The following is a 72089-nucleotide window of genomic DNA, read 5'->3' on the forward strand; positions in this document are numbered from 1 at the left end:
ATCCAGAAAACGATTTGCCTTTACCATGAAAACCATTTGATTTTGAAGGGGTTGGAGGTGGTTAAAGTTTTTGTCACTTTTGCTGGTCAAGTTGTAGGTGGATTTTGAAACTCTGCAACTAGAAATTCTGCTGGTCTTCATCACGTCCTAATCCAGTGTAGAAACTGCACCCTGTAACAAACATTTCCACTCATATTATTTAACACTTTATAATCCATAAAAAAGCACTATACTTTATCCCACATTGGGGATATGGTTCTAACACATGGCATCAATGTTCAAACATTACACCTTGCACAAACTCAGCAGTTCTGCCCATCATTTCAGAGTCCTGTAATAATTTGCATTATCTATGTGGGATTATCCGACTGGATTTGTCTCGGGTGAAAAAATCAGAACATATACAAATAAATCTAATATACAAATAAATCTGATAATGTAATGGTTTGTGGGTTTTAAAATATCAATAAAATATTGACACAAAACTAGAATTTGAATGTATTTTACTTTACTACTTTCAGTGTTTTTCATTTGTTTAGTAATCATTTTTCAATATTCAATATTTGTGATTGCGATGAATTGAATAGCAGAGGTTGAAACAAATATTTTCCTTTTGGAGGTTAGTTTACTTTGTAAGCTCAAAAAGAAATTCCGTGAAGTGGGCACACCAGGTCACTTGCTTATAGGTGCATGTACCCTTGTAGGTGTCCCTGTCCAAGAATAGATCCCCCAGAGACAGTCCAGGGGTGTCTCGGGGCTTAACCTCTATATAGAACCAGAAAGAGAAAATGGAACAAGGGTGTCTCCACTAAGTGAAGAGCAGTGAAGAGCAGGAAGGACTTCAGGGAGATGCCCCATATTGGCTCCATAAGGTAAGGAACAATAAAGAAAAGTGTGTGTGTGTTAGTGCATGTGTGTGTGTGTGTGTGTGTCTGTCAGTCTGTCTGTCAGTGTGTGTCTGTCTGTCAGTGAGTGTGTGTGTCAGCAAGTATGTGTGTGTATGTCAGTGAGTGTGTGTGTGTCTGTATGTGTGTCTGTCAGTGTCATTTAGCCCCGCCCCCACCGTAATGGTTTGTGTGATTTTTTTTTTACCCCTAAGGCCGGCCCTGGACACACACACACGTTCACTAAACACAAGCTCACCAGACACACACTCAAGCTCACTAAGCACAGACTCACTGACACACACATGCTCACACACACATGCTCACACACACACACACACACACACAGTCACTCACCCTTTGCTGCTGTGAATACAGAGCTGGAAGCCTGGAACACAGGCTGTTCCTTACAGCATGGCAGGACCGGATTCTATCCCTCAAACTTGGCTTACACCTACTCACGGTACATACCGATGCGGACATTGCAAGGCATGTGATTATATCAAACCTGCAAAAATTGTGGTATACACTCAAACACGAACACAATTCCTCACAAAACAGTTTAGAAACTGCAGCTCCACTAAGGTAGTATACCTAATTACATGCAGCTGCGGAGTACAATATGTAGGGAAAACTTACCAGCAGTTCAGAAGAGGAATCCTACAACACGTTAACACAGTAACTAATTTGAATATCATCACCCCAGTGGCGAATCATGTCAGAAAAATACACAACAGTGAAGCTTCAAATTTGAAATTCCAAACTTTGGAATTAATCACTTTAAATTCTAGGAAGGATAACTACAAATTAAAACTATTAAAACAGGAGTCCAAATGGATACATCTATTCCAAACTCTAGCACCTTGTGGATTAAATGAGGAGTTTAATTTTACCACTTTTATACATGACTAAAAAAACTTTTACAGGCAAGTGTCTCTCCTGGAATATATGTAACTGGAACTGGAGTTTTTTTCTATCTTTCTATTTCTATCTTTCAGATTAACTCATCAGAGGGAACCGGGCAAATAGATTCTCCTGGTTTAAATAAGTGATTTGATTGGTGCACTACTTCCACCTCCATAATGAACAGAGGTATGCCTGTGTGACTGTCTGTCTGTTCATGGCTGTCTGCATGTGTGTGGGTGTGTGTGTACTGTCTGTCTGTGTGTGTGTGTGTGACTGTCTGCCTGTGTGTGACTGTCTGTCTGTCTGCATGTGTGTGTGTTACTGTCTGCCTGTGTGTGTGACTGTCTGCCTGTGTATGTGTGTGTGTGTGTTACTGTCTGCCTGTGTGTGCGTGAGACTGTGTGTGTTTGTTAGACTGTCTGCCTGTGTGTGCGTGAGACTGTGTGTGTGAGACTGTCTGTGTGTGAGACTGTGAACAGAGGTATGCCTGTGTGACTGTCTGTCTGTTCGTGGCTGTCTGCATGTGTGTGGGTGTGTGTGTGTGACTGTCTGCCTGTGGGTGTGTGTGTGACTGTCTGCCTGTATGTGACTGCCTGTGTGTGTGACTGTCTGCCTGTGTGTGTGACTGTCTGCCTGTGTGTGTGTGTGTGTGTGATTGTCTGTGTGTGTGTGTAATTGTCTGCCTGTGTGTGTGTGTGTGTGTGTGAGAGACTGTCTGTCTGCCTGTGTGTGTGTGTGTGTGACTGTCTGCCTGTGTGTGTGTGTGTGTGTGTGACTGTCTGCCTGTGTGTGTGTGTGTGACTGTCTACCTGTGTGTGTGTGTAATTGTCTGCCTGTGTGAGTGTGTGCGACTGTCTGCCTGTGTGTGTGTGAGACTGTCTGCCTGTGTGTGTGTGTGTAATTGTCTGCCTGTGTGTGTGGCTGTCTGCCTGTGTGTGTGAGACTGTCTGCCTGTGTGTGTGTGTGTGTGATTGTCTGCCTGTGTGTGTGGCTGTCTGCCTGTGTGTGTGTGTGATTGTCTGCCTGTGTGTGTGGCTGTCTGCCTGTGTGTGTGTGAGACTGTCTGCCTGTGTGTTTGTGTGTGTGTGAGACTGTCTGCCTGTGTGTGAGACTGTCTGCCTATGTGTGTGTGTGGGACTGTCTGCCTGTGTGTGTGTGTGTGTGTGTGTGTGTGTGTGTGACTGTCTGCCTGTGTTTGTGTGACTGTCTGCCTGTGTATGTGTGACTGTCTGCCTGTGTGTGTGTTTGGTTGACTGTCTGCCTGTGTGTGTGTTTGATTGACTGTCTGCCTGTGTGTATGTGTGGCTGTATGCCTGTGTGTGACTGTCTGCCTGTGTGTGTGACTGTCTGCCTGTGTGTGTGACTGTCTGCCTGTGTATGTGTGTGTGTGTGTGTGTTACTGTCTGCCTGTGTGTGCGTGAGACTGTGTGTGTGTGTGTGTGTGAGACTGTCTGCGTGTGTATGTGTGTGTGTGAGACTGTGGACAGAGGCATGCCTGTGTGACTGTCTGTCTGTTCGTGGCTGTCTGCATGTGTGTGGGTGTTTGTGTGACTGTCTGCCTGTGTGTGACTGCCTGTGTGTGAGACTGTCTGCATGTGTGTGTGTGAGACTGCCTGTGTGTGTGTGTGTGTGTGTGTGAATGTCTGCCTGTGTGTGTGAGACTGCCTGTGTGTGTGATTGTCTGCTTGTGTGTGTGTGTGTGTGTGACTGCCTGTGTGTGTGTGTGTGTGTGTGACTGTCTGCCTGTGTGTGTGTGTGACTGTCTGCCTGTGTGTGCATGTGTGACTGTCTGCCTGTGTGTGTGTGGATGTCTGTCTGTGTGTGCGTGTGTGTGTATGTCTGCCTGTGTGTGTGTGTGTGTGACTGTCTGCCTGTGTGTGTGTGTGTGTGTGTGACTGTCTGCCTGTGTGTGTCTGTCTGCCTGTGTGTGTCTGTCTGCCTGTGTGTGTGTTTGGTTGACTGTCTGCATGTGTGTGTGTTTGGTTGACTGTCTGCCTGCGTGTGTGTGTGTGTGTGTGTGTGACAGTGTGTGTGGCTGTCTGCCAGTGTGTGTGTGTGTGTGGCTGTCTACCAGTGTGTGTGTGTGTGTGTGTGGCTGTCTGCCAGTGTGTGTGTGTGTGTGGCTGTCTGCCAGTGTGTGTGTGGCTGTCTGCCTGTGTGTGTGTGTGTGGCTGTCTGCCTGTGTGTGTGTGGCTGTCTGCCTGTGTGTGTGGCTGTCTGCCTGTGTGTGTGTGTGTGTGACTGTCTGCCTGTGTGTATGTGTCTGCCTGTCTGCCTGTGTGTGTGTGTGTCTGACTGTCTGCCTGTGTGTGACTGTCTGCCTGTGTGCGTGTGTGTGTGGCTTTCTGCCTGTGTGTGTGTGTGAGACTGTCTGCCTGTGTGTGTGTGACTGCCTGTGTGTGTGACTGCCTGTGTGTGTGTGTGTTTGTGACTGTCTGCCTCTGTGTGTGTGTGGCTGTCTGCCAGTAATGGTGTGTGTATGACATTGTATGTGTGGCTGTATGTACGTGACTGTCCATCTGCACCTGTGTGTGTCTGTAATTTTATAACATGACAGGAGGCTTCGTATTTGCTTAAGTCTCTCTTTACTAGAACTCCACAGCAGCACAGAAAACAACCAATCAGAAAAAAGTTAGGTACTATAAAACTCCCCTCCCCATGCATCATTTCCTCTTTCTTTGCTGCTCTGCATCAGTACAGGTGGTGGCTTTGGGTTTTATTTTGATTTATTGGGATTCATATTTGCTATCCTAGTGTATTTACATTTTTGTTATACTGTTCCTAATTAATATTTGACATAATTTATCTTCTTCTTCTGTATATTTATGCTATATATTTTTTTTTGTGTTTAGTTATATTTATTTCTGATATATGTTTACTTCTTCCTGCTTGTAGGTTGTATAGTAGGTTGATATTTAGATTTTATTTGAAATCCTTTCCTTCAGATTGTTGCTCCCACTGTCTCTTTGGGGAGAACATTTTTCCTTTTCTGTAGGGGGTTTGAGGGGTTTTATTGGGGATTCCTTCCCATCTCCTTCCTCCCCCTCCCCTCGCTACCCCACTCCCTTTCTCCCGCCTCTCCTATCCGCGGGCTGTATGTACTGTGTCGGGGTTTCAGGAGACTAGCCTCTGGCTGTCTCCTGATTTCCCCGAAACCCTTTGTTTCTATCGGCGACCGCTCCGCTCTCCCACGTGGCCGCCCCGCGCGCCATGTGGCCGCCGCCGCACGAAGCTCCCTCTCGGAACCGCTGGCAGCCGACTGGGTGGAGGAGAGTGCGCCTACCTGCGGCCCCTCCTCCGTCCCACGGTGGTCGTTTCTCGGTTTCGTCGCCCTGCTGGCCGGCGGAGTGCTGCCAGGTTTGCCTTCACTTTCCCTATGTGATTATTGTTTTTTATTTGTGTGTGTATATAGCAGACTATAGTTAAAGACACAGTAGCATACAGGTTGCACTGGCAAATTCTTTTCCCATGCACCTTCTGCCATGTGTCAATGCTGATTTGAGCGCAGATCAGCTTACATAGTCTTCCCCTATCTGGCAGAGTCTGCTAACCACACGGGCATTTTTAGTTATTATGGGAAACGTTTACTGTACTGCCGTTCCACATTAGGACTTGTGTTTCTATCTTTATGTCCCTATAGTCCACATTTTTATATGCTTTGTGTGATCTTACATATATAGCTTATCTTTGCCTTTTAGATAGCAGACTTCATATAGACTGCTGTGAGTTTTATTGACTTTATGTTCCTATTGCTGTGAACCTTGCTGACAAGGATGTATCACAGATTCTGTGGGTTCTATGCTGACAGTGTATTTCACAGACTGCTGTTGGTTTTTTCTGACAGTGTATATCACAGCTTAAGTTTACACTTTTACTGTGTGCTCCACTGACAGTGTATATCACAGACTACTGTGAGTTTTACTGACGTGAGTTTTGCTGAGAGTTTTGCGGGCAGTGCATATCGCTGACTACTGTGCGTTCTCTGTCAGGGTACATCACAGTTTCTATGTGTTACAGGTTTATATGAACTCAGTTATACAGGCTCTGTACGGGGTGTATGCTGTGTCAGTTAACTCCAGGCTTCATATGCCTCTCAGTCTATATTTTTCTGGTCCTGCTTTGAGGCCTCAGATGGCACTACCCTGAGCTGCATTATCTGTCCATGGCGTATGTATAAGCTAACAGACCTGGCTCAGACTCAATCTGATATGAGAGACCAGTCTGCGCTGGTACTGTGCAATCTTATCGGGTCATTGGGGGTATTCATTGAGGGCTATGGTCTAGCCCTACTCCGGGAAGAGTCCATGGTTACAATACCCTTCAAGCGGTATGATGATGGTATCTATAGATTACTGAGAAATTTCAAACAGATATGTGTGAACATATGCATACCTATTCGCAGTTCAAGGACAGTATCGCTAGTGTATCTTACATTCATGGACGTGATAGTCTCTTAAGCAACTTCCCCTTGTACCCAATACAGATGGAATACCGCTATTTACCTGCTGGACTTTTAGGGGCTGCCGGTCCCGGTTTCAAGTTACTCACGCAGCATTACGCTGTCAAAAAAGGGTTGATTGGCTAAGGGTCCTATGTCACAAGGTGCCCTGTGGATCTACCATTTTAGGGACCTCTACCCGAACTCAGAGGTCCTCGTTTCTCATTCGATACCCACTGTAAAGCGCTACGGAATTGGAAGGCGCTATATATAAATACATGTTATTTATAACATTATGGCAATGCACAACCCATTGATTGGGCTGCTATGTCTGTGCCCCATTGATTGGCCTGCTATGTCTGTGCCCATAAGATTGGCCTGCTATGTCTGTGCCCATAAGATTGGCCTGCTATGTCTGCGCCCATAAGATTGGCCTGCTATGTCTGTGCCCATAAGATTGGCCTGCTATGTCTGTGCCCATAAGATTGGCCTGCTATGTCTGTGCCCATAAGATTGGCCTGCTATGTCTGTGCCCATAAGATTGGCCTGCTATGTCTGTGCCCATAAGATTGGCCTGCTATGTCTGTGCCCATAAGATTGGCCTGCTATTCTGTGCCCATAAGATCGGCCTGCTATGTCTGTGCCCATAAGATTGGCCTGCTATGTCTGTGCCATAAGATTGGCCTGCTATGTCTGTGCCATAAGACTGGCCTGCTATGTCTGTGCCCATAAGAACGGCCTGCTATGTCTGTGCCCGTTAAAACGGCCTGCTATTTCTGTGCCCCATTGATTGGCCTGCTATGTCTGTGCCCATTGAATAGCCTGCTATGTCGGTGCCTGCTTGTATGGCCTGCTATGTCTGTGACTATTTGCTTGGCTATCCTTTCTGTGTCCATTTGTTTGGCCTGCTGGGCCTGTGCCCTACTGGCGGGCCTACATTATTGGTACCGAGCCTCTTTTGGCCGCAGGACTGGGGTAATATCACAGAGGAAAACCCAGTGCCCACCACTGACAGGGAGATAGGCAGGTGTCCAGACAAACACCATTGCTATAGTGTTCAAGAATACTACAGTATACGGCCATCTGAATACGGTGGGAAGGGTGACGGCCCTAAACCTCCTGCCTGAAGGGCAAGGTTTTCTCATGAAGACCCTGGACTCATCCACGGTTACTCCAAACCGGCGTCGGCACATCTCCAAGGAGAACTTCGCACAAGCAAGGACCGGTACTCAGACTCCTACAGGAGAAAGTGGTGTTTTTCCTTGTCTTTACCAGCTACTCCGTATCTGCCTCTCGGAATCCATATAGGTTCAGTAGTTTTTTACTGCGTTAGGTTAGCTCCTGGCCCTGTCCAGCGGGACTTCCTTTTCCTACCTTCCGACCTACTGTTTACCTTCTACCCGAAATAGAATTGGCGTATTTTTTCTTATCTACGTTAATTGTTGCTTTTTTGTTTTTACTTGACTTCCTTTCCTTTTCGCTTGGGTCGTCGTGAGGTCGACTTGACCTCCTCCGACCTCCCAGGCACCCGTGGATCGCAGGAGAATGTCTCCAGCTTTCCTCAGACTACCAACGGATTACCTGGACCCCGCGCGCACGCACGGGATCCGGATAGTCGGTTGATAGTTTTTCCATCGTTGTTTCCGAAGATTACCCTCAGCTTTATGCTGACATTAATAATTGGTGCGCCCTAAAGTTTGGTCACCCTGAATCTCTAGGGACTCTAATTTTCACCACGGGAGGGTGCGGCCCTCCATCACCTCGATCCGAGTATATTTACTTTCAGGAACAGAGGGCGATCCCGCTCATACAGAACCGGATACTGATTTGTTATTAGAGGGCGCAACCCCTCTCTCGTTCTCAACCAGATACTGGGCTGGATTCAGAGGACAGGTTGGGAGGACTCACTTGCATAGAGAGAACCGGTCACGGATGTAGACTCTGCTGTTGGTTACTAACGGGTGTGGCCCGCTCAGGCTAGCAGCCGGACGCTCTCACGGTATGCGATCACGGTAGTAGAGAGCGCGGCTCTCTCATACACTCGACGCTCTACTGTACCGGTCATTTGTTAATCGCACAGGCTAGTACCTGTGCAAAACATTGATGACTACATAGCGGGGCGTCCCTCCTGCATTCAATTAGAGCTGACATCCACGTTACTGACTTCGTTCTAGAGGTCTGCCTGGTCATGCAAGAATTACATGTTTAGACTAGATCCCTGGATCCGGACCGCTGTAAAACGCGCAAGAAATACTCAGAGGTATAATGGGGGGAGTCTCCCACTTATTTGTACACACTCCTGGAGATGGTACGGCTAACGGATGGCCCTCCGGTACTAGGAGTGTGCAGGTTTTTTGGCATATTCTGCACCATGTAATACAGAGATTGCCTTCTGTTTGGATATCCAGACCATTACGAACAAACTGCGCAGACAGTTTCTCCCATGCCAAGATGTCAGGAGATGTGGAGACCTTCATGGAGCAAAGGGGCACTGCCTTGCTCGGGTAACAAGATTATGGAAGGCCTATTTCCCGGCCTGAAGGTATAACAGTACGCATGGATCGCAGGGTAAGACCGGAAACCACGGTTGTCTTGAGTTCCCGGTCTTTATGATCTTGGGATAAGACGGCTGGACTGCCCCGTCTCCTCGGAGGAGGACCCTCCGTCTATGCTCTATTTATCCCTCACGAGAGCCATTTTGTTGGATTCGCTAACCTACTTTTTCAACTACCGTCAAGGAGACCTAGGAGACTTCATGGAGGTTCCTGGTGTGCCCCGACTCCTACACAGACATCTTTCACTCTTGGTTGAGGGCATTTCTGGATGGAAATCTGGGTTCCAGTTTGTTTTTCCCATTCATAGAAGATTTCTGGGATTCACTATTCCCGGAGTAGTCGACCACCGTTTCCTCCACACAAGTTCAGTTCGGAACCCTGATTGGACGTCCTTTGGAGTCTTTTCTCTACTACGTCCAAGGTTTTCACAGTCCATTTGGAATATTGGTATCACTTAGAGTAGGGCTGGTTTGGCCACACTCTTGCCTGCATTATGATTTTATCCTCGGATGAGACACCCCGCCGGGTAGGACTGGAAGGAACGGAAGATCTTCCTTGGGTTTTCTGTTGTGATTTTGGTGGGGGACTTTCCTCGCATTCCTCGAGATTGGAGATCTACCTGCAAGGCCGCATCGCCGAGGGACCCTGGCACGATCGGAGGAGCCGCCTTACGGATTGTGTGTCCGAGCTTGACCTTCAATATTATGCAAATACAGGAATATGGCTAATAGGTCAGCTTGCCAGCTCATGGACCAACTGCTAGGAAACAGGTCGCAACACCGCGTACAATGGATTTACCAGCGGATGGTGTTTTTTTCTGTATTGGAGGTGCTTCGTCGACTGGCATCTTCTTTGATCCGTCTGCTGTCATTTATCGTTCTTGGAATGTCCGATTAGGATTACCCTGAAATTTCCTGGAATAGATACCAGCGACACAAACAGCGTTGGATTGGTGAACTGAGCGTTGAAACAGCAAATACGAAGCCTCCTGTCATGTTATAAAATTGTAGATTATGCTAGCTTTAGTGTACCTATAATCTTAATTTTATTAATGACAGGAGGCGAGTATTTCCCACCCATTCTTGTCCCTCCCTTGTTTAATGTTTTAGTTTAGATTATCAGGTACGTATGCAACTCTGTTTGTTGTCTCTGCTACCTGTCGCTTATTCCTTATGTCTGTGTTTTTTCATAAGTAGGGTTGGGATATCTACATATTAAGGTTAATTTTGGTTGCTGTATTGGGTACCTACATGCTTATTCAGAGTACATTTCATTGGATAATCAACCTGTTCGATTCTGTTTTTCTCTCGTTTCAGTTTACAGTCCATCAACACTATCTAGTAGGACGGTTACTCTCGGATGATGGACGTCGTTATTTTCATCGTATCTAGGACTTTGTTTCTTCCCCATGATGTTTCTCTGCCTTTTATTCTGTTTTGTCGCAGCTTGAAAGAGGAAATTATGCATGGGGAGGGGAGTTTTATAGTACCTAACTTTTTTCTGATTGGTTGTTTTCTGTGCTGCTGTGGAGTTCTAGTAAAGAGAGACTTAAGCAAATACTCGCCTCCTGTCATTAATAAAATTAAGATTATAGGTACACTAAAGCTAGCATAATCTACAATTGTCTGCCTGTAACTGTGTGTGTGAATGTTTATTTTTAAATCATTATTAATTTAATAAATCCCCTATACAATCACTACACTTCTATACACACTATACATGTGATACAGGGGAGAGGGGGGCACTGCGAAGATGTTTCGCACAGGGCACCTAAAGGCCTAAGGCCGGCCCTGTGTGTGCCAGTGAGCTGTGTGGGTTTGTGTGTAGTTAGAGGTTTGTAGTAAGCTTGGTTTTGTCAACGAGCTTTCTGTAGTGAGCTTGGTGTGCGTAGTGAGCGGTGTGTAGTGATTATTTCTATAGTGATCTTGAATGTCTGTTGGTGAACTTGTGTGAAGTGAGCAGTCTGTTGTGAGCTGTATGTAGTGATATTTCTATAGTGAGCTTGGATGTCTGTGGGTGAGCTTGTCTGTAGTGATTTTTCAGAAATAAGCTTGTGTGTATGTGAGTGAGCTTGTGAATGTGTCAGTGTGCTTGTGGGTAGTGACATTGTGTACATGTCAGTGAGCGGTCTGTAGAGAGCTTGTTGTGTATGTAAGTGTGAGCTGTCTGTAGTGAGATGTGTGTCGTGAGCTTGTCTTTGTGCATGTATGTGCAAGAACCAACATTTTGAATAATAAAAAAAAAGCATGGAGAAGCAGCCATTAGCCTGCAGTGGGTGACTGATAAGGACAACCCACCCTCTCTAATTACTATCTGCTTACAATTAATGCACCCAGACCCTGTAATGCCAGATCTGCCGGTCACTATAGTAACGAGCTTAAAACCTGCATCTTCCTGCCAGTAAGACCAAAAATCAGGTTCGAAGGCATACTTGGCAGTCACACAGATTGATACAGAAAAACATGAATAAAAAAACGACAGACATGATTTAAAAACATTATTCTTTAAATAAAGTAAATCTTCATTCAATTTAATGATTAACAGACATAAAAATTCACCTAAAAAGTTAGACCAAATAGGACACAGGATCGTCGTACGACTTAAACCTAAACACATTACTGGGCAAGCCTTGCAGGAAGCAAAACTTGTCCGTCAGACAGCTGTGATTGGTTGGCTTCTATGACTGATTGATTGGTGAGTAGGAGGAACATTGCCATGTCAATGCAGGAATTCCTTTCACAATTCTAGAATTCTTTACAGTCGTTATTGTAACAGAACATTACAATCCCCTGAGCCCTGTGGAATATTCAAGGGAAATTACATTGTATACCATCCGCTCGGTAGTTTGATTTGTTTTTCAGTATATTTCTACCGAATACCGGATCACCTTGGTGTGTAATTAAGAAGTACTTTACCTCCCAGCTTGTTTCCAGCCGTTCGCATAGTTCAGCACGAACTCCGTGTGTAAAATATAGGTGGCCGCCATTTCGGGACATACACGTGTTCGCGGCCATCTTGCGCACGAACAGCGGTGTTTGCCTGTGAACGCATGGAACTAAAAACGGATACGCAAATAGGCGAACACCGCTGAGACCTCCATACACCCATAACTTCGTGCTGGAACTACCGAACAACCGGCCGTTCGGTAGTTATATTTAATTATCTATGGGGATTCCAGCGAACACAAAGATAGCTGTGGATGTCAAGGATTTCGTGGAGTTTTAATAGGCGAACGGAGACCGACCGCAAGGCCAAAACGTATGGAACTCTTTTCGGCTAGAAAATCTGTGCGGTCGGTCAAAACTTCAAAGACCCATAACTCCCGAACCCCTCAACCGAATGAGCTGAAATTTGGACATGTTGTTCCTCTAAGCAAAAGCTATCAAGCACTGGACTTAAAGGTGTACCCCCTGTTTTTGGGGTACATCCAGAACTTGGGTAAAATTGTGTACATTTTAATTATGTTATATGTTTATCTGAGGGGAGGAGACATGGGGGTTGTACCATGTATGTGATTGGTTATTTTTGGTTATTTTTTTTTGTGTTCTGTTTGTACCTTTTTGTAATAAAAAGCAGGCTGGGTGTTCCAGTCCTCAGTTCTTCTTGACCCTTCAAAACGTAGCCTCGTCTCGTTCTTGGAAGGGGATTATTTGGGAATATTACTCTGCTCTTTTACAGCTGAACCTGACTCCCTCTCTGGATATCGTGGATGGGATTATACCAGCCTGACTTCTACACAGCAGCTTGCAGGGAAAAGGACGTCTCCAACGGCAGATACCCTCTCACTACCTGGGTAGCCGTTACAGTTATATTGACGATCCTTTGCTTATTTGGTCTGGTAGCATACTCAACCGTGATTCTTCAATTACATATTTTAATATTTCAGTTTAGGTGACATTCAGTCTTAAAGGAATAGCATGGAAAATTTAAAGATACATCAGAAAATACTCTTATTGGCCACTAGCTCCCACCATAAACCATATGGAGTTTATTATTCTAAGACAAATTTTATAGCATGACAGGAGGCTTCATATTTGCTTAAGTCTCTCTTTACTAGAACTCCACAGCAGCACATTAACATAGAGATAAAAACACCAGAGACAAAAAAATCATGAATCGAAGCCTTTTATAGATTCATGATTTTTTTGTCTCTGGTGTTTTTATCTCCATGTTAATGTGCTGCTGTGGAGCTCTAGTAAAGAGAGACTTAAGCAAATATTCGCCTCCTTTCATTAATAAAATGAAGATTATAGTTACACTAAAGCTAGTATAATCTACAATTATTCCAGTTTGGGTAATATTGAGATTCACACCAAGTAATTAGAAGAACCGTTAAAAGGTGAACATTTTGTTTCTACTCTAATAAGGTTTATAGGGCTGAAAGTGATGTTGAAAGTGATGCACAAAGAACGTTATTTATTTTTTATCTCGTGTTAAATCTTGTCATTAATATTTGGGTGAAACTCAATGTAAATTAGAAGATGGTATAAGTGAACACAATTAGATGTGAGAAGGAATAGTTCTAGATCCCCTGTTGTTCAGAGCTTTCCACGATGTAATTTAGGTGATGTTAGTTTAACTTTCAGGGAATTGAGAAATGTTTAGCTCACATTAGAGTTAGTAATATCCAGAAAAGCAGAAAACGCAAAATATTTTGGATTTTCCAGTTACAGAGAAGATGGTCTCAGGGTCTTACTAGTCCATCTCAATCTGGTTTTGTTTGCAGCAATGTATTTTCTGCTAGCCCCCAACTCATTTTTCTTGTGGAACCCTTTGACATAGTGTACTAACATCATTGAACCCCTTCGAAAAAAATGTGCGCAGTAGCACAAACCTTTTAATTAAAATAGCGTAATATTTACTTATTTGCCAAAATTCTACAAACAGTAAACATATTGAAGTACTTAGGAGCAGGTGTGCTTGTGTGTAGAGTTGGTGTTTGTATATACTTTTAGCATTTTAACCCTTTAAGTCCGGCGGACGTATATTTACGTCCTTTTAAAAGCGGCTCTAAACGCCGCAGGACGTAAATATACGCCCGCCGTTTTTTTTTAACTTACCCGGTCGCCGGTGGTCCCACGCCGGCGATCGCGGTTGGGGGGACTCCCAGGGAGCCCCCCCGCGGCAGATCTTCCTCCTCCGGTCCCTCCCGGTCATGTGAGAGTGAGGTCCTTGCGAGGACCTCACAATCACATGGCCGGGATAGCTGGCTCAGGCATTGCCAGCAGGGGGACCAACTGTAATGACAGTTGGTCCCCCTGCTGGCTGAAAATAAAATTAAATAATGTTAAAACAGTGTAAAAAAATATATATATATATACTTAGATCATATATATATATATTATATATATATGATCTAAGTATATATATACACATATACACACATACACATACACCGTCTAGGTGTATTTTAATATTAATATATATATAATTATATATATATATATATTAATATCAAATTACACGTAGACTGATACTGATTAAATATATATATAATTATTGTTATATATATATTTATAAATAATATAAAATAAATAAATATGTAAATACGTAAAAAAATAAAATAAAAAAAATAATTAAAAATAAAATATTAAAAAATATATAGATGTGTTTTATTTCGTTCTAACTGTATTGTGATATTAATATATATATATTTATATCAAAATACACGTAGAACGAAATAATATATATATCTATATACATAAATATATACGTATATATCACTATATATATACCTATATATAAATAAAAATATAAAAAAAAAAAAATATGTATATATACACATATGTATATATATACATATATTAATTCTACACATATATTTATGTAATAATTTTACATAATTAGGTATCCTAATTAATTACAATTAGCGGGACCTGCCTGACAACCCATGCCGAAAGTATAAGGAATTTAATTTGCTAGCACTATATTTAACCCTATAACTTTCCAAGACACCATAAAACCTGTACATGGGGGGTACTGTTTTACTCGGGAGACTTCGCTGAACACAAATATTAGTGTTTCAAAACAGTAAAATGTATTACAACGATGATATCGCCAGTAAAAGTGACGTTTTTTTGCATTTTTCACGCACAAACAGCACTTACACGGACGATATTACTGCTGCAATACTTTTTACTGTTTTGAAACACAAATATTTGTGTTCAGCGAAGTCTCCCGAGTACAACAGTACCCCTCATGTACAGGTTTTATGGTGTTTTCAAAAATTACAGCGTCAAATATAAGGCTTTTGTTTAATTTTTTTCACATTAAAATTCGCCAGATTGCTTACGTTGCCTTTATGACCCTATGGTAGCCCAAGAATGAAAATTACCCCTATGATGGCATACTATTTGCAATAGTAGACAACCCAAGGTATTGCAAATGGGGTATGTCCAGTCTTTTTTAGTAGCCACTTAGTCACAAACACTGGCCAAAATTGGCGTTTTTTGCATTTTTCACACACAAACAAATACTAACGCTAACTTTGGCCAGTGTTTGTGACCAAATGGCTACTAAAAAAGACTGGACATACCCCATTTGCAATACCTTGGGTCGTCTACTATTGCAAATGGTATGCCATTATGGGTGTAAATTTATTTCCTGGGCTACTATACAGTCTCAAAGGCAACGTAACCAATCTGACGAATTTCAATTTCAAATGTAACACGCTATATTTGACCCTGTAACTTCCCAAAACACCATAAAACCTGTACATAGGGGGTACTGTTTTACACGTGAGACTTTGCTGAATACAAATATGTGTATTTTATTGCAGTAAAAGCAAACAGTATTATGACATTGACAGTTAAAATGTCATGTAGAACTAAAAAAATGAAAAAAAATCTTATTTTCTCCCATGTTTTTCATATTAAATTATGTTTCATAGCTAAATATTTGATATTAAATGAAAGCCCTGTTTCCCCTGAATAAAATGATATATAATAAGTGTGGGTGCATTTAATATGAAAGAGGTGAATAACGGTTGGACAGACATATAGCGCAAATGCCAGGTTTTGTTTACATTTTGTTTCGTTCACAACTTGTACATTTGGCTGCGGTGTTAAGGGGTTAATACATGGGGTGTGTTTGGATGTAGTGTTGGATTTTAAATGAGGATGTATATTTGTGTTTAGTATTGGTGTTTGAATGAAGGGTGTGTTTGAGTGTTTGTATATAATTTTAGAGTTGGAGTTCAGGGGTGTTTTTGTCATGCTTGTGTTTGCATGTTGTGTTGGTGTTTGATTGCCGGGATGTCTCCACATACACACTTACACATATATACACATACACATTAACAAACACAAATAGAAACACACTGACACACACAGTTACACACTGACATACAGATACACACACTGAAAGATTACCTGAAACAGATACACAAACACTGACACATACAAACTGGCACATAAACAAACTGGCACAGATACACGCACCTTGACACGCAGATATACACACACTGACACAAAAATACACACACTCAGATACACAAACAGATACATACACACACACACACGTCATAATCTTTATATTTGCAGTCACCCTCCTGTTGGGTTACCTTTATTTTTGCAGGAGGGTGACTTGCTTGGAGTGCTGCCTGTGTGCTGCTGACTGAGGCAGACGTGCTGCTGGCTGCTGCTCACTCCCCACTGCAGTCTCTCTGCCTTCAGCTAGGGCCAGTGCAAGGATTTCTAGGCAAAGATCCATTTTGCCGCACCCTCATGTCACTCACTCACTGACGGACACACACGCTGACATACATACACTCACTCACTCACTGACAGACACACACACAGACATACACTCAATGACAGACACTCACCCACTGACAGACAGACACTCACTGACAGACACTCATTGACATACACATTTATTTATTTATTATTGCTATTTATAAAGCGCCAACAGATTCCGCAGCGCTGTACAATTAGTGGAGAAACGTACAATATACACAGACAAATACAAGAGGTAAGAGAGCCCTGCCCGTAAGCTGATATCTAGCCATTGGAGCTCTTTTGTACAAAGTGCTTGGCTACATACACTCACTGGCAGACACTCACTCACTGACACTAAAACACTCACAGCCCTGGGGTCCAGTGTGAGGCAGCTCCCCATTCTTCCCGCCCGCTATTTAGTATGCCGGGGCCGGAATGAGGTCATATTCCAGCTCCCGGCATTACAGAGGGCGCACGAGGGAGGAGTGAGAGACTGCAAGAACGGCCTCCCTCGCCGCCTGCATTCTCCTGGTCACCGACATTTGATGGCAGAGCAGGCACCTGTCATCAAGGTAAGAAGGTGCCTGCTCTGCCATACTGAAGGACAACTTAGGGGGCCACCTTTGACAGGGCTTGTCTGGGAGCCCCCACCTTCGGGTGCCTGGAGGAGCGGCCCAGCGCTGAGGGAGGGCGGCTCAAGAGCCGCTCGCCCAGCGTTGCGGCCCAAGACAGGCGGAGCCCACAAGGAAATATCCAGGTGCGTGCCCCGAGCAGGCCGGCGCCCTAGGCGAATGCCTAGTTCGCCTAATGGTGGCGCCGACCCTGCCTTCTACCGGTGCGCTCTTGTAAGTGTTTGGGTTACACGATGGGTAGATCACTGCGGAACCCCAATTTTTGTTCTTGCGAAACCGAAGGGTTCTGCGGAACAACAATTGGGAAATACTGCGCTAGCCCATTAGCTAGTTGGTTTATTACATTTATACTTTACAAGCGACTTTCTTTTGCATCTGTCTTTGTGTCATAGATAATATTTATTTACCCTTAAGATCTTAAGATACTACTGTGGCTGAGATGTGTTACATTGTGTTTGCAGGGGCCTTAATTATTTTTTTTTTTTTTTATATATCGTTATTTCATTAGTGTTATTCTTTTGGAATTGTTTAATATGTATCATTTTCGTGCCACCAGCTCACTAGGAAGATGGTTTATTTTTTTTTATTTTGCTAGTGATTTTAATTTGTAATGATTAGATGATCCTAAAGCTTTCCTCTCCTTAGCAGGGAGATTATTTGTTGATTGTTTCATTCACTTAGTAGGTAAGCTGTAGATGTGTTTTTTTTTTGTTTTTTTTAGTAATTTGCTGTTATAATCTGTTGTTAAAATTAGTGGAGAAGTAATTATCTTATCGGCACATGAAACATTATCGTTCTTCTCCTAGTGCCCCCTCTTTGTGTACATTACTATTATTTTTAATATGTACGTTTTATTTAATAAATCTCCTTTTATTTTCACACCAGATTAATGTTCCTGTTTTGGACTCCGCAGTTTTGTGAATCTCCCAATATCTGGTCTATGAGCCAGTGATTGCTCCACCTGTGAACATGCAGGGATACCCTGCTCCGGCTTTATAGCAACATATTCTGACACGATGATCTGTTTGGTCCGTTACCGATACAATAAGCTGAACGCTTTTTCCATATAACAAATCCGGCAGCAATCACTCCAAGAACGATAATGACACCAATCACTATCGAGGGGATTGGGTTTGACTTCGGCTCTGAATGATAGAGGAAAAAATGGACATATTAGAGGTAGAATCTTCGAACACCAGATCTAAGAGGTGTTAAAAGGAGAAAATTAGTAAAGTAAATATTGCAACAAGGTCACCAAATTGAAACATTTGATAAATTGCTAATCAGGTAGACTTTAGAGGGAGTCAGGGAGATATTATATATTGAAAAGGGGAAGCTTTGAAAATCAGGTCTAAGAACATCTATTTTTTTTTTTTTATATATAGTAAATGATATTATAGCAAGGTCACTAAATCAAAACATTTGAGATAACCCCTAGGCAATAATTCATTACCTGTAAAGACAAAGGTTAGTGCACAACTAACCATAAGGAGCAGAATAGAAGACTATATCCATCAACTGACCATTAGGAGCAGGACAGGGGACTATACCCATCAACTGACCATAAGGAGCAGGACAGGGGACTACACCCATCAACTGACCATAAGGAGCAGGACAGGGGACTATACCAATCAACTGACCATAAGGAGCAAGACAGAGAACTATATCCAACAACTGACCATAAGGAGCAGGACAGGGGACTATCTAAGTTATTCACTCAAGTCTGAATGGCTTCTCACCTAATGGGGTAAAAATTATAGTGGGTAGAGAACAAAGTCACAAAAATGTGACCATGAAGGTTACTCATCTTAATCCTACAACAGCAGATAACCTGGTACCAAACCTGAAACCCTGAACCAAAAACCTAGTGGGCAAAGGAAAGATTGAACAGCTAACAATAGATGAAAATTACCTTTATTAAAACTGAAACAGAAAATACAAAGAATCAACAGAGATAAAGAATCCCCCCTCCCCCCCCCCCCTTCAATACACTGTGTGATACAAAGTGACAGCTTTTCTGTAACCTGGGGCAAGTTCTATCTCACATCCCTCTGTGTGATAACAACCTCATATCGAGAGACTCAGTGTGATAGTAGGGCTTTAAAACCCCTGTGGGAGGATGGAAACAGTCTGATATGCAAATGGACCAGGTTCTTTTTGTAATGGCACAAGATGAGCTATAACTAGCTTGCAGAGGCGGCTCTAGACTTTTTGAGGCCTTAGGCGAAAATCAAATATGAGGCCCCCCCCCCCGCGCGCCACGCGCGCTAAAAAGAAAAAATAAGCAGCCGATATTAACCCCTTAAGGACACATGACGTGTGTGACACGTCATTATTCCATTTTATTCCAGAAGTTTGGTCCTTAAGGGGTTAAAATTAACTGTATAAATTATATATTTTAAGGCAAACATTAATAAACCTCATAATCTTACTATTCACAAACTTATTTTTGTTATTAAATTATTCTACAAAATACCTATACACAAACATTGGTATACACAAAAAAGGTTTGTGGCTGACTACTTAGTTATTCTTGTTGATGTCTCCTAAAACTGAAATAAAGTTGAAATAAAGTTCAACAGTGTATTAAAAGAACACTACAGTATCAGGAGCACAAATGTGTATTCCTGACCCTATCGTGTTTAACTATTTAGCCCCCACCCCCCCCAATGTAGTAAAAAAACGTACCTAATTTCTAGAGCTGCACAAGTCCGCCAGCGCCGGATCCGCCCAATTGGCTAACATAATCTAAACTGATGATCTCAGTCAATCACAATGCTTTCCCATAGTAAAGCATCGGATTGGCTGAGATCTTCAATTTTGATGTCAGTCAAGGAGTCAATACTATACTATAATACTATACTGTGATTATAACATATTACATATTATCATAATATTATTGTTAATATTAACATATTAACAATTAATATAGGGACACTCCAGGCACCCAGACCACTTCTGCTCATTGGAGTGGTCTGGGTGCCAACTCCCACTACTCTTAACCCTGCAAGCGTAATTATTGCAGTTTTTATAAACTGCAATAATTACCTTGCAGGGTTAGCTCCACCTCTAGTGGCTGTCTACTAGACAGCCACTAGAGGTCACTTCCTCCTTCATAGCACAGATTATCTGTGCTAGAGCGTCGCTGGACATCCTCACGCTGTGTGAGGACCTCCAGCGTCGCTCATTTCCTCATAGGAAAGCATTGAAAATCTTTTTCAATGCTTTCCTATGGGGAGCGCTAATGCCGCGCATGCGCATTAGGTCTCCTCGGCCGGTGGGCGGGATTAGTCTCGCCCACCGGCCGACGGAGACAGTAGGAGGAGCGGCGCGGAGGAGGAGACAGCGACGAGGGACATCGTCACTGCCTCAGGTAAGTGACTGAAGGGGTTTTCACCCCTTCAGTAACCGGGTATTGGGGGGTGGGAGGGAGAGGGTAACTCCAGTGCCAGGAAAACCGATTGTTTTCCTGGCACTGGATTTTTCCTTTAATGATAATAATTAATATAATAATTAGGATAATATATAATTATAGTAAATAATATAATTATTATATTATTAATAATATTTAATATTGTTAAGTAATATTGTCATGATATACCACCATTATTCTGTGGAAAGATGGGGGGTACAGCTCTCCTGCTTTTTTTCTCTCTTCTGCTCTGCTCTCCTTCCCTTTTCTTTATTTTCTTTTGCTCTCCTTCCCTTCCCCTTTAATTTATTTTAATTTGCTCTCCTTCCCCTCCCCTTTCATTTATTTTCTTTTGCTCTCCTTCCCTTCCCCTTTAATTTGTTTTCTTTTGCTCTCCTTCCCCTCCCCTTTCATTTATTTTCTTTTGCTCTCCTTCCCTTCCCCTTTAATTTATTTCCTTTGTCTCTCCTTCCCTTCCCCTCCCCTTTAATTTATTTTATTTTGCTCTCCTTTAATTGATTTTACTTAGCTCTCCTTCCCCTCCCCTGTAATTTATTTTCGTTTGTCTCTCCTTCCCCTCCCCTTTAATTTATTTTGCTCTCCTTCCCCTCCCCTTTAATTTATTTTGCTCTCCTTCCCTTCCCCTCCCCTCCCCTCCCCTTTAATTTATTTTATTTTGCTCTCCTTCCATTCCCCTTTAATTTATTTCCTTTGTCTCTCCTTCCCCTCCCCTCCCCTTTAATTTATTTTATTTTGCTCTCCTTCCCCTCCCCTTTAATTTATTTTATTTTGCTCTCCTTTAATTGATTTTACTTTGCTCTCCTTCCCCTCCCCTTTAATTTATTTCCTTTGTCTCTCCTTCCCCTCCCCTTTAATTTATTTTATTTTGCTCTCCTTTAATTGATTTTACTTTGCTCTCCTTCCCCTCCCCTGTAATTTATTTTCTTTGTCTCTCCTTCCCCTCCCCTCCCCTTTAATTTTATTTTGCTCTCCTTCCCCTCCCCTTTAATTTATTTTATTTTGCTCTCCTTTAATTGATTTTACTTTGCTCTCCTTCCCCTCCCCTGTAATTTATTTTCTTTGTCTCTCCTTCCTCTCCCCTTTAATTTATTTTATTTTGCTCTCCTTCCCCTCCCCTTTAATTTATTTTCCTTTGCACTCCTTCCCTTCTCTTTAATGTATTTTCCTTTGCTCTCCTTACCTTTTTCTCTCTTCTCCTCTGCTCTCCTGAGTCCTTCCGTTTTCTCCGTTTTCTCTCTTCTCCTCTGCTCTCTTTTCTTCAGTAGCAGCTACTCTTCTCTCTTCTTCTTGGTACCGCAGGCGGGGGAATGCAGGGAGGGGTTACGTCATGACGTCGTCGCGCCGTGACGTCATCGGCATCGCGGATTGGCCGATTACCAGGAAGTGTGCAGGAGGAGGGGAGGGGACTCACTCCTGCACGGGGAAACCCATTTGAGAGGGTTTCATCTTTTAATAGTGCCGGCGCCGCGGCAATCTTGATGTGGCCGCCGACCGGCATTAAAGTATTGAATTTTTTTTTTTTTTACTGGGAAAGAAAGCCCTGAAGCGGCTCTCTAATTACACGGTTTAGGCGGCCGCGAGGCCCCTTCTAGCGCGAGGCCTTAGGCGGCCGCCTAAACCACCTAATTAGAGAGCCGCCTCTGCTAGCTTGAGATCTGAGCGGGGACCCACTGAAGGGCAGGCTAATTGAGCTGTTGTCCGTTCTCAGTATTCTCATGCACCCTGTTTTTTGCTCTCCCTAAAACCTCTGTGGGAGGGAGAAAAAGATCCTAATAGTAGGTGAATAGACACAGATAGAGCTTTACTATATGTACTAACCTAACACTTCACCTACATTACTTGCAGTGTGGATTCTTTGTATTTTTGTGTTTTAATTTCAATAAAGGTAATTTTCATCTATTTTTTACTTCTCCTTTACCCATTTGCCCAACTCTGGTGTGATTGGCTTTCTGCCTTCAATTAAAGAACTGAAGTAGTCATAGTGCTTGGGGCATCCCTTTAAACATTAAAATCTCACCATTTTTGTGTAATTAACATTTTGTGTTTATTATTTAACACAATGTTAAATGACTATACTGACTCAAAAATTCCACTCTTACTGACACATTATTATTTCCCAGTTATAGTGGACACTTACCCCACTCAACAATAAGTGTTTTGTCCAAGCTGATGTGGTCGATGTGGCAGGTATAATCACCTGTGCCCTCTGGCAGTACTTCCACGGTGACTGTGATCTGGTAAGTGCCATCAGTATTGGGAAGAACCTGTTTGGCTTCATCCGAGGGAACCTCAATGCCATCTTTCTTCCAATTCACATCCACGTCCCGGGGGTAAAACCCGTACACCTGGCAGAGAAGCTTTGTGGTTCCGTCTGCTTTCTGATCTGAAACCTTCACCTCTGGGGGAACTGAGATTAGAGAAGAAAAGATATAAATAATTGATAGATTGATAATATTCAAAAAGTGGAGCGCTGATTGATTTTCTTAAAGAGGAGGGTATATATAATAGGGAACGTAACAACCTATTAAGTTAATTATATACTAATAGAAAAAAAGAGTATACCCTTTACCTCTAAAAATGATTCTAATTCAGAAAAAGACAAATAAAAAGTCAGTGGAATTACTCATGTAATAAATGCAACAGACTAAATAATAAAGTCCAATAATGGTCTGTGCAAGTCCCTTTGTTCCGGGTGTTTTCTTTGATGGTGTCACTCCATGATCAAATAGATATAAAAATGCAAAGAAAAGAAGGGTTAATTAGTGGTTTACTATTTCACTCCAAAAAGGAATCCTTGTGTTTTTAAAAAATAGACTGACTTTATTAGAATCTTAGCTAAAAGCTAGTGTCAATATATAAAAAGTTCCAAAAACTTTTATAGCGGACTCTGAGTATAAAAAATCAGAGTCCGCTATAAAAGCGGCAATTACCTGAAAGTCCGCATCCATTGATAAAGCCGTCGGAACGGAGAAACGCGTTTGGAGGGACACAACTCACATCACAGAAAGCCAGTGCCTGGGGAGCATTCACCTTTACCGTAACCACCAAACTAACATCTGAACTGCTGAATTCGGGACGCCGAGAACAGCATAAGGTCTGCACCCAGTACTTTCTGAATTAATTTGTTGGCATATCATAACAAAGCCTTATTATTATTCATTTAAAGATATCTGGAGTTTGTTTTAATTCCATTTTAATCTACTGTGGAACTTTTTATATATTGACACTTAGCTTTTAGCTAAGATTCTAATAAAGTCAGTCTATTTTTTAAAAACACAAGGATTGCTTTTTGGAGTGAAATAGTAAACCACTAATTTACCTTTTTTCTTTGCATTTTTATATCTATTTGATCATGGAGTGACACCATCAAAGAAAACACCCGGAACAAAGGGACTTGCACAGACCATTATTGGACTTTATTATTTAGTCTGTTGCATTTATTACATGAGTAATTCCATTGACATTTTATTTGTGTTTTTCTGAATTAGAATCATTTTTAGAGGTAAAGGGTATACTCTTTTTTTCTATAAGTGATAGATTGAAGTTAGTTATTCACCTTACAGAAGTGTGGATACTGACAATGTAACATCTGAGACCACTGTCCAAAAGAGTGCAGTTCTAGGAACAGCTACTATGCAGAACCCTCAAACCCCCAGGTTAAGGAGGGTGAGAAAATCTATTTTTAAAAATGTGTTATATAATATAGCATAACAAAAAGAAACCTGCCTTCCACCTTACTGGCTAACCACCTAGTTGCTTTCCACTGCTGTCCTATAAAACTGGAGGAGAGGTGGCTTAGGGATGCTCACAGCACTCGGCAACACTGGCACGGATTCCCCCACCCCTTCTTTCCACTTCTATTCTCTCCACCTCCTTTTTTTTTACTCCTCTCTCCATCCCCACCCGCTCCTTCTTACCACCACCCTTATTTCCTGACCATTTACTGGGCAGCTGCCCAGACCGATGCTCAGACTGCCTTTGAAACGAACAACTGACATAGCGATCCCCACATATGACACACATAAACTAGGATACCACGGCCTCCCATGGTGGGGAGACCCCCGCAGGATAAGGTTGCTAGAGCCACGTGGGAACACAGCCACCTAGACTTGGGAGTCACAACCTCCCCTGTCCGCCGAAATGGTCATATTGCACTGCACTCACAAATGTTAAATGCAATCTCAACGTGAGCCCACATAGTATGCCAAGCCAGTGGTTGGTGTATATCATTGGGAACGCACACTACTAGACATCTCCCCTGTATGTAGAAATAATATGGAAATATGCTCACGAATGTTAAATGCATCCTAAATGGGAGATCACATTATATCCCTCAACCCATCCACCCTCTCTAACTACCGTCCCATATCCCTGCTCCCTTTTTCCTCAAAGCTTCTGGAAAGACTTGTCTTTACCCGTGTGTCTCATTTCCTCAATTCCAACTCTCTCCTTGACCCCCTTCAATCTGGCTTCCGCCCTCTCCACTCTACAGAGACTGCCCTTATCAAAGTCACTAACGACCTAATCGCAGCTAAATCCAAAGGCCACTACTCCATACTAATTCTTCTTGACCTCTCAGCGGCCTTTGACACCGTTGATCATGCTCTCCTTCTTCAAACTCTTCAATCGTTTGGTATCTGTGACTCTGTCCTCTCGTGGTTTTCCTCTTATCTCTCCCAACGCTCATTCAGTGTCTCCTTTTCTAATGATACCTCCTCCCCTCGCCCTGTCTCGGTTGGAGTCCCCCAAGGCTCCGTCCTTGGTCCCCTTCTATTTTCTCTTTATACTGCCTCTCTTGGCAAACTTATTACCTCTTTTGGATTCCACTACCACCTGTACGCTGATGACACCCAGCTATATCTCTCCTCCCCGGACCTCTCCCCTGCCGTCCTGCAACGTGCCACTGCTTGCCTTTCTTCCATCTCTGGAATCCTTTCTCCCGCTTTCTGAAACTCAATCTCTCAAAAACTGAGCTCCTTGTCTTTCCTCCTCCTAATACTGATCCTCCTCTTTCGCTCTCCCTTCAAGTATGTGGTACCAACATCAGTCCATCCGTGCAAGCGCGCTGTCTTGGCGTCATACTTGACTCTGGTCTCACCTTTGAGCCTCACATCCAGCATGTTGCCAAATCCTGTAGATTCCATCTTAAAAACATAGCCCGCATCCACCCCTTTCTTGCACCAGATACTACCAAGGAGCTTGTCCATGCTCTAGTAATTTCCCACATGGATTACTGTAACCCTCTCCTGATTGGTCTTCCCAAAAGCCGTACTGCACCCCTACAGTCCGTAATGAACGCTGCTGCTAGACTGATTTTCCTCTCTAGTCGTTTCTCTCACACCTCACCCCTCTGCCAGTCCTTACATTGGCTTCCTGTATGCTATAGGAGTCAATTCAAGGTACTAACTCACACCTATAAAGCACTGAACAACTCTAGCCCCTCTTATATCTCCTCACAGATCCATAGGTATGTCCCTTCTCGGTCTCTCCGCTCTGCCCGTGACCACCTCCTGTCCGTTGTCTGCACTCGTACGGCCAACTCGCGCTTGCAGGACTTCTCGCGGGCGGCTCCCTTCCTATGGAATAGCCTGCCTACCGCCATCAGACTCTCCCCTAGTCTTGCATCTTTTAAGAAGTGCCTTAAAACCCATCTCTTTAGGAAAGCTTATGGCCTCCAAGACTAACCAATACCTCACATACCTGTCTCTTGCCCTCTCCTAAAGGGCAGTCCACCTTATTTGACTGCAAATTCCTGTCCTAATGTGTTTTACACCCCACCTCCTATAGAATGTAAGCTCGATCGAGCAGGGTCCTCTTCAACCTATTGTTCCTGTAAGTTTATTTGTAATTGTCCTATTTATAGTTAAATCCCCTCTCATAATATTGTAAAGCGCTACGGAATCTGTTGGCGCTATATAAATTGCAATAATAAATAAATAAATAAATAAATATGCCGAATGAGCAGTTTTAATGTATGTTTGAGAACACAAACACCTAGACAGGGGCGCAACAACCTAGTCTACCTGCCGAAACTGTAATTGTACATAATACTTGCGAATGTGACCTAAACGTGTGATCTAACTGAATGCAGAAGATGTAAATGCAAATTTTACTACCTTTTGTACTACAATTCTAAAAAACAAAACAAGATTGTACAAAAAAAAAACTGTATTGAAAAATTGGCGCACTTGCAAGTAATAGATTACTTAAAGAATAATGTGACCACAAAAAATAAAATAGTATTGTGTGCGTTAATGTGAGCTATGTATGTGTGCAAGGGAAATGAATATAAGTTACAAATTAACACTGTGGCAAAACTATTAGAATACAAAGATTGTAAAGAAGTGACAAAACAGCACAGACAAAATGAAAAAAGTAAATCAATGAGGGAGACGAGTCTAATACAGTGAAAAACAAACAAGACGTGCAAGTGAAATAACTAAAAGGAGGATGAAGAGGAGGAGTGCCTATAGTTTGAAGAATAAGAAGGAAAGAAGAAAGACAAGAGGGAACCGTTATAGGATGAGAAAAGGGAAAGAGATCTAGAAAAAAAATTAGAATAAAAAAGTGTTGAATCAAATAGGAGTGAAGTAGAAATATCAATTATTTTGGTAATAAAAACCAATCAGTCAAAAGAGAATTCTCATTAGTCCTCTTAGAGCGACGGTGTCAATTTGGCTTGAATGCCTTCTCTTCTCAAGGGTTGTACGTGAGCAATGTCAATAAATTTAAAGGCATACATACACCTATTAAAGATGTGGCAATTGATGGAGTGGACACTGGTGCAGCAATGTATAACCTTTGCTTTGCTAGCTCTATGTGTTGCTCTGTGTGGCGAAACCAACTTCGCCACTGTGAACTGGAGAAGCCTGGTTGCTAGCCTCCTGCCCTGCGACTATGGCCCCGGGACATATTGCACTGTAAAAACTATATTTGGGCATGTAATAGTTTATATTACTGCTACTGGGCCTTTAAGGGCCATCCGTAGACCTATTGGGACTTTTGGGATACTGTACCTTTAAGACTGTGGAGCATATTACAGTAATACTGCCTTTGGTCCTTTAATATCATGTATGCATTTATGTGTTCAGTTAACCTGGGTTAAATGTATGCAGCATTCATCTGATTGTTCGGTAGAATCACTCCATTCAGTATATTGAGTGAAACTACCGAACCACCAGACCACCCAGGAATAAGTGTGCCTCCAATTACCGTTTGCAACAATGTTGCAAACGGGTAATTGGCAATCAGTGTAATATATTCTTTGTCCTCTGGGTGGCCGCCATTCGGGAAACAAACACGTGGCCAGGGCCGGCCTTAGGGGTGTGCGAGCTGTGCGGCCGCACGGCGCCCCCTGCTCCATGGCGCCCTGTGCAGCCGCACAGCTCGCACACCGGCCGGGTTTAAAAAAAAAAATAAATTTTTTTAAAATTTGCAGCGGGGGCGGAGCTTACCGTGCGGCGGGGGCGGAGCTAAAAGCGCCGGAAAACTGCTGCAGGGGAAGCAGGAAGGAGTCCCTGCTTCCCCACCAGTCACCAGGAGCTGCACTGCCTCCACAGGTAACTGTGATTGTCAGGTGAGTGTGACTCTCTGCCTGTGTGTATTACTGTCTGTGTGTGTGTGTGTGTGTGTGTGTGTGTATGACTGTCTGCCTCTGTGTGTGTATTACTGTCTGTGTGTGTGTGTGTGTATGACTGTCTGCCTCTGTGTGTCTGTGTGTGTGTGTATGACTGTCTGCCTCTGTGTGTGTATTACTGTCTGTGTGTGTGTGTGTATGACTGTCTGCCTCTGTGTGTCTGTGTGTGTGTGTATGACTGTCTGCCTCTGTGTGTCTGTGTATGACTGTCTGCCTGTGTGTGTCTGTGTGTATGACTGTCTGCCTGCATAGGCGTGCGCACGGGGTGTGCCTGGGCACACCCTAATCCCCGCAGCACGCCTATGTATTCAGACCGGCAGGGGAGATCTCAGGATCTCCGCTGTCGGCTCATGCAGAGCCGGCGCTATCCGAGCGCCGGCTCTGCTCTCAGCCTTCCTCCCCACCGACCCACAGGCAGGGAGGGAGGCAGGAGAGGACCGGCGGAGCTCTTGCCAGCAGCTCCGCCGGGTTCCTCTCGCGAGATTTGAGCATTGCCGCAGCAACGCTCAAATCTCGCGAGAGTGAACTCTAGCCCCGCAGGGTAGAGTTCACTCTCCACTGGACCACCAGGGATGGCGGTAGCATGGTCCCCCCTCCCTACATAAGGTAACAAGGGAGGGGGGATATTAAATAAACGGCACCTCACCTCACCTCCACTGGACCACCAGGGAAGGCAGCAGGAACAAGAATCCCCCCTCCCTACATAAGGTAAGAAGGGAGGGGGGATATTGAGTCATGTACCCCCACCTCCACCCCCCACAATCACCCACACACATACAGCACACACACCCACACACACAGCACCTACACACATACAGCACCCTCACACAGCACACACACACATACAGCACCTTCACACATACATACAGCACCTACACACATACAGCACACACATACACAGCACACACACACACACACACACACGACCTACACACATACAGCACACACACATACAGCACCCACACACACATACAGCACCCACACACACATACAGCACCCACACACATACAGCACCCACACACATACAGCACCCTCACACAGCGCAAACACACACATACAGCACCCACACACACAGCACCTACACACATACAGCACCCTCACACAGCGCACACACACACATACAGCACCTACACACATACAGCACACACACACAGCACCTACACACACATATAGCACCCACACACACACAGCACACATACAGCACACACACAGCACCCACACCCACATACAGCACCCACACACATAGCGCCCTTACACACACACACACACACACACACACAGCAGTGTGTGTGTGTGTGTGTATAAATAAATATATATATATATATATACACACATACATATACACGCGGCGTGTGTTTGTGCTTTAGGCTGCACACCCTAATGCAATAGGCTGCGCAAGCCTATGTCTGCCTGTGTGTGTCTGTGTGTATGACTGTCTGCGTGTGTGTATGACTGTCTGCCTCTGTGTGTGTCTGTGTGTATGACTGTGTGTGTGTCTGTGTGTATTACTGTCTGCCTCTGTGTGTGTCTGTGTGTATTACTGTCTGTATGACTGACTGCCTCTGTGTGTGTCTGTGTGTATTACTGTCTGTGTCTGTGTGTATGACTGACTGTCTGCCTGTGTGTGTGTGTGTGAGACTGTCTGCCTTTGTGTGTCTGTGTGTGTGTGTGTATGACTGTCTGCCTGTGTGTGTGTGTATGGCCGTCTGACTCTGTGTGTGTCACATACAACCAATACACGCATATCACACACTGTTAATACACCCATTACAAATATCACACATAGCATACATATCACACACAGTCATCACACCTACTATCACATACACAGACAACACAAACATTACAGCATACATGGATGACGGGGGTGGGGGGGCGCTGTGAAGATTTTTCGCACAGGGCGTCTAAATGCCTAAGGCCGGCCCTGCACGTGGCGGCGGCCATCTTAAACTCCCGAACAGCGGTGTTTTGCCGTCGAGTGTCTGGAACTAAAATCGGACACTCGACTAGGCAAACACCGCTGAGACCTCCATACTTCCAGAAATTCGTATAGAAACTACCGAATGGCCCGCCGTTCGGTAGAAAGAACCCCACAAACAAGGGAATTCATTCAAACCCTCTCCAGGCTCTATAACACAGGCAATTCGCCTGTTTTCATTCCCTTGTCTGTGACCGACCGCAGGGCCAAAATGCATGGAACTGTTTTCGGATACTTTACCCATGCGGTCGGTCAAATCTTTGGAACCCTATATCTCCCGAACCGTTTATCCGAATGAACTGATTTTTGGATATGTTGTCCCCCTGAATAAGGGCTATCCAGCGATGCTGGATTTAAAGGTGTACATCCAGAACTTGGTTAAAAATGTGTACTGTATAATTGGGTTTACTGTTATCTGAGGGGAGGGGATGTGTGGGCTGAACCATGTATGTGATTGGTTATTTTATGCCTCCCCCTGGGTGTGGCCTGTAAGTGTACAAGTGTAATAAAAGCCAGGCTGGATGAGCCAGTCCAGTGTTCCTGCTTAACCCTCAAAGTGAAGTGTCGTCTCATTATTGGGGGAGGATTTATTGTATGCTGTTCCAGTTTGACTGCTAGGATTGAAAACCTATTCGTATGGTTCCTATTCAACTGTCTACAGCATTCAGAGGCTTGAGAGCATTCATATGCTTCTCAGATTCGGTGATTGTGTTGTCTGCCAGAGTGCTTGGAGTCCTCAGGAAGCGCTAGGAGCATCCATTAACGGAGGTACCCGGTCGGGGTGCCAGGCGATCCGTTACACTCTGTCTACTGCTGTAAATGTAAATCCAGTAACCGGCCCATTGACGCTGTGAGTCAGTGCTATATGTGCAAGCAGTGGATGGGGGAAGAGACAGCAATGTGCCTGTCTTTTTATTGGACCTCCATGATCATATATCAATTTTGGGCATTTCTGAAGTTTACGCTGAGGCGGACCCATGTTGGCATGCTCAGTATCTGAATTTCGCCTCCAGACAGCCATCAATCATTACTAATCAGCGAGTCTGTGAAACTACAGAACTGTAATTGTTAAAGAGACAGATACAACATAGTTTATTCTTACACAGATATCCCTTTAAGGTAAAATGTAGCCTCATACAAAAATAAAAATGTCAGAAGCCTAAACATTTTTCATCTTTATTATAGGCATTATCTGGCAAGTGGTAAGGAGAAACCATGATTGTGTAACTTAGTATCTATGTGTGTGGCTGGACAATCCTAATCCCTAAGCATACTATTAGCCAACTGATGGCTACAACAACAAAAGATCCTGAGAGTCAACAGCACAGATTCCTCTCTCTAAACAGTTATGGGTCTATTTACTAAAGGCCAAATAGCCCCATACTGAGTGGGGCAAAACTATCCAGTAGAATACAGGACCATTCGGGCTGCAAACTCCAGACACTGTTCACACTATTTAATAAAGCCTGGTTTTGCGGTATTCGAAGGGGGGAGGGAGCGATGACGTGACGTGCACGTGGTGACGTCGCGCGGACGAGGGGAGCAGAGGAAGAGGAAGTGGCAATGGAAGCTGTCTGATGCTGTGTTCTATCGTAGCTGCTGGTGACTGGCGGGAGTTTTTGAGGAGTGAGAAGGGGGGAGACGGAGTAACACGGTGCGACACGGCGCAACACGGCGGGAGGTGATGTGGAATGAGACGGAATAAGATGAAGGGAGACGCAGTAACACGGAACGAAGTTTGAGCGAGGGCCCCCCTCTCCCAGCTCCTAGTTCCCGCCTTGGAAGCTGGAAAAGGTACAGCAAGGACATAGTACGCTGTATACTAAATGTTTGAGGTGCTGCACGATAAGACACCAGCAAATGAATTTAGAACGAATATCAATCCAATACGAAGAACGCACTAATAACTCGGGAGCGAGTTAGTACCTAGCGTTAACCTTTAAACCTGTGTCTAAACGCTCTAAAATTCCCTCCCTACTGACATTTTATTTATTTTTTTTCTGTTCACTCCTCTACGAACTCTGCTTGTTTTACCTTTTACTGTGAATTGTGAATGTGGACACTGGAAAACGATTGACGATTTAAGGTTATGGAAGCCTGAGAAGCTCCTCAAAGCTTGTTAAAGAAACTAATATCACTCAGAGAACGCTTAAGTGAAGTATTGGGTTTTTTTTTTCTTTTTTGTTTTTTTTTTTTGAGGGACGTACAAATTATTATACCTAAAACCTATACCTAAAACTTCTACCATTTGAGTGAGAGGGTTTACAACCCATATATATACACATCTGTCCTTCTCAAAACGTTCCATCTAAAATTGAACGCAAAATTGAGGGTACTTTGTCTATTTTATAATTATTATTATTTATTTTTTTCTTATACGCGCCAAAGGGGAAAAAAAAAGATGGCGGCAAAAAAAGGTGAGAGTAAAACAAATACTAGGAAGGACAGAGATAAAAAAAAGCTGAATTCAGATCTGAATCTAAAGCTGAACTAAAATCTGATAAACGCTTGTCAAATTACTTTCTCTCACAAGAGAAAGAAAGGAGATTAAGCCAAGTGGGCTCCGTTAAGCCTTGTGAAGAAGACATGGCGAACTCAAGTCTTGTGGATATAAGCGGTCTAAATTTAAACTGCATTTCTCCTCCAACTGATCTTCTTAATATTGATAGAGACACTCTGAATAACTGCTTCGATTCCCAAATGGAAAAGATAAAAGGTGAGATGCACCTTATCACTATAACTTTCAAAGAAGAAATAAAGAAATTGAATATAAAGATCACCTCCATTGAAGAGAAGTTGGAATGCTCGGTGCTTAAAAATAATATGATGGAAGATAAGATAAACTCCATGGAGCAGAAAATAAATCTTTTGGAAACAAAATTGGTGGACTGGGAAGACAGGTCTCGGAGGAAAAATATCAGGATCAGAGGAATCCCGGAGAACATTTCGAATCAAATGCTGACTACCTATTTGATCGAATTTCTAAACTTTTTAGACATCCAGCTGCAGAATATTCCAATTATTTTTGAGAATGTACATAGACTGCCAAAACCAAGAAGTTTACCAGCACATATCCCAAGAGAAGTTATAGCAAGTTTTCATTCTCTTTCCTTGAAGACTAAATTTAATCTAGCCCTAAGGATGAAACCCCTAAAGGACTCAAAATTTGAAGATCTAAAATGTTTTAATGATTTATCCTTGGCCACAAGAAGTGCAAGGAAGAAATTCTTAACTTGCACAGAAAAGCTTAGAGAAAACAACATAGGCTATACGTGGTTATTCCCTATAGGGCTAAAGTTCTATCATAAAGATAATTTGGAAGTCTTTAAGGAGGTGGATAAGCTCCATCAATGGTTATTACTAAACAATTTGATTTGATTATCAGATTAAGCATTCAACTGATGGAGGGTGTATCTAAGTTTTTTTTTTTTTTCTAATTAGAGTTAGGATAAGGTTCCTTTTTTGAAGTATGTTTAGATAAACTTTAAAGTGGTTTCTAGATAATTACACTTCGGGTGAACACGAATTATCACGGGTTAAACGTAAGGCTAGGACAATGACCCTTTTTGAAGTATGGTTAGATAATATATTAAAGTGGGTTTAAGCTCAATTACACTTTGGATGAATATAATAACGAGATTGAGACAAAGGAATTTTATATAGCATATTTCCAATTAATATAATGATTACATTTGATAATATAGTATTGGTAAAATTTTACTAGATAATAACGGTTATTTCACGTTACTGTGCACATTGTGATTAATATACACTTATTACATATAGCAACAAGTTCAATTTAATTAATGTGGGACAGGCACTGTTAAGCAAGGTTACTGAGTTCGTCAAGAAGACACATTTGATAAATGATTAAGGGAAGATTGTCGTTAATTTTATTATAACGGTTTAAATTAAGGACAAGATTGCACATTCTTTTCTTTTTTTTTTTTGCCTCTTCGATTAATATGGGATACTCCCAATATGTTGTTTGCTGATAGATTCCAGATAGTTCATAAATGAAGCTTTCGGGTTGAAAATTATGTATATTCTTCTTTCTGCTCCCTCCAACCGCTATGCGGTTGAGTTTAATTGATCTGCACCTTGGTAGGTAACGGTCAATATTGGGTAAAGGATGGCTCCTATGGAAGGAAGGGCAGGGAGTCATTGGGGATTTAATGTATTTTGTACATGTTTGTTGTTTAGTTATGTTTTGGTCATATTTGGTCTTTCTCATCATGATGGTTCCACGGGAGATTGTCTAAATTTTAAACTGGTATTTCAATGATAAAAGTATTAACATTAAATCTCAGGGGTCTAAATTCACCACAAAAGCGTAATATCCTCTTAAAATTTCTGAAAGATGAGTCTATTTCCATTTGTGGGCTGCAAGAAACACATTGGGAACTGAGAGGCAAATCACGATTAAACTTTAAAGATTACCCGTTTATTTTCTCCTCCTCCTTATATGATAAAAAAAAAAAGAGGAGTTGCCACCCTTATTTCTTCTAGAGTAGATTTCAAATTTATTCACCAAATACAGGACCTAGAAGGCAGGTATCATATATTAATCTGTGAAATGAACAATAAGGTATACACGATTGTTAACCTTTATGCACCAAATCAAGCCCCAATAAGGTTAATCCGGAAATTGCTGGATAAAGTTGATAGAATTAGTCAGGGTATGGTAATCTATCTGGGGGACTTTAACTGTATTCCTAATCCAGAATTAGATAGGAGAAGTTTAATTAGGGATCATTATAATAAACAGCTAAAAATTTCAGCAAAATCCTTTAGTAATTTGTTAAAGAATAGGGGCCTTTTGGATCTCTGGCGCATTCTTCATCCTATGGAACATGATTTTACGTGTTTCTCACATGCACATCAGGTATACTCTAGAATTGACTTGATAGTCTCAGACCCAAGCATCTCAAAAATGCTGAAAAAAGTCTTTATTAAAAACATTTCCTGGTCAGATCACAATGCGTTAATAATGATTTTAGATGATGGTTTGAAGGATAATAGATCTAATTGGAGATTGAACGATCGTCTTTTAAATATTCCGGACTATCTAAGCCAAATTAAGTCAACTACTGATTTATTTTTTGAAGAAAATACTAAAGATGATCTACCTTTATCTATTATTTGCTGCGCTTATAAATGTACAATTCGAGGACACCTCATTAAGTTGGGGTCTCTAGAAAAAAAAAGAATTCTAATAATCTTGCGCACCTCTATATAGAATTAGATAAACTAGAATATATAAATAAGAACAACCCCTCCATGGATATTATTAAAAAACTGTCGACTATTAAGGATAATATCAATGATTTACTGATTCAGAAAGCAAATTTTTCATTAGAAAAACTACGAAGATCATGGTACTATAAGGGTAATAGAGCGGACAAATTACTCTCGAATAGGCTGAAGAAGGATTCTATCAAGATGAGGGTAACCAAGATTATCCAAGAGGATAAGGTTCTCTTAGATCCATCAAAAATAGGCCAAGCTTTCCAATCATTTTATACCAAATTATATAATCTCCCGGATAGACAATCCCCAGTTAATCTTACAGAATATTTAGAGAATCTAAAATTGCCTAAAATATCGATTTTCCAATTGCAAAAACTGAATGAACCTATTAATTTAGAAGAGGTTAACCAAGCCATAGATAAATTAAAAACTTCTAAGACCCCAGGCCCGGATGGCTTTAGTAATAAATTCTATAGATCTATGAAGGAAAATTTAGTAAATACTTTAACGGATATTTTTAATGAGTTTATGGTAAAGGGCAAGATCCCGCCGGAGATGCTAAAGGCTAATATAATTCCTATTCTTAAACATCAAAAATCATCAGAGTTAATAACTAACTATAGACCTATCTCGTTGCTGAATGAAGATCTAAAACTTTATTCATCAATAATGGCAAGTAGATTAAATACGATTATGATGGATATAATCCATAGGGATCAAGTGGGTTTTATTTCTAAACGTTCTTCGGTATACAATGTTAGACGTTTGATAGATGTAGTGGATTGGGCTCAGTCGAGGAAATGTCCCCTCCTGATCCTGTCTCTAGACGCAGAGAAAGCGTTTGACAGGGCCAGGTGGGATTTCCTCTACGCGGTCCTACAAGCCTTTGGTCTTTTAGGGAACATAAGGAATGCAATAATGGCCTTATATTCAACTCCCTTTGCAAAAGTCATGGGGGCTGGATTCAGCTCAGATTTTTTTCCGTTGAAAAACGGGACAAGACAGGGCTGTCCGCTTTCACCACTTCTCTATCTAATGACAATAGAATCTTTAGCATTATCAATAAGGAAAAATTAAGCAATAAAAGGCCTTAGTCTTAAAAACGATTGTATTAAATTAACAATGTACGCTGACGACGTCGTATTAACTTTAGCAGATCCTTTAAACTCTTCAATAGCTCTTTTTAATTGTTTAGATGAATACTCATTACACTCAGGTTATAAACTTAATGTTAATAAGTCTACTGCTTTAGCAGTGAATATTCCTCAGGATTTGAGGGCTAGTCTTAGACAAAGATTTGAATTTAATTGGGCAGATTTATCCTTTAATTATTTGGGAATTGAAATCTCAAATGACGTTAATAGAATTATGGAATTAAACTTTTTACCTCTTCTTAAGTCTACTGCAAAGAAATTGAAAAAATTTAAAAATGTAGAGATCTCATGGTGGGGCCGCATTAATGTAATCAAGTCCTACATCATCCCAAAATGGGTTTATCTTTTCAGAATGGTGGCTTTACCGTGCCCAGACAGTTGGTTAAGTTTAGCTCAATCTCTTTTTAATAAATTTATTTGGTTACATAAGCCACCAAGAATATGCCTAAGCCGCTTATCTTTAAAAGTGAAAATGGGGGGTCTGGGGTCCCTATTCTAAGGGACTATCAAAAAGCCGCGACTTTTACACACGCGGCCATCACTCAATTAAATGATAGTAAGAATGAGATCTGGTACAAACTAGAACAAGATCTTACTCCCACTGAGGGATCTTTGTTGGATTTGTCTCTGCTCTTTTGGCCTTTAAAATCAAGGATCGATCATAATCCAAACCCCATATCATTTAGTATTATTTTGAATAATATTCTAAGAGAGTGGGAAAAAACTAAAAATTCCCTAGGTCTTTATAATAAGCTAATTCCCCTCCTTCCCTTAGGGAATATATCACACTATATGCTCAACTTCAATCCAAAAAGCTGGATTGAGAAGGGGATATATAAATTTCAAGATTTAATGGATAGTAATGGGCGGATGGATTTTCAGACTTTAAAACAATTATATAAAATAGATAATAAGGAGATCTTTAGTTACCTTAGGTTAAAAGGTTTTTGCAATCAATATGTTATCACAGAAAATTCTGATCGATTGAAAGATTTAGGAAATATTCTTAACAGAGATTCTCCTAAAAAATTATTATCTATGGGATTAAGCTTAATGCAAAAAGATCTGGATAAACCTTTGGAAGCTATAATAAATTCCTGGCAAAAATACCTGGATATTCAGATTACTTGTAAACAATGGAGAGAAGCTTTAAACTTGGTCTATAAATATATTCATTGTCTTAATCTGGTAGAATGCCAATTTAAAATTGTAAACAGATGGTATATGGTACCTAGCAAAATTAAGAAGTTTAATACCTCAAGCGATTCCATATGTTGGAGATGTAATTTGGTCTGTGGTAATTATTTACATATATGGTGGGATTGTGGTTATATACAGAAGTTTTGGAAAATGATCCTGGCTAAGATAAAACATATCACCACAATTGAATTATCCCCTGTACCACAATTGTGTCTTCTACAATTAGATATCCGCCAGGTTAGTTACAATTCACTTCCGCTTATTCTACATATACTTCTAGCGGCCAAATTATCTATCGCAAGGTATTGGAAAATGGCGTTAGTACCATCCTGGTCGATAGTTAAAGAACAAATTAAATATCAATTAAAAATGGAAGCTGGGTTAAATAGAAAATATCAAGAGCGCTATAACTCCTGGCTTGTGCGCTAGATGCTTGTTGGTGATCTATAGATAATCTTCTGAAATACTTTGGGTCCATGATTGAGACTATTTCTATTAAGTGTGACCTTATATGACCAATTGGTGTTTTGTTTTTGTTTTGTTTTTTTGTATGTTTTTGTCTGTGGGGTTGTCTACAGTGGGAATTTTAGATAAATTTGCAGATGTGTTCAGAACAAACACTGTTATTTCATCTACATATATGTAAAAGGAACTCAATTGTTATGTTTGGCTCACTGTTTTCTATGTGATGTTTTTACTATTCTTTTGAATAATGTTTACCTTGTAAAAAAAAGAAAAAAAAGGGAAAAAAGGAGTTGATATCTCCGAATAAAGATTATAAATTATAAAAAAAAAAAAAAAAAAGCAATTCTGACTCCGAACTAAATGAATTGTGTCAACAAAAAGAGAATCGATTTTCCTGCAAATTCTCTCTGCACTAGAGATACAGCAACCCCAATTATCGTTTTGACCTCCGAATTTTTAATTTAAAGGTCAAAAAAGACAAAATGGAAATGTTTTCTCAGTTATTTATGCTTTGAGCTTCGTAACTCTAACTCTCGGAAATCTCACTTTAGTATACCCCTGTTAAGGTAGAAATGCACATTTCTTTATCCTGTAGTTGGGTGCCTACAGCGTAGCTCCCTGTCAGTCCTTGTTATAAGCTCTGCTCTTTGTACCTGACAGCATAGAGAAAGCATACAGAGAAGAGGGGAAATTAATCAATGCGGGATATATTTCAAAGTGTTCTGAACAGTGACAGTTAAACTTTGTCAATTATTTTGATGTTTATTAAAGTGTTCAACAGTTTTGTCACCGTAAATTCAGACAGTTTTCATGTGAATATCTTTTTCAGAAGATCACCCAGTTTAGACAGAAAAAAGAGAAATGATTGGTTGTGTTGCTGAAAAAAAATAGCATATGTTAAAACACGGCAGGTAGAAGACAAACTCAGCAAGAAGTGAGAAAAAAAGGACTGCTTTCATAAACCGCATCAGGTATTTCCTGAAAATTAGACACTGTACACTTCTACATCTAATGGAATGTTTTCCTCTCTATTTGCAATGCTAACCTTTCCAGAACTGTATTTTAATACAAATGTACTACATTCGTAATATAGCTTTAAAAGAAAACAGAGCATCTCATGTGAAAAAACATTACATTATAAGTGATTTTTCAATAATTTATTCAATGGTGTAAATTCTATAGAACTGAGTGTTCCACTTTAAAGAAACACTGTAGACACCATAACAACTTCACCTTACTGAAATTGTTATAGTGCGTATAGTCCTGTTCCCCAAAACCCTTTATTTTAATAATTAGAAGACTTGTAAGAGCGCCATCAAGGCACGTCTCCAAGCTCTCTGGGTATAGGAGCCGGACTGTAACTCCATGATGTCACGTCAGCTACGCTTCAAACTCTTTTTTCATTGGCCTTCATGTTGAAATTCATGACAATTCTCACTTTAGTGGTAAACCTTCTCAGTTTTGTCAGTCAGAATTAATTTGCAAATAAATTAGTTTAAATTTTGCTGGTAGCCAAAATGTGGCCATTATATCTATCTAAATTCGGAGACCAACTATAGGCGACATGCTAAGCGCCTTCTTCCATACTCACACCTACCTCTACTGTCCAGCTCCTCCTCATCATATCCCGCACCCACCACTCCTGTCCAGTTACGCCTTCCAGCATATCTTGCACCCACATCTCCGGTCCAGATCTTCTTTCCCACATACCCTCATACCCTGCACCCATGTTTCTTGGATAGCTTCTCCCGAACCACCATACTATGCACCCACCTTTCACATTTAGCTCCTCCCGCACCCCACAATCACCTCTCCTGTCTAGCTCATCCTTGCCATTCTCAAGGTGTTTCTTCAGCCATTCAATGCAGGTGGTCTCCAGGTAGTACTTGTCTCTCTCCCCCTGTCTCTCCTCCAGGCTGTTCCATTTCTGTGTGGTGATCAGAGCCTGGTCTGCAATTGGATAATAAACCCAGCGCTCGGTATCCAGAGCCATGAAATCTTTCCCGTCAAATGCGTCCTGCATATATCCCCTGATACTGCCATCATCTCTCAGCTCACAGCCGAACATCCACTGGACAGAGTGATAACCTTCAAACAGCACAAACACTGAGTGTGAGTGACAGACACTGAGTATGAGTTTTACCGTGAGTGTGAGTGACAGACACTGAGTATGAGTTTTACCATGAGTGAGAGTGACAGACACTGAGTGTGAGTGATACCAGGAGTGAGAGACACTGAGTGTGAGTGATACCGGTAGAGAGAGTGACAGACACTGAGTGTGAGTGATACTGGGAGGGAAAGTGACAGACACTGAGTGTGAGTGGCAGACACTGAGTGTGAGTGATACCGGGAGGGTGAGTGACAGACACTGAGTGTGTGTGGCAGACACTGAGTGTGAGTGATACCGGGAGGGTGAGTGACAGACACTAAATGTGAGTGATAGTGGGAGTGAGAGTGGCAGACACTGAGTGTGAGTGATACTGAGAGTGAGAGTGACAGACACTGAGTGTGAGGGATATCTTGTGAGGAACACACAGTACTGTGTGCCAGTGTATATTTATACACTGTTGTAGTGGGACCTGGGTGACCTGGCTGGTTACTCTTCTTTAGTAATAATAGGTCAGACCCATTTCACCAGTAACTGGACAACTCACAGTTCGAGGGTACAACCTTTGACAATATTTATTTGGGTACTCAGCATTTTATGCACAGACCCCCACAGGGTGTCTCCATCAAACACAACACAATCCCAGGCAGGAGGGGGCTGGCTGACAGATAACCATCTTCCGCTCTGGGAGATACTAACAAGATACAGGGACACACATAAATACACATTACAAACAGGGTGGTGAACTTTGGGGCTTGGCACCCTGGGACGGGAAGGGGGTACATGGTTAAAACCTATATTGATAAATAGCCCTGGGTCCCACCGGAGATCCCTGCAAATCACCAGAGATACAGAGCCCGAGATATCAGCATCCAAAGTCTGGGGCTCGAGGCTCTGTACATCCCCGAAATTAGTTCCAGGGAGTTGCTTGGTTTAGTCCAGCGAATTCAAACTTTGCGCCTAAACCAAGCAACAGTAAATCGGCTGAATGGGCGCAAACTGAATCGCGCCAACCAGCACTCGGGAGAGGAAGGAGTTTCACCGCCCAATCCGACGAAAGGGAGCGACATGTGACAATGCCATTTGGTGTTCAAGAAGGAGAGGGGTTTTGTGGCCCAATCAGAAGAAAGGGTGTGGCACCCAAATGCACCAATCCGCTGAAAGGCGCAAAACCAATTAACGCCAATCAGCACCTAGGCGCGAGAAGGGCTTAGCCACCCTATCAGATGAAAGGGCCTGAAACTCCTTTTGAATAGGCGCTCCTGCTCTGATTGGTCGCCGGCGCCCTGCAGCGACCAATCAGCGCTCACTCGTGCCAACCAACCAGGAGACTGGCGCAAACCCAGTTTGAATGGGCGCTCCTTCTCTCATTGGTCAGCATGGACTTTCACGAGGCCAGCGGGCCTGCAGCTGTGAGACTGACTCACAGCTCCAGCGATTCGCGTCCCTCTCTCCGGTGGATACACCCACTCAGGTATCCGCCGGAGAGAGCGTTCACCTGGGCAGCTACGAGCCTAGCCTTGTAGGTCCTATGTTTAAGTGTAAAGAGTGATTATAGAACCGTTAGGAGCAGATAGGACAATCACCGACACAGGCATCGAAGACAGTGCGTGCAGGTTGGTTCAGGAGACTAATGCTCCCCCTGGTGGGCATCCGGTGATACGAACCGGTGGCCATCCAGGGGAAGCACGCACCGCTTGTTCCTTTGCGGTCTGCGGTTTTCACACCTCGTTAGTGAGGTGTGAACATTCTAACTAAACATTCTAAAGAGAGTATCGGGGTGGTCCAGTGCACGGGGTTCCGTGCGCCAGACCGCCCCTGTGTGGTTAAAAGGTATTTTGCAGGATATAAGGTCAAAATTAAAGAAAGTGGAAAATTACAAAGGGGGAACACACATTCTAGGAGGGCACATGCACACATAGAAAAAGGGCAATTCACAGTTAGGCAGCGGTCCCGCCACAACTGTGTGTCTCACCTCCTGTCTGGTTGAAGCGTTGCATTAATGTCTTTACATTGTGTTTGAATGCAGCCTCTGAGTTTTTGCAGATCTGTGTATTTCTCTCCCAGTATTCAGCTCCCACTTTCTTCATCCACTGAGTCACAGGAACAGCACGGCCGGTATCACTGCTGTAATAATCAATCTGTATCCCATCCAGATATCCAGCTGTAGAAAACTCCGGCACCCCATGTCCTGGAGCTGAGACTGTTGTGTGATAATACTGGAGAGAGTGACCTGACACAGACAGACATGTCAGAGAAAGGGTGACCTGAGACAGACAGACTAGTCAGAGACGGCCCTGGCCACACCCCCACACATGCCACTAAAATTGAAGTGCTTCTTTTTGTCCATTTTAAAAGTTGTTTGGTGTGTGTCGGGGTGAGCGTGATCTCAGACAAACAGACAGACACAACTCAGAAAGAGAATGGCATAAACAGATATCGTGGAGACTGTTTGCAAGTGTGGCTTTCACTTTACCCATACAGCCAATAAACCAATCACACAGTCTATAGATCAGTCACACACTCTGTAGATCAATCATACAGTCTGTAGATCAGTCTTACAGTCTATAAATCAATAACAGTCTGTAGATCAATCACACAGACTATATTTTATTCAGTCTATAGATAATACAGCCTATATATTATTCAGTCTATATATTATACCGTCTATATATATATATATATCATTCAGTCTATATATTACACAGTCTATATATTACACAGTCTATATATCATTAAGTATATACATTACACAGTCTATCTATTATACAGTCTATATATTATTCAGTCAATATATTATTCAGTCTATATATCATTCAGTCTATATATCATTCAGTCTATATATCATTCAGTCCATACATTACACAGTCTCTATATATTACACAGTCTATTATACAGTCTATATATTATTCAGTCTATATATTATACCGTCTATATATATATCATTCAGTCTATATATTACACAGTCTATATATTACACAGTCTATATATCATTAAGTATATACATTACACAGTCTATTATACAGTCTATATATAATTCAGTCATTATATTAGTCAGTCTATATATTACACAGTCTATATATTATACAGCCTATATTTTATTCAGTCTATAGATAATACAGCCTATATATTATTCAGTCTATATATTATACCGTCTATATATATATCATTCAGTCTATACATTACACAGTCTATATATTACACAGTCTATATATTATAAAGCCTATATTTTATTCAGTCTATAGATAATACAGCCTATATATTATTCAGTCTATATATTATACCGTCTATATATATATCATTCAGTCTATATATTACACAGTCTATATATTATACAGTCTATATATTATTCAGTCTATATATCATTCAGTCTATATATTATTCAGTCTATACTCACTGCAATACACCCCAGAGACCCCAGCAATGAGCAGTAGGAGGAGTGGAGCCTTCATAGTGTAACTGAGTTCTAATGACTCTGAGCTGCTACATACTCTCAGCCTGAAATGTGCTGGAGGGCAGGATATCTCTCTCTTTCTATATAAAGATATATGTATATAAATATGTATATAGAGAGCGCGAGAATGAGCTCTGTGAAGATTGGATGCAGTTTGAACATCTGTCCAATGAGAAAATGTATATCCAGTATGTCAGCTGTTATCAGGCAGAGGGGAGAGAGCTAAAGCAGAGAGAGCGAGCACGGAGAGTGAAACTGAAAGTAATTTTTTCTGCTTTCTATCCCAATATAACAATACCATACCTATCAAGTGTCCTTATTTAGGAGGGACAGTCCCTATTTAAGGCCCAAATCTCTTTCCTATCCTAATGACCTACTTTTCTAGGAGCTCCATATTGTTGGTGTGTCTGAGTTTATCACAGAGCTCCACAGCAATAATACTCCCAGTAATATGTCTTTAACCCCTTAAGGACGGTCTGCGTGCTATGCCGTCCTTAGGGAACCGGCTCTAAACGCCAGGGGACGGCATAGCACGTCTCGCCGTCCTATGTACTTACCCGGTCGCAGGCGATCCCACGCCGGCGATCGCAGTATGGGGACTCACCTGGGAGCCCAGGGAGTCCCCCTCCTTCCTCTCTGCCCCCCCTTGGGCCATGTGATCGCAAGGTCCTTGCGAGGACCTCACGATCACATGGACGGCATATATATGATCTGGTTTCTTTTATATATACACATATACATACATACACATAAATACACATACACTGTCTAAGTGTATTTTAATATTAATATATATATATATATATATTAATATCAAAATACACGTAGAATGATGTTGATTAAATATTTATATAATTATCATTATATATATATTTATATATAATATAAAAAAGAAATAAATATGTAAATACGTAAAAAAATGAAATAAAAAAATAATGACAAAAATTTAAAAAATATATATAGGTGTAATTTCGTTCTAACTGTATTTTAATATATATATATATATATATATATATATATATCAAGAAGAACTGACTCCAATGAGCGTTTATTCCTAATTATATACAAGTTTCCCAGCAAGGTTATCACCCACGTGGACCTTGTGGGGCACTGGAACTGTACATTTAACAACCAATCAAAACATTACAACACAGTAAAACACTCCCATTCATTCCCACAAAATCCTCCCCTCTGCCTGTGATATAATTACTGTACACAATGGGTAATTATCACAGGCAGGAAAAATACAGTTTTTACACATATACTATAACTTTAAAAATATACATCCAATCTCCATAAACACATATTCGAACTCAGCACACTTCGAATACAAACATATCCAAAATTCAGGCAATTCCATCCACGGGTTAAAAAGTTAGTCGGAAGTCCTGTGACCGACCACAAGCACATTTTCCTGCCCAAAACAGTTGCTTAGATTTTGGCTGTTCGGTCGGTCAATTTCATACTGAAAAGTCGGGAATCATAAATATAGACCAGTGTGGATTCATCCCTGGGAGAAATTCAGGAAATAATGTGAGGAGATTAATAGATGCAATCGATTTGTCAGATAGAAATAGAGAATCCCTGCTGATCCTGTCATTAGACGGAAAGTGTTTGACAGGGTCAGCTGGGGTTTCATGTTTAGGGCTTTGGAAGCATTCGTCATCTCAGGGTGGATGCTGGATGCAATAAGAGCTTTATATGTCAAACCACTAGCAAGATCTATAGGCCAGAATATCTGTTCCAACTGGTTTGGATTAGAGAATGGAACGAGACAGGGATGTCCCCTGTCTCCAATCCTATATATTATTACAGTAGAAATTTTTGCTTCAAAAATAAGACAAAATCTGTCAATAAAGGGTCTCTACACCTCTAAAGGTGATTTAAAAATTTCATTATATGCAGATGATACCCTTTTATATGTAAAAGATCTAGAAAATTCACTCCCACAACTAATGACTGAAATCGAACTATACAGTAGTATATCCAATTATAAACTAAACATGACAAAATCGATAGCGATGTATAAAAATGTAGAATTAAGTAGAATAATTGAATTTCAAAAGAAATTCAACTTCTCTCAACCAGACAAATTTGTCTATCTAGGAATTAGAATAATTAAACATACAGACAGACTAATGGAAATCAATTGTTTACACCTTTTTAAAAAACACCAATAAAGGCCTAAGAGAATGGCATCAAGCAGAAATATCATGGTGGGGAAGAGTCAATATACGTTGAGAGCATATGTACTTCCTAAGTGGATTTATTTATTTAGGATGCTTCCACTAATAATACCAATTCCATGATTAAAAATGATCAAGTCTGGGGGGCGTGGCTTGGTGGTCCGAGAAGATGGCTGCCTAAAACTTATTCTCCCCACTGGCTCAGAAGCAACCTCGCCGAACCTGCATCCAGACCGCAGCTATGGGGAAAACCCACCGAGCGGCACACACACAGAAACTCACGGACACCCCTAAGGGCACCCTGACCCCCTCCATGAAGCAGTACCTGGTGACACCGGCGGACCTCGAGTGCCAGGCCTCAAATGATACCACGGCCTCCGGATTCTCGAGCCCGCCATCCCCGAGGGGGGGGGCGGACGCACACGGAGTGCGGATCAAAGGCATCAGGGGAATACCCGCCCGACATAGTTTCCCTGCTGAAAGATCTACCAATGAGAGCTGATCTAAAGGCTGCAAACCACGACCTACATACCTCTCTCAACACAGAACTCCACGCACTGCGGGAGATTATACAAGGCCTCAGTCAGAAGGTGGCGCAGCTGGAAGCTGACTGTGACCACATGTCAGTGGCACAGACGGCAAACACAGATAAGTTGCAGCAGCATAACACAATCCTAAAGCAATTAGCACTGCACGTCGAAGATCTAGATAATAGGGGCAGGAGACAGAATATACGTGTCAGGGGGCTCCCTGAGGACTTAGACAAGATGGCACCAATCCAAACCACGCTATTGGAACTGTTCAATCAGCTCCTCACTAGACCACCCCAGACACACATAGGCTTTATCCGAGCCCATAAAGCATTGAGGCCTCAGGAGCCCCCAGAGGGCCCACCTAGAGACGTTATCTGCTGTCTGGAGAGCTTCCAACTAAAGGAGAAGATCCTCCGCAGGGCCCGAGGAACAGAGAAGGTGCTCCTGGGAAACACCGAAATCCAGCTGTTCCCTGACCTCTTCCTGGCCACCCTAGCATACCGGAGGGCAATGAAACCGCTTACCAGACAACTGCAAAAGGCCAATGTCAGATACCGTTGGTGCTTTCCCACAGGAATACTGATCACGACGCCCAAAGGTCCCTACACGGTAACCAACGATGAAGAGCTGGCGATCATCCAAAGGGAACTTCACCTGGCACCGGAGAAGCTGAAGTGGCCAAACCCGCTTGCCTTCTATACCGCTAACCCCAGAATCCCAGGTACGGGCCCTCTGCCCCAAAGAATCAGGAACCTCCGCACACAGACGACGAGACCCGCGGGGGCACCTAATTAACTGAGACGGGCACTCCGCCCTCATACCTGACCCCACGGGAAGATAGCTGCACACCCCTTACACACTCACGCATTGGAACACTCTGGGACGCTCCAAAGTCCGGTCCCCTGCACCGGGGGCCCTGGTGCCTATACCACCTGCCGCACAAGCCAGTGGCGCGATGTCTCCCACAGCATGAAGCAGACTTTCATCAATGTACTGTTTCACCGCACAAGGTGACGTGGTTGGAGTGCTTTGCGGGGGCGGGAGCACCGACCGGGGGGAGCGCCGACCGGGGGGAGCCCCGTGGGGCCACAGCAACCAACAATGATCTGCATGGGAGCGCGCTGGGCCCCCTGGGTTCTACCCGCTCGGGGATCCCTTGACCCCCACCCAAGTTTGACATGCCATACCACCAACCACGAGATGGGGACTTACACCTTGGAGCCCTGGGACTGTGGGCTCCACCGCTCACCTATACAGCAGGTACCGGAGGGGCAGGGGGGAAAGAGAACCCCAGCTGAGCTGGGAACCCGGTGGGGGATCCCGGGGGGGGTACAGGCCCTACAGAGCGCACGACATACCAAGGGGAGGGGGGTCAAGGTTTTGTTTTGCTTTATTACGCACTGAGATACACGCTGTGGGAAGTGTGGGGGGTGGGATGCGCTGAGTGGGGGGCGCCCCGTGGGACCACAGTGGTCGACGATGATCGGTATGGGAGCTCACTTGGTCCCCGGGGCCTAACCCACTCGGGGATTCTTACACTCAGCTGCCGGTTCGAGGCTCTGACAGGGTATAACACACGTTAAACGGAGCAGGAGTGAGGTGACGGGGGTCGGGAGATGTGGGGGGAGAGCTTGATGAGCATGTTGCACAAAAGTTGTTTAATCCGGTTACAACTCCTTGTTAAGTTACTGCCGTTCCATATACTTATTCCTTGGCGAGGTTACATGACAAGCTGATTTATTGAAACACAATGAGCCGTAAGTCGGGGGGGCGGGATACTTTGACTGGGAGGAGCCCAGAGGGACCGCAGTGATCTGCGACGACCTGCCAGGGAGCACACTTGGTCCCTTGGACGCCACTCACTCTGAGATTCTAGGACTCCTTCGACTGCCCCATTGGATTGGGCGACAAGATATAGGTGCACAGTACCCTCTAACCCACAGGTGGGAGAGGGAGCCACTGCACCCCGACGCTCATTCCTACGCGTTGCCACTTGCAACGCAATTTTCATATTACTGAGCTACATTTTACTAAGTCTACCCCCTCCTCACTTTCCTCCCCGCCTCTCCCCTCCCCTCCTTTTTCCCTGACGCCCCTTACATCCCCTACACACTCCGCTCCCTGTGAGCGAACTCAGTGGACTTATGAGTGGGCCTTATGGGCATACCCACCGCCAGGCCCTGGGGCCCAGACCTTGAGCTGTGTAAGAGGCCCCCAAAAAATGGAGCTGCTTCCAATTCTCCCAGAACATTGAATTTTGTGACCACAGTTGCAAACAGCCTCCAGAGATCCTGTTCCACACCAGACCAGTGGAGCCAAACTGCAGCCCATCATCATCCTCATCTAATTGTAAGTAGGCAATCTAGTATATTATTAGTGACACTAATCTATAATTTACCTCACATTAAAGGGACACTATAGCTTAATGAAGTGGTTCTGGTGTCTATAGCTGGTCCCTGCAGGCTTTTTAATGTAAAAACACACTGTGTGCAGCACTGGCGTTAGTTCATATGGCAGATCATATGGGTGGGGCATTGTGATGTCACATGGGGGGGGCGGCAAATTTTAATTTTGTCTAGGGCGGCAAAAATCCTTGCACCGGCTCTGATCCTGGGCAGGTGCACCAGTCTACTGGTGACCCACAGGAGGGGAGTGCACTGATTGCATTGTACTCTCCTCCTGCCCAGACCCGTCTTGACCGCAGTGCAAATGCCCTCTGCCCTCTGCCCCTAATTTACAGTGGCTCACACTCACAACAAGCAGTGCCTGGAGCCCTTTGCAGAGACGGAAACAAAGAGGTTCTGCGGCAGCTGGCCGTCCTGCAAGCATTACATTAAACAGCTGTTCCCCATGCAGGTCACAGGTGGCGCTGTGCTGGGAGAATGTGATTACTCTTCACTTCCTCCCAGCCTACAGAGCAGCGCATGGGGGAGAGAGAGGAGGAGGCATGATTTAATCTTACAATAAATCCTCTAAGCAAACCTTTATAAATTTGGGGGGATCAGCTCTGTTTCCACAGTTTATTGGTGTTTACTCTGATGTCTATATTAAGATTGAGGGATGTCTAAGTAGTAACGTCAGTGTGTGTCAGCAGGGCCAGCCATTGGGGTGGGCAAGCTGTGCGGTCACGCAGGGTGCCATGACAACAGAGGCACCCGGCGGCCAACACAGCTCTCAAGTTGGGTACACCAGCATATTTAATTTAAACAATTCGCTGGTGGTCCACTGGTGCGCACCAGCAGTAGGTGCAGTCAGATCATATCCTCTCCCTCGTGGTTCCGGCGCTCAGTTAGTGAGTCAGAGCAGAGGCTCAGAGATTCTCAGCCTGCGCTCTGACAACATTGAAAGTCAGAGCCATGAAGGAGCGGGTATGGCAAAGAGCTACTGATTAGCATAACATCAATATCGGTTCTAAAACCAGGAAAAGGTGGGCATGGATGGTGAACTGATTTGGTGGCGCAATGGGCCACTTGACTGGTTTTGCCCCCCAGGCCTAAGGCTGCCAGCCCTCCCCTGCACATTACCATCTGCCCCTGGTGCTCGGGGCTGAACAGGGGACTGCGATGTGGTCCGATCACGCACCAGTGACAGTCACACTAAGGTCCCCCCTGTTTAGACCCACGGTGTCAAAATGGCGATTAAATGAATCCCTGCTCACAACACCTGACATCACAGCAGACATAGAAACGGCATTAAAAGACTACTTCACCGACAATACACGAGACCAAACCTCCCCCACTGTGCGATGATCAGGGGGCACTTTATACAGAAAGGAGTACACCTCAAAAAGCAGAGGGAAGCTCGCAGACTCCAGCTTATCACGGACATACAACACCTAGACACCCTCAACAAACGATCACACCTCCCCACGCATCAGGCCATGCTCCTTACCCTATGACGGGAACTAACCACACTCTTACACACTCAACACCACAGGGCGGCACTGCAGCATAAGGTGTTTTTTTCCATACACGGAACAAGAGCGGCATACTCTTGGCGCGCATGCTTAACAAACGGAGACAGGACACATACATTGACCGCATGCGAGACAAGGGGGGCACCCTCCACAAACATCCACTTAAGATACAAGACATCATACGCACTTATTATGCGGAACTGTACTCCCTCCCACGACCACAAACAGCAGCACAGGCACAAAGACTGAAGGATTCAATAGACGCGTACCTCCGGACACACGACCTCCCCACCCTGACGACGGAAACAAAAGACTGGCTGGAAGAGCCGATCACGCCTGAGGAGCTGGCACACGCCATTAAACACACTAAACCAGGCAGGTGTCCATGCCCGGACGGCCTACCTATCAAATATTACAAGAGCTTCGCAGACACCCTATATCCACCACTGCTTGAAATGTTCAATGACATCCGAGAAGGCTGGGAGCTCCCCAAACAATCACTCATGGCACACATAACCCTAATACCGAAAGAGGGAAAGGACCGGGAACAGTGTGGGAACTATCGACCCATATCCCTCATTAACACCGACCTTAAAATCTTAGCCAAAGTTCTGGCGACCCGCCTCCTTGGTACACGCGGACCAGGTGGGGTTTGTGATGGGACGCGAAGCCAGAGACAATACCATCCGGGCCCTCACGATCATGCACGGACGGACTGGGGACGACAGAGGCCTTCTCCTACTCTCTACAGACACGGAGAAGGCCTTTGACAAGGTCTGCTGGGAGTATATGTTCCAGACTCTGGCACACTTGGGCATGGGACCATTCTTACAGGGTTGGATTAAGGCCTTATACGCCCAGCCAACCGCGCAGGTGGTAGTTAACGGGGCGCTCACAGAAGCGTTTCCCATCTATAACGGAATCTATTACTTTTCATCCTGGCACTAGATCCCTTCCCGACACACATACGAAGTCACCCTGACATCACAGGAGTCCAAACATTAGACACGCACCATAAAATAGCCGCCTATGCGGATGATCTCCTGTTTTTCATAACACACCCAGAGGGCAGAGGGCGGAGCATCTCCGCCAGAACTACCCATTCCACTGGACCCAGGGCAAAATACAGTACCTAGGCACTTGGCTGACGGTCAAAGAATCAGACCTCTATACGACTAATTTTACCCCAATGCTATCCAAATTCCGAACAGAAATGAGGGAGTGGGCTCTCCCACACATATCCTGGCTGGGCAGGATACAAGTCGTGAAGATGAATTTCCTGCCCAGACTACTTTACCTCTTTCAAGCCCTACCCATCATCCTGCCCATCCCTTCTTCACGACACTCAGACGGGCACTAGGGGAATTCATATGGGATGGGAGGAGACCCAGTATACCCTACTCACACAACCCAAAGATCGGGGTGGCTTAGCCCTACCGGACTTCACACTTTATTAAAAGGTGTGCCACCTACAACGCATTGTGGAGTGGTCCAAACCAGGGGTCACTAAACTGTGGAAGATCGTGGAGGAGGCAAGGGCGGGTATTCCGGCCGCACTCCTCCTGTGGCTCCCCAGACGCGAAGGGGGAATGGAAAAACATTACTCAATATACACCAGGGCGACACTGCAGGTCTGGCGCAGTAACGCAGGACGACACCCACTATCTACATACCCATCGCTGCTCCTCCCCCTCACCCATAACACTGATTTCCCACCGGGCCTGGACCCAGGGGCGCTGAGGACATTGGTCTGGGACCCACTGCCACGGTTACGACACGTATGCACCAAACAGGGCTTGAGGGACTGGGCGGACATAGGTAAAGATACGGATAAATCTTTCATAACCAGATTTAAATATGCACAAGTACGTAGCTTTGTAAAGACCCTCCCACGGGGAGCAAGACTGGGGAGATCTCACAGTCTTTGAAAACTTGTGCGCAGACCCCAATCCATTGCCGCACGGGGTCTCATTCTTATACTCCACACTGCAACTACACACAACAACGGCACCCCCAAAATTTATGGGAAAATGGGAGGAAGCCCATCACCGGACCTTTATTGCAGCGGAATGGGAGAAGATCTGCCACATCACCCATCATTGCTCAGTCTTTAGCAAAAGCCAGGAGACCATGTACAAATTACTATCTCATTGGTACCGCACACCAGACACGATACACCACATATCTCCACACGGAGCCATTCTTTGCTGGAGATGCGACAAAGCGCTTGGTACACCCCTGCATATATGGTGGGAATGTGAACACATAAAGCCCTACTGGCAAACCATACAGAAAATACTCACCAGATTCTCTGACAACCCACCGCCACTTGAACCAGCAGCCATGCTATTACACCACACAAACGCCCCTACCGCTAAGTACAAAAAATCACTTACAATCCGCATCCTCAATGTAGCAAAGCAGACTGTCCCCCAATACTGGAAGAAAAAGGAGACTCCACCTCTACAAAGGTGGTTCAACCAAATTGAAGAATTGAGGGCCATTGAGGAACTCACTATGCTGACGGCAGGACCGCAGCAACAGACGTACCTGGACATATGGACACACTGGATACTGACGACAACCCAACCTGACTTCCTGACACTACTGCACGGACATACGACCTAAGACACCCGACACACGGACGAACCGACAGCCTACAAGCTCCCTCACCCCCTTCCCATCTTACCCTGCCCTAGTTTCCCCCCCACTTACTCTACAAGAGACACCCGAGGAGGAGGGAACACCCGAGAGGGGCGACATTGGCTTGATCTAATGGACAGGAGCTGATACAAACAGACACGTTGAACCCATCTAGGCACCATAAATAGGGCGGACGAGGAAGCCCTGGGGCTGAGGACCTACAGGGACGCAAAGGGGAAGGTTAGCCAACAGAGAAGGGTAACGAATTACCCACCCTGATAAGACAAAGCTATAGGAGGCACACAAACTAGATGGAGAGGAACAGGCCAGAGGGCGCACAGACCAAAGACCAGGGGGGGGGCTCGTGTTGGGGGGGTGGTGGGCCCGCACTTTGGGGGAATTAGGGGGCTTGGGACCTGCCAGAAGTGCGGGGGGTGGGCCTTCTTCCAGAGGTGGCCACATCACACAAATTGGAGGGCAACTGATTGGACAGAAGCTGAATATGAACCCAAGGCATGGTCGTACAGGAAATAGAAAATTGGGCCTGGGAGCCCGACACTGTATACCTATAAAGGTCAAAGAGCGGCCTGCGTGCCGTCGATGTATGTTCATATGTTGGCTGTTCCCCCTCTCTTCCATTCCCCCTCCCCTGCCCTCTCCCTACCCCTCCCCCTTTCCCATGGGTAGACAGGGACCAGCGAGTCCCCATAACAGCTAGCTGAGAACGACAATACAGACACGTAATTTTTACAATAGCTAGTGACCTGCGAGTCACGGATAAATGTTCTCCGGTTCCTTAACAGTTTCTTCTTTCTCTTTTGTTATGCGGGACCTGCGAGTCCGCAACACGGTTGTACATGCTTGCGTAAGATGTGCATTGGATAATGAAAATTTACAATAAAGAAAATATTTACAAAAAAAAAAAAATTATCAAATCTGCCTTCGCTAACTTTGTATGGAGAGGCAAAAAGCCAAGGATAAAAATAGTCACGATGTGTAAGCATATAAATAAAGGGGGACTAGGTTTCTCGAGTATAGAAAAATATTATGAGGCAGGGATAATCTCCCACATTGCAATATTGCAGAAAGAGGCTTCCTATAAAGAGGGCTTTTTCTGGCTAGAGTCTGAGATATGCCAAACTAAGAATCTATCCAGTATAATATGGAATAGTAAAACATATGAATACTCTGCCTCATATGTGTTAAATCATCTAATACCCAGTTGGTAGAAGATTAAAAAGAAATTAGATATCAAAAATACGATTCTAGGTTTTCATGGTATAGAGTGCATTGAAAGAGGAATTCTTAACCCCTTAAGGACACAACTTCTGGAATAAAAGGGAATCATGACGGAATATTTCCATCATGTGTCCTTAAGGGGTTAATATTTCTTTGAAAAAGTGGAAAGAAGGAAACATCACAAAGATAAAAGACTTATTTTTAGATGATAAGATAAAACCCTTTGATACATTGAGAAGAGAATCGTCTCTAGCACCTCAAGATGCCTTCACATACCTAAGAGTAAATAGTTATTTGAAAAAGTATAATTTTATGAATCAAGGAGACATGTATAATACGTTAAAATTATTATTTAACAACAATGAAACAAAAAAAATATTTTCAAGGAGTATTAGATTATTGGACACTAGAGAAGTAAAAAATTATCCAACAGAAATTAAAAGCTGGGAGAAAAGTCTACACATCACTATAGATATAGAAAAATGGTATGAGGCAATAACTAAGTGTAACAAATATGTGCACAGTATCCACTTAATAGAAATTTACTATAAGGTGATAAATAAATGGTACTTAGTACCTTCTAAAATGTCCAGAATATCAGCCGAAAATGATGATATATGTTGGAGATGCGGAGAAGTAAGAGGCGATTATCTCCACATATGGTGGAATTGTAAGATAGTACTCCCTTTGTGGAATATGGTTAAAGCTCTGTTATCTAGATTAAATGACATTACTATAGAGGCTAACCCAAAAACGATGCTGTTACACTTAGGATGGCCCTCCTTAAACAAAATAAACCAAATGTTAGTAACACACTGGACTGGTGCTGGCCCTTTAAGCACATTTTTAGGACATAGTGAAAATTTAAATCTGTGTCCCTAGAGTCCCCAGACTCTGGGAATAACTTTTACATGGCTTTTTCCCTTATGGTTCGGTGATAGGAGCTTACCGAACCATTTACTGCACAGGCGGACCACACACAAAGGGAAGTGTGCAGTCAATTTACCTCCCAGGCTGGAAGCGAACACAAACCAATTAAAGAATCATACCAACCAGATAGATAGCGATGATTTTTTGGGACCAAGACAAATGTTCCTAAATCGTCAATTACCCACCACAAAACAAAGAGAACGCTACAAGAGAACCTTAAAAGGGGATGCAGAGCAGGGAGAGTACTACAGAGGAGAAAAGAGAACCAGATGGTAGAACCGGTGGGGATCTTTAATCTAGCCAACATTCCCCTGACATCAAATAAAAAATGTTTTGAACAAAGGTTTAAAATATGCACCAGCCATTAAATCTGACCCCTTTAAAAACTTCTTGGATGTTCAAAAATTCATGAGAACATTGAATCTAAAACGTTTTTTCATGAATAATATTTTTGAGACAAGAAACAAGGATTGTGAGGATCCCTTTAAGCATATGGGTCTAAAACATAAATCCAAATTTTGTCCACCAAACCCAATGAGTGCACAGATTAGTGCAGTGCTAAAAGATTTTGAAAAAATCCCCCCAAAAATCCCCAATAAACAATATAATTTAACCACACAAGAAATAAGGGCACTGGATGAATTAAGCCAGAATAAAAATATTGTAATCAAACCCGCCGATAAAGGCGGGGGAACGGTGATAATGACAATAGAATATTATGAAAAGGAGTGTCTAAGAATTCTGCAAGATGACACAACGTATGCAGTATTAAGTAGGGATCTCACTTTGGAGTTACAAAAAAGCCTCACTACACTATTAGAGAAAAGAAAAGTATTGGGAATTTTAAATAATAAAGAGTATGATTTTGTTTTAAATTTGTATCCTATGAAACCGGTCTTTTATTTTCTCCCCAAGATCCATAAGAACCTGTTAGAATCCCCGGGACGACCTATCATCTCGGGGATTGGATCACTAACCTCTAATCTATCCCAATATATTGACACACTGCTACAACCTTTTGTGAAATGCACTAAGTCTTATTTGAGAGATAGCAGTGAATTGCTGAAATTGGACGAGGGCAGAATATGGAAAGAAAATCCTTGGCTGGTCACCTGCGAGGTTACATCATTGTGTACGGTGATCCAGCACTCTTTGGGACTAAAGGCAATCAGGCATATCCTATACCAGAGCCAGGATCTCTATACGGAACAGGTGGAATTCATAATTAAATGTATACGTTTTATTCTCCACCATAACTTTTTCTGGCATGGTAATGAAGTTTATCTGCAGACAACTGGCACAGCTATGGGGACTAGGTTCGCACCCAGCTATGCAAACATCTTTACGTCCTATTGGGAAGATCTCTTTATATGGTCAGGGCATCCCTGGGTTGCGAACCTAGTCCTCTACAGACGTTACATGACTGTTTCTTTATATGGGAAGGGGAGGAGCGGAAACTGCTACAATTTTTATCGCACATGAATGAGAACAGTTTTCATTTGTCATTTACATCCTAGCATTGCAAAAAACAGGTAGAAATTTTAGATCTGGTTTTATATGTAGAGGAAGAAATATTGAAAACAAAAACTTTTTTTTAAATGGTCGATGTAAATAGCTTTATTTTGAGTTTGAGTTGCCATCATTCACCATGGCTCACAAATGTACCTTATGGGCAGTTCCAACATATCAAAAGGATATACCACTCCATGGTATGAGACCAACAATTAGAAAAGGTAAAATAGCAGTTTGTAGATAAAGAATATAGACAAGATCTTCTGGAGAACTCTATCTCAAGGGTTCACTCTCTAGATAGAAACTCACTTCTAAATCCATCAAAAAAGAGATCTTCAGAAGAGAGTGTAACAAACTGCCCAATTATTCTTAACTACAGCAGCCAATCTGGATTGATCAAAAAAAGCATAAATAAACATTGGCACCTTTTGAAACAGGACCCCCAATTAGCTGCAATTTTACCAGACAAACCTAGAATAGTCTTCAGAGGTGCACCCACGATTAAGACAAAATTGGTCCATAGTTTTAACCCACCTCAACCAGAGATACATTTTTTAAATTCCCAGAAAGGTTTTTTTAAGTGTGGCAGTTGCAGTATTTGCAAAGCAACCGGCCCCCCTATGGAAAAATCTCTAATTTTTATTCTTTTGTAACCAAAGAGAAATTCAATATAAATGAATGTATTACATGCCATTTTAAGCAAATTATCTACCTGCTATGTTGTCCCTGTGGGATTCAATATGTCAAATAAAAAGAGCACTAAAGGTGAGACTAAACGAACACGTATACAATATTAAAATATAATATTAAAAGGAATTTCAATAAACACTCTGTGTCTAAACATTTTCTAGATCACCATGCAAGCAATCCAGGAAGTTTAAACTACTGTGGGATTGAGAAAGTTACTGTGCCATGGAGAGGAGGAGAATGAATTAAGAGATTATTGTATAGGGAAATGTCATGGATTTCTAAATTGAAGACCTTGATGCCTGCAGGGATTAATGCAGAATATGAACTGTAAGTCCCATTTTATTCCTAACAATATTTTATACTATTTTATTCATTATTATTTTTTTCGTTTTTCGTTTTTCTTCCTTATATGATTGTAGTACTTAATTCCACTGTTTTGCCGTCTATATGAAATTGTTCATGTAAACATAGATGCTTTGCATACTGTGGGTTCAAGTAAATCAGTGTCCCGCTGTTCAATTAAGAGATCACTATACAGGGAAATACTATGGATTTTTTAACTCGAATCCTCGATGCCTGTAGGTATGAGTATGAAGGTCACAGTAACTAAATATGCTTCAAACAGAGTGTGGCGAAACCGACCTCGCCACGTGTCCTTGGAGGGGGCTGCTTGCCCGCCTCTTGCCTTTAGACTATGGCCCCTGTTCTTTTTCCCTGCAGAAAGGCTGGTTTGGACCTTTCTGCGGACTGTTAAAGCCATGCTACCCCAGATAGCTATGCCATGGAGCCCAGCCGTATACTGAAAGACTGTATGAAAGACTTTGGCTCCATGGCGATTGAACTGTATGTATGTGATCTGAGCGCCATCCGGTAATAATGTGCGCTCAGATCTAAGCAATCTGGGGATATGTAGAATGTCTGTATTTTATGTAATAAATGTAACCTTGTGTATTTTAGTGTATTTTACTGTCTTTTTACAGCCATGTGCTTAATGGAGTTTTGCCTCTGTCCTTGGAGATAATTGGATTACTTCTCAATTATCTCCAGGATAAAAGACTATGTGGAACTTCTTTTGAACCAATCTTTTGAACCAATGGACCAATTTGGATGATTTTGACATATGTTTGTATTTGGAATATGCTGATTCTGATGTACGTTTTATGTGAATGTGATGCATACTTTCAAAGTAGTTATGAATAATGTGTAAAATCTGTATTCCTCTGCCTGTGATAATGAGATTACCCATTGTGTTCAGTAATCATATCACAGGCAGAGGGGAGGAATTTGTGTGGGAGTGTCTGTGTGTATTGTACGGATTGATTGGTTGTTCTGTAAAACCCTGTGGGCTGTACTATGTTTGTTGATTGGGAATAAAAGAGACTGTATGTGCCAGTACAGCCAGTTCCTGCTTAACCCTCAAAGTGAAGTGTCGTCTCATTATTGGGGGAGGATTTATTGTATGCTGTTCCAGTTTGACTGCAAGGAGTGTAAACCTATTCGCATGGTTTGTCCTATTCGGCTGTATACAGCATTCATATGCTTGAGAGAATTTATGTGTTTCTCCGGTTCGGTGGTTGGGGTGTCTGCTGCAGTGCTTGGAGTCCTCAGGAAGCGCTAGGAGCATCCTTCAACGGAGGTACCCAGTCGGGTGCCCGTCGATCCGTTACACAGTTCTCTGCAGAATTATTTTTTATATTCTCTATTTTATGATTTTTAGTTATATAATCTACCTCATATTTTTTAAAGGGAGTCCTGTTGCAAAGTCTTCTTACGTATTGACACAAAATTGTTTTAATTAATTTGTTATTAAGTCTTTTAACTATATTGCAAAGCAATTCACTTGATTTGAAGTTTTTTACACAAGGAAGCTTTTATGACTAATTGAAGTTGCCGATGCACTAATCGCTTAGAAGTATTTTTATTAATTTGAGATGATGAATGTACGAAAAACTTTTATCACTATCTGGCACTTTAAGAATTCAAAACCGTATTGCTGCAAACGTTTAACCCCTTAAGGACAAAACTTCTGGAATAAAAGAGAATCATGACATGTCATGTGTCCTTAAGAGGTTAAAAGACCGCTGTGTGTGACCGCGCACTATCTTGAGAAAGCCCGGCATAACGGGGCGAAACGCGTCGAAGTGCTAACGGCTCTTGGGGCAAACAGAGTGTGGTTGGAAGTGCCGTCCTGGACACTTGGCGTCTCTCCAGCAATACCAGTGTACTTGACGGTGGAGAGACTACAGCTGAGCCGGGAACATCATTGAGACGGACGGTAACATCATAATTACTCCTGTGTACCTGCTCATTTGTGATATCTTGGTATCACCATTTATCACCACTGTATCACCATATATCACCACTGTATCACCATTTGTTCATGTAAGGGTTCCTTTTGGGGGTTAGGGTTTTTTTAATGTTGCAAATAAAACAGTGTTACACTATGAGGATTCTTTTTGTATCCTTTTAACTCCTTAAGGACACATGACATGTGTGAAATGTCATGATGCCCTTTTATTCCAGAAGTTTGGTCCTTAAGGGGTTAAAGGTATTACCCTGCTGCTACAAACTACTGTGCTTCATATCAGTGGACTGTATTGCAATGACGATTATTAACTCCTTCAACACCAAAGAACTCTATACACATATTTTCTTAGAAGAAGTTATATACTACCAACTTGTACCGTGAACATTAGTAAGGTGTAATGGTGACCAACAGACATTTTACTTTGAGTAATGGTTATTAACATTTTTTCTTCGTAAGAATACTTGTGGAGCACTCCCTTTTTTATTTTAAGGGTTTCTCTCACATAGCGCTAACACGATTTTATCATACTGATAACATTTATCAAAGTGTTCTACATACTGACTCATTTTACAGCTCTAGAGAGACAGTTGGTGAGATTTATCAAAGTGTTCTGATCTGTGACACCATGTAGTGTAAAGTAAATGAGGAGCAATCACCAGTGGAATGTCCCTGCTCACTGCATTGTTTCCATGGTGACTGCCACACCTTTAGTACTTTGCACTACTTTCCAGATTACAGCAGAACTAACTCCTCTCTGTGTGTTAGGAAAAGACAAGTGACTGTCTGTGCGAGGCCGAGCTTCAGTCAAAGCAATTCACTGACCTGGGAGCTCCTGAACGCTGTCTGGGTAACTTATATATTGTGATTTAACATATGATCACATCAATATGTAGAAATACAATCCTTATTATAGTTCATAATGCTTTTTTTATTGGAATAGATTCCTTTTCCATTTCATTATTTTAAAAAAACAAAAACAAAACAGCAACACAAAAGAAAAGGAAAAAAAGAAAAAAAAAAAAGAATATTCATACATACATATACATACAACTACATACATTTATGATACAATATAAGTAATTTACATTATATACTTTACTCAGATGGCATCGACATAACGAACATTTAACAATACTTGGATGAAACAAGAAAAGAGAGGAATGGGCAAGTCAACTAAGACGATCTTTATCTTAGATATCAAATTATCAAAGTGATGAATATACTTTCTGTCGTTATTAGAATATGCAACTCCTCTTTCCATTTCGAACTAGGCTACCAATTGAAATACAATATAAGTACATTACCCTATATACTTTGCACAGCTGGTATCGACCTAACTAACATTAAACAATACTTGGATAAGACAAGGAAAGAGAGAGATGGTCAAATCAACTGAAACAATCTTTGATCTTAGATATCAAGTTATCAAAGTGATGGATATACTTTCTATCATTATTAGAATAAGCAACTCCTCTTTCCATTTCAAGCTGATATAATAATTGAGTTATAAACTGTCTACTGTCAGGTGCAAGAGTTTGTTTCCAGGTTCTTGCAATTAATATCTTCGCCGCTATAAAAGAATGGATAGTTAATATTAACTGATCTTTTGGGAGTCTATCCCACTTAAGATGGAGTAAACCTGTATGTGGGCACTTTTTGATCTTAATATTAAAAAAACTCTAGAAAGCAATATATTGAATCCCATAAGTTAGAGATTATTGGGCAACTCCACCAGATGTGTAGCATATCTCCTTCATACTTGTGACATCTCCAACATAGAGAGGAATTAGATATAGATATTTTAGCTAATCTCGTTGGTACTAAATACCACCTATGGTAAACTTTAAAAAAAGTTTCAATTAAGTTTAAGCAATGTATATGTTTTCTCAATATTTTCATAGGTGTGCACCAGTCTTTATCAGTCAATACGGTGTTAAAATCTTTTTCCCATTGTTTTTTAGCTGTGGGATAAATGTCTGAATAAACTTGTCTGATCAAATCAGTAGCCATAGAGCATATTGTTTTTGTTGTTTCTTTCTCAAAAATCCTATCTACCAAGTTATTTAAGCCACTATCTCTTCTTAATAGAGAATCATTTATAAATCCTTTAGCTCTCAAATAAGGAAAGATCTCTGTATCGGGAAGGTTTAAGTTGGATTTAAGATCCTTAAACAGCAACAGCTTTTTATTTTGAAGGAGATCCCTCATATAAATTTCTCTTTCAGATCTCCATTTAGAGAGATTCATATCAGGGATAATCCTTTCGATAACCCTTATATTTGCTCCTTCAATTATCTTTGTTGATATCTTAAGTAATTTTTTAATTCGTTGCCATTCTCCGATCAAATGAGATACAATCATAGAATTAGCCTGCATTAAGTGTGTATTATAATTAGTTTTATCATCCCATATCATAAGCGATAGATCTTTCTCTTTTATCCTTATTGATTCTATCTGATACCAAGGTTGTTTTTTTGACTCAGAGATATGAAATGTATGTATATGGGAAATTATATTAGCACTATATATATCTTTAATTAGTGGGTAGGGCCATTCCTCCTTGATTAATTTTCTTTGTTAAAACTTGAGATTTTATTCTTGGTGTTTTCCCTTTCCAAATAAAATTAGAAAATGAATGTTGGAGCATATCAAAGCATGGTTTTGGAACTTTCAGTGGGATCATATTAAACAAATAAGTCCATTTAGGAATAACGTATGCTTTTATTGTGTTGACTCTTCCCCACCATGAAATTTCCAAAGGACGCCATTCCCTTAAGATCTTATTGGTATATTTAAGTAGTTTTAGAAAATTAATCTCTAATATATTTTGAGGATTCGCCGTAACCATAATTCCTAAATATTGGAACTCTTTTTTGTCCAATGAAAATTATATTTCTCTTGAAGAGAATCTAAAATACAAAAGTTTATGTTAATTGTTAAAGCTATAGTTTTATGAAAATGTATCTTATAATTTGATACGTCCTCATAGTTCTTAATCTCTTTCATTAAATTAGAGAGAGATATCTCCGGGTCTGTTATTGAGATCAATACATCATCTGCGTATAGGAATATCTTTGCTTCTACTCCTTCAATTATCACGCCTCTTATTCCCTGATTTTCTCTAATGGATATAGCTAACGGTTCGATTGAAAGAACGTATAACAGGGGTGATAATGGGCATCCCTGTCTCGTTCCGTTGTTAATATCAAACCATTCAGAGCATATATCATATCCTATTATTCTCGCAGATAGGCATTTATATAGAGCCTTAATAGCAAGTGCAATCCAGCCCTCAAAACCAAATGCATTCAGAACTCTATTCATATATCCCCATCCCACCCTGTCGAAAGCCTTTTCTGCATCAATCGACAGGGTCAGAAGGGGCGTCTCAGTTAAATGAGCATATTCGAATAAATCGATAATTCTACGAGAGTTATCGCTCGAATGGCGACCTCTAACAAACCCTGTTTGATCTATATGCATCAATTCAGGGAGTATTAAGTTGATTCTATTAGCTAATATTGCAGCATATAATTTAATATCTATATTTATTAAAGAGATAGGCCTGTAGTTTGTTATTTCTGTTGCATCTTTATTGGGTTTCAGAATAGGTTTTATATTAGCTCTCAATAATTCTTGAGTTATTTTGCCAGAAGAGGCAACCTCATTAAACATTGCAGTCATATTAGGTGTTATAGTTTTTTAAAATATTTTAAAGAATAAATTTGAAAATCCATCAGGGCCCGGAGCTTTTGATAATTGTAGATTATTTATAGCTTCTTCTACTTCTATCTGTGTTTTTTTTTTATTTAATTTTTCTGTTTGAATTAAGGTGATTTTAGGAATTTTTATTTTATTTAGATATTTTTCTATTGCTTGCTCTGTGTGTTGCAAGTTATATAATTTTTCATAATATTTCCTAAATGAATCGCCTATATCTTCTGGGGACAGCAAGACTTTTCCATCATCAATAATTTTATAAATCTTATTTTCCATTTTATTTTTTTTAAGTCGATTTGTCACTAATTTGTCTATTTTATTACTTCGGTAGTAAAATGTAATTTTAAGTCGTTTCAAATTGAATTCTATTCTTTCAAGAATCTTTTGATTTATCATGTTTTTATATTTTTTTATCCGAATTATTGTATCTTGTGAAAAGTTCTTATTATTTTGAGCTTGGAGTTTATATAGTTGTAAATAAAGTTCAGATATTGACTCCCCCCTCATTTTTTTTTCATAACTCGCGAGCTTTATGAAATAACCCCTAGTGACTGCTTTATATGTACACCATACATTTTGATTAGATGTTGTTTCAGGAAGATTTTCTTTAAAGAACAATTCGGAGAGATTTTTTATGTGTTCTATATTTTGTTTTTTTGCTAATAAAGAATCATTAAGTTTCCATGGTGAAAAATATTTTTTCCTATTTTCTTTCATTTCCAATATAAGAAGGTCATGGTCTGACCATGTATTAATCTCAATTTTGATAGTTTTTAATCGTTTTAAGAGATCTAAATCTCCCCAACACATATCTATCCTTGCAGAGGTTTTATGAGCCGTTGAAGTGTGGGTATAATTACGTTCAGTAGGATGAAAAATTCTCCATAGATCGAAGATATCATTTTTTTTTGCCAAATTACATAGGGAAGCTGCTTGATTGGCAAGGTTTTTATCTATGTGTTGACCAGGTTTTATTTGTTTATCTAATTTAGGGTCAGCCACACAGTTAAAATCACCTGCTATCAACAGTGTTCCTTTACGGATTGTTTCTACTCTTCTCATTTTTTTCGATAGGTATCTAATTGGGGCTTTATTAGGTAGATAGATATTAAGTAAAGTATATTGAATCTCATTAATCTTTCCTATCCATATAATAAATCTCCCTTCTATATCACTTTCAGAATAATCACATGAATAATTGATCAGATTGGAAAACAATATTGCAACCCCCTTTTTTTTTAAATTTGATCTGAAGCTTCAGCAATAATATTGAAATTTTTATAGTTCCAATAATGATTATCTTGTTTATCTGGAATAGCGAATATCTCTTTAAATTTTCCTTCTGTCGATCTGTTATTTTTTAGGGCTGACAACATTTGATTTTTAGTATCATATGAATGAAACGCCACTATTACATCTCTAGGAAAATCATTTTTTATATTTGTGGGCTTGAAGATTCTATGGCATCGATCCATTATTAATTCATGGGGATCAAGTGATAACTTAAGGAAGATGAACAGTTCTTTCAGAAAGTCCTTCAATTTATCATTTGTTATACTTTCTGGGATATTTCTGAATTTTAAATTTGTTCTTCGGGCCCGATCTTCTAAATCTGCTATTTTGATTTCCAGCTGATCCAGTTTACGCTCCATTTCTGTATGAGAATCTTTAAAGGATTGAATCTGAAATTCTGTATGATCTTGTTTTTCTTCTATTTTTTGGATTCTAGTTAGTACCTTGGAGATATCATTTTTGAGATCAATAGAATTTTCCTGGATCTCTTTTTTTATCTCTTTCAAAGTATTATCCAACAGTGATTTTATTATTTCTATGGAGATAGTCGCTGGTTCTATGGACGGCGGGGTCGTCTCAATAAAGGAATCTGAAGAGGGATCTTCATTAGTGTCTTGAGTTTTTTGAGGAGAGAAAAATGTGGAGAGTCTCTTTTCTTGTTTTGAAGATTTCTTTTCCATTTTTGATGTAACTTTAGGTTCCTGCGATCGTTTAAAAGCCATTTTATAAAGAAAAAAAAAGGGCTTGTTCTTTAAGTTCGATCTTATTTTCGGGGCTTCTTTACTTGTTTGTAGCAGAATTACGCTTCTGAGCTTATCTTTCTGTCGTCTTCCCTCTCGCTTTATTGCTTCTGTCTTATTTCTCCGATTATTTTTAGCAATTTAGCTAATTTAGCAATATAACAAGTTAGTTCCTTTCAACTCTTGCTCTTGCTCTCTTTATTATCAGAACAGTTCTTTTGAGAGCTGTCAAAATTATATTATATGGGGAGCAGCCGTATAACTAATTGTTAGGGTATAAGGAATATAGAGTATCTTTATTTCCGTTTCTTATCAATCCCCTTTGCTTATCTTCATTTAATTATGGTTATGTTCTTTCTTTCTGCTCTTATTTCATTTCGTGCTCCCTCTCATATATGCTCTTTCCCCTTTTTTTTCTCTCCTTCGTTCTGCTCTTCCTTTAAATTTTGTAATATTTATATTGTGTTTGTATTTTTTTTTTTTTTTTTTTACATATTACTTTTTTTAAATACCTTTATGAAAGACACTTGCCCCTTTGGTTTGTCCTTCAGTAACCTTGGGAAATGAGCAGCACGGCGCCGAGTTAAATCAGGTATATTGGGAGCTCCCTCATTCACTCCGTCGTCGATGGCAAAAATCCTCTCTGGGCAAGCCGGTTTTCCCAAATTACCCGCACAGGTATCATCAATAGGCAAAATAAGATAAGAGGTAGGTAGAAATTACTTGAGCCAAGATATCCGCTAGTGTGTTTTAATCTTAAGCGATGTTTTGTTTAGCGTGGTATCCTGTAGCTGCTTCCTCGCGCCGATCATCTCCAGCGGCTCCCTCCCCCTTACGGCACGCACACCTTCCGGTCTACGTCATCACCTACAATCCTTATTATAAATCCAACAATATAAAAATCCCAATATGATATACAAAACTTGGTATCACAAACTAGAACAGTATGTAAACAATATATTCAACTATATAGTCAAACAACATCTAGATACATCTAACAATCCGTCCGTGCAACAAACAGCATGATAATAAATACAGATAATCAATGGAATATATACTAATCAGTTTAGATTCCAAAAATTGAGGTGAGAGGAGAATAACAGATACCAAAATAAAAATACCCACAATGTTTTGACAAGAAAAGAGAAAGGCCTTGTGCAGAAACGTTGAGAGTGTATTTGTATTTTCTCATCACGCTGGATTGTTGAATCTATCTAGATGTTGTTTGACTATATAGTTGAATATATTGTTTTTACATAGCTTTGTAGTGATATATGTCAAATAAGAGATAAAGCTGGTGTACAGGAATGATCTCCCATTTCCTAACTATGTGAATGAATGAATGCTTGTCCGTACGACTGTAAATATATGTCTGTATGTTTGCATATGTCAATTTATGTTTGTGAGAATGGATTTGTGAATATGTCTGTATGTGTCTATATGTCAATGTCTGATTGTGTACGTGACTATAGTTCAGAGTAAGGCTCTATATTCCTAAGCACAGAGTCTTTATGAGTGTGTGTGTTTGTAAGTTGGGTTATGTGTTAGTTTTGCAATGTAAACTGGGTTATTGGAATGGGTTAATTATCAGAGGAATGTGGGCTATTGATTAGACATGGGGGTTCAGACTGGGAGGGCGATTTATTGCTGAGCAATGTAAGGATCTGCTCCCTAGATCCAATTACCTCGCATCTCATCCGTACTCTGTCTTCTTCTCTTTCTCCACCTTTTACTAAAATTCTCAATCTCTTGCTCTCCTCTGGTATATTTCCATCGCCATTCAAGCATGCAACTGTAACCCCAATTCTAAAGAAGCCCAATCTTGACCATAACTCCCCATCCAACTATCGTCCTATCTCGCTACTGCCTTTTGCATCCAAGATCCTTGAAAGAATTGTGTATGCGAGATTGACAGACTTGCTCGAGTCCAACTCTCTGCTAGACCCGCTTCAGTCTGGTTTCCGCGCTAAGCACTCTGTGGAAACGGCACTGACGTATCCAATGATCTACTCTCGTGGTCACTACTCTATCTTAATTCTCCTTGACCTGTCTGCGGCTTTTGACACTGTTGATCATCAACAGCTTCTTCTCATCCTCCGCAATATCGGTCTACAAGATATTGCTTTCTCCTGGTGCTCCTACCTCTCCCAGCGCTCTTTCAGTGTTTCTTTCTCTGGCTCTGCTTCTTCTCCCCAACTCCTCTCTGTTGGTGTCCCCCAAGGTTTAGTCCTTGGTCCCCTACTGTTCTCCATGTATACTTCCTCCCTTGGTAAACTCATTAGCTCCTTTGGCTTCCAATATCATTTCTATGCAGATGACACGCAAATCTACCTGTCCTCTCCTGATCTCTCCCCGTCCCTCTTGACTAGTGTCTCTGACTGCCTCTCTGCTGTTTCTAACTTGATGGCTGCCCACTTCCTTAAACTAAACTTGACCAAAACTGAAATTCTGGTCTTTCCTCCCTCAAGTGTTGTTACTCCTGTGTTTGTCTCCCTCCAAGTCAACGGTGCTACCATCAGCTCCACCACGCAGGCTCGCTGCTCTGGTGTTCTCTTTGACTCCGACCTCTCCTTCAAGCCTCATGTTCAATCTATCGCCAAATCCTGTCATTTCCATCTCAAAAACATTGCGCGCATCCGCCCCTACTAAACACCAGATGCGACTAAGGTGTTGGTCCATTCCACTGTCCTTTCTCGCCTTGACTACTGTAATCCGCTTCTCAGTGGTCTTACGTGCTCCCAACTTGTGCCGTTACAGTCCATAATGAAAGCAGCGGTGAGGCTCATCTTCCTGTCCGCCCGCACCTCCCATGCCTCACACTTCTGTCAGTCCCTACATTGGCTTCCCATAAAATATAGAGCTTAATTTCAAATTCTGGTTTTTGCTTTCAAATCTCTACATAATGCTGCTCCCATCTATCTATCCTCCCTTATACACAAGTATGTCCCGTCTAGGCCCTTACGATCTGCTGAAGACTTACATCTATCTTCTGTCCATACTCCCACCTCTGATGCTCGTCTTCAAGATTTCTCGAGGGCTGCACCGTTCCTATGGAACTCGCTTCCCTCCTCCGTTAGATGCTCACCCAGTCTCCACTCTTCTTCATAAAAGCGTATCAATTAAATTGTTAATAGCTCCCAACTGATTCCTCTTCTGCAACTGTCACTAGTCTAATACTATCCTTACCTTTTTGTGTCATTTTACCCCACTCCCTCTGGCATGTAAGCTCATTGAGCAGGGCCCTCAACCCCTCTGTTCCTGTGTGTCCAACTTGTCTGGTTACAACTACATATCTGTTCGTCCACCCATTGTAAAGCGCTGTGGAATTTGACGGCGCTCTATAAATATTATCATAATAATAAAAATAATAATAATAATAAAAAAAAGGGACACTACAGGCACCCAAGCCACTTCATCTCGCTGTTGTGTTCTGGGTGTATTGTCCCTGCTCCCCTAGCTCTGCTATGTAAAACATTACATTTCAGAGAGACTGCAATATTTATAATGCATTCTTAAGACTGCCTTTAGTGGCATGTCTACTAGACAGCCACTATAGGCATGTCCTGCAGTTTCATGGAGTTTAACTCTGTGAGGACATCCCAAATCTTTAAATCCCCAGCTGGAGGACAGGAAAAAAGACTGCTTATTCTGGGGAGGTGGCATCAATATATACCATGTTTATAAGGAATCCACGTCCCACAGCACAAGTTTTTTTTTTAAAGTTAACCTGCCATTAGTTTTTCATTATGGCACCCCTGGAGAGTTCCGCCTCGCTCCCCAAGGAAGAACCCAGATACAACCCAAGATGTTTGGGACTTAAGATTACTTCTTAGGGACTAAAGATAAAAACTTCTGCAGAGACTGCTTTAGAATTATACAAATGAAGGAGCATCTACATCTACTGAATCCATTAACCCTAGCCTGGCTGAGGTAATTTCTAAGGCTGTGGCTGCTGGGATTAAAGAGGCGACTTTCAAGAGTCACCTAAAAGAGCAAGAGAATATTCATCAAGCTGTATGTCGGATTTTCATATAACTTGTCAATTCAAGGGGAATTCAATAGATTGTACCCATTCCAATCTTCAGATGCAAAATTCTGGAACATGGCTCCTAAAGTGGATGCAGCAATGATCAAAGTGGCAAAGAGAACGGTTTTACCAATAGACAGCGTAGCATCTTTGAGGGAACCAATGGAAAAGCGATTGGATGCTAACCTGATCAAGACTTACACCTCCTTAGGTGCAGTGATGAGCGTCATTGTCAAGAGCTCTACGGGTCTAGACCTCTACACTAGGTGAAGACATGTCTAAAAGCACTAACAGAGAAACATTATTGGAAATTTACAAAGATTTAAAATTAGCTTTAGATTTCATTACAGAAGCATCAGGAAAACATTACCAAGCTTATATCTGAAGTGTTAGGCTAATCCATTTAAGCCACAAGAGCTCTTTTGTTGAGAACATGGGGTACACATAATTCATCAAAAACAAACTTGTGCCTACAGGGAAACCTTCCATGTGGAAAACTCTTAGACAAAGCTATATCAAAGGCGGTGAAGAACCGGTTCTTCTGCCACAGGACAAAAGAATCAAGCGATTTCCTAGCAAATGGGGTAGAGTGCGCAGAGAACAAACCTCCTTATAAGACTCCAGAACATATAAACCTGGAGAAGAATATACTAGAGTGCCATACTGGAAGGGACAGCAGAGCCAATCCTCCAAAACTGAAAGAGGAAAATTGTTCTGAAGGTGGCAGGGAACAGACATTAAAAGGTAGGAGCCCGCCTTGCAAAATTTCATCAAATCTGGCCTTTGCACGTCACAGATCTTTGGGTTCTTTCAATTGTAAAGAGATGATACTTTCTAGAATTCGAAAAAGATATTGCATCCATTATGGTGGGATCGGCAGTGTCTCAAGAAAAAGAAAAACCTATGAAAGTATGCCTAGAAAAGCTCTTTAAAAAAAATGAAAATAAAAAAATGAAATAAAATGTATACTGTAAAGTTACTACTTAGCAGATGTGACTCCATTTGTAACAAAATGTAAAGCTCAGGCACTTCTTTCTCTCTTGGTCTATTAACTGAATGATCGAAGGAATGCGACTAAGTAAACACTGACCAGAGATAAGATTTCTTCTTGCAAAAACAGAATATTTAAGGATATAATCTTTCAATGTAGGGTAATAACTGCTTGATCCAAGGATAAATCTGACTTCCATTCTGGGGTCAAGAAGGATTTTTTTTTCCTAGCTTGTTGCAAAATTGTGCTTCAAACTGTTTTTTTTGCCTTCATTTGGATCAACAGCAAAAAAACAAATGTGAGGAAGGCTGAACTTGATGGACGCAAGTCTCTTTTCAGCTATGTAACTATAAATGTAACACTATATAAGAAACTTAAGTGTTTGGAACAAGGGTGTCAAGAGCCCAGCCCACACATATCTATCATATATGTGGAAGGCGTATGCCTGAATTTGTGGGAGGGGTTATTTTTCCCTATTTAAATCTACAGTAACCCCAGCTTACCTATCGTCGCCGTCTGGAAGTTCTCGTCAGCACAACTTCCGGGTCCTCAACAGCGCGCTTCCGGTCCCGTCATTCCTCGCGGCTTCCCGCCAACTTCTGTTCGCAAAGAAGCTCGCAAATTCACAAACTAACGAACACCAGGTAACCGGCGGGAATGGCCGCGTTCGGGCTATTCCCACTGTTCGACTTTTCTTTACGGTATATTCCGCATTCGGCTTTTGTACTAACAAATGCCGAGCCCACAATCTCACGCAAACGTATAGCTTTCCTTCCACTTAACCCTTTCCATGCTGTCCTGTAAACTCTGAGAATTGTTCAGGAGATCTAACGAAGATCTCGAGCTGCATTTGCACGTTTTTAGACGCTCGTACCAAGATCACACTACATTACACAATGTAGTCTGGGGGGCTATTCTCGCCGTTCTACTTTTCTTTAAACTACGTCCATTCACTTTATACTCTCCTACACCTGCTATTTAGATATACACTGGGCTATATGCAATGATAGTTAGATATACACTGTACTATATACACTGATAGTTAGATATACACTGTACTATATACACTGATAGTTAGATATACTCTAAGCCCCGCATCACGCTATCCGCACCTAGCTCAGCACATCCGCAGCGGGTTGCAACAATTCACCTCTTGTGCCGAATTCCCCTTGATAAATAGCTAACCTACCATACACCCGAGCAAAGGGAACATACAGTTACGGCTACAGAGGAGGCATCCAGCCACCTGCAAACACCGACGGTCAATTCGCCTGAGCTTCAGCCACCCATATACAGGAGGAACCCAGCCTACATGCACCTGATCACCCAGCTTGCGCCCACCCACCCATCTAGGGGCACAGTCTCCTTTACCCACAGGGAGACACCAATCTCCCCCCACCATTCCCAGGGAAACACCACGGCTGTCACCGAGGGACACTGCGTCCTGCAAGCCAGGCATCTAGGGGACCTCAACCAAACAGCAATGGGCTTTCCTTCTGTCACTGTGTAATAACTAACAAATCACTCTACGTTTCCTCTCTGTACCCAGTC

The 72089-nt window shown here is 41.9% G+C and overlaps 1 protein-coding gene across 1 annotated transcript; it reads right to left on the reverse strand.

The window, feature by feature from the left end:
- Positions 1-18126: 18126 nt before the first annotated feature.
- On the reverse strand, positions 18127-43862 carry LOC134573605 (class I histocompatibility antigen, F10 alpha chain-like). Its single transcript, XM_063433390.1, has 5 exons — positions 43754-43862; positions 42332-42589; positions 40059-40337; positions 22704-22973; positions 18127-18278 (listed from the first exon to the last, which is right to left on the reverse strand). Exons 1-5 carry the CDS (start codon positions 43806-43808, stop codon positions 18127-18129), a joined length of 1014 nt encoding a protein of 337 aa, XP_063289460.1. The 5' UTR covers positions 43809-43862.
- Positions 43863-72089: the final 28227 nt, after the last annotated feature.

Source organism: Pelobates fuscus, chromosome 9 (genome assembly GCF_036172605.1).
Source record: "Pelobates fuscus isolate aPelFus1 chromosome 9, aPelFus1.pri, whole genome shotgun sequence".
NCBI classification, from domain to species: Eukaryota; Metazoa; Chordata; class Amphibia; order Anura; family Pelobatidae; genus Pelobates; species Pelobates fuscus.

Bases quoted from the DNA above. Each gene is read 5' to 3' on its own strand.
- LOC134573605 (XM_063433390.1), bottom strand. From the start codon at position 43,808: ATGAAGGCTCCACTCCTCCTACTGCTCATTGCTGGGGTCTCTGGGGTG. The intron at 42,590-43,753 runs GTGAGTATAGAC...TGTCTGTGTCAG, and splicing joins GGTCTCTGGGGTGTATTGCA to GTCACTCTCTCCAGTATTAT. The intron at 22,974-40,058 runs GTGATTGTGGGG...CTCTAATCTCAG, and splicing joins GGATGAGCTAGACAGGAGAG to TTCCCCCAGAGGTGAAGGTT.